The sequence below is a fragment of the Zeus faber genome, assembly GCF_960531495.2.
Source record: "Zeus faber genome assembly, chromosome: 10".
NCBI classification, from domain to species: domain Eukaryota; kingdom Metazoa; phylum Chordata; class Actinopteri; order Zeiformes; family Zeidae; genus Zeus; species Zeus faber.
This window is the reverse complement of record NC_137199.1, coordinates 25114956-25185509: the sequence shown is the minus strand read 5'-3', so window position 1 is coordinate 25185509 and position 70554 is coordinate 25114956. Positions and strand designations below refer to the sequence as shown.

Here is a 70554-nt window from a genome sequence, read left to right as displayed (position 1 = left end):
TCAGGCTAATCTTGTGTTCCTCCTTACTTTGCGGGATTCAAGGAAGTCGTAAGATACATACTCTGCAGGGCCATGATGAGTTTCATATTCTCAGAGCGAATCAGAAAAATAGTACCCTGAAAATGTAAAATAATCACGCAAAGACATTAACTGCTTTCTGTTTTCCTGTCCTATAATCCTATCAGAAAACTTGGACACGGAAAAACATTAATCCACATAAAGTCGCCACCACATCAAGTCCAGTCCAGTCCAACTGTACAAATGAATGATGTGTTTCATATACTAGGAACGGGTCGAAAAACTAGAACCCATCAAATTGTAATTACTCACAGAAAGTTGTCTGTCGTAAGTAGATGCAGTCGTAAGTCGAGGTACCACTGTATTACATTACAGACAATTAATCAGTAAATCAGTAAATCAGAGTTATTCAATCGATTCAGTAGATTGTTAGCACAATAAGTGCAATAAAGAAAAAAATGGAAAGTAACATGTATTTATTATGTTTGTGAAATTGTGTAAGTATTTATTGTTTTTGTTATATAAAATAATAACAAAGCTTATGTTTATTCTTGTTCCAGATGCCAAAAAAGTAGCCAAAAGTAAAAGGCAATAAAGAAGCAAATGTCAACATCCAGCCTGAGAGGTCAGTCACACTGCTCTAAAATAAAACACTAAAGAAAAAGACTTTGAAAAAACCTATGAAACACAAATTGAAAAATAATACAGAGAAAAAAAATTAAGAAAATAAATTGAAATTATATCTATGAAAAAAGTTAATGTAGATGAGGACCCTTTAAATATACAGTAAGTGTTGATCCCCCAGACGTATCGAACTTTGAGAACCTCAAGAACGTGTAATAGCTATAATATAAAATAATTGAGCTTTTGTCACAGAATTCATCGATTATGTCACACTACACAGGATAAAGACCGCTATTATGGCCGGACAATTAAAATATTGCCCTTTACGACAAATATGGGTCAGAATCATGGTTGAATTTGTGTCGTTTCAGGCCAGATTACGTAAACTCTACAAAATGTAGTACATAACTAACACGACTGAAATGGACTGAAAAAAGACCCCCTGCAGCTATATTCATTAGTATTGTTATTGATCGGGGAATAGTTCTCCATAGTTTAAAACTATCTAACTAGTCTAAAACTATCTGGAACACCAACTTAACACACAAACACGGTTTACGTGTTGTTGCATGGTTGATTCAAATGGTTCATACAAATCTATGCACATTCGGTGCAGATATTAGCCAAAAACCAACAAAATTTAGATCGATATTCAATGCATTTCATGCCAAAATATGTCCAACCCGTCTAAAACTATCTTGAGCACATACATACTTTGCCAGAACCTATGAAAATGTTTGAGGTGCAAACCGGTTCGTTAACTGACTGTAAATAAATGAGTAAGATGAGATTTACAGTAACACGCTTTATGATGTCATCATATTATTTTCCGATTATTAGATTCCGTTTGAATGTCTAGTTGGACCGTGTCCAGTGTGCGGTGTGGACTCGGTCACTCTGTAGTGGTTTGACGTTACCAAACTATTGATTTACGTGTAAATTTATATACTTCTTACCTGGTAGATGTCAGTAGATCTGTCGGATTGATATTTTAAATCCATGGTCCACATTACTTTGCCGGGTTAATGAAAAATACATTTTTATACATATACATTTTTTTAATTTTTATACATAAAAAATAGTCCTTAAAAACTCTTCACCACATCCAGTTGAAACCACTGAAATGTGCGATTAAGTGATGCGTTCAGGATCCAGTGAGGCGTCGATAAACTTTAAGCAGCGCAATGGTAATTACTCACAGAAATACCACAATGCTTTGGGTATTTCATGGAAACGTAACTTACTGAAAATGTAATTCATAGAAAGAACTCAGAAAACAAACGACGTGCCCGACATGGCACCAAACAGCCCCCGTCACTGAGAGTGCAGCTCTATATCCACAGACAAAAGGAGGCTGTTGTTGCTGTTGACCGTTGTTTCAAAGGCAGAAAGGTTGTGCTGTGGTAACCGCATAGTGGTGGCTCCGCAAGATGAGCAATCAGGAGACGACAGACCAGGGGAACCCCCGCCGCATTCAACGTAAACTCAGAAAATTGTGCTACGTTTCCGAGAACCGTATAAACTTTAAAACGCACCCAACACGATTAAACTATGTATTGCTGCTTGCAGCTATATTTGTTATTATTATTATTATTATTATTATTATTATTATTATTATTATTATTATTATTATTATTATTATTATTATTATTATTAGGGTGTGATATTGTTAACAGACAGTAGAGGTAAATAAATAATTATTTGCATATATATAGTTCTTATTAATGTTGAAATTCAGTCAGGAAGGAGGTGATTCTTGGACACCAGAACTTAACATTAAAACTGGATTTAATATGGTCTTGAATGTACCACAGCATCAAAAGATGCAAAAGATGCATTCCCAAAATAATGGCATAAGTCATTTTTTGACAAAAGCGATTTTTTTTAACCTAAATTATCTCCTCATGATGCTGGCCACCTCTGGTAAAATCACCTACCTCCTCAGTATGTCATTAATCATCTATTGTCATAACCTTTTTGAATGAAATCATGAATAAATATAATATTTTTGGTTCAGTTTTTTGTGTTTTCTGAAAAACCTGAAAATGACTTATGCCATTATTTTAGGAAGGTGACGATATGGAACTGGTAGACATGTCTTCCCAAGTGTCAGCTTCCTATGGTCAGGTGTTTTTTTGATATTCTTACACATATTAAGAAAAGTAGGCCCTTTGTTCCTCGAAAGGTTCTGAACCAGTCACAGATTTTATAAGACAAAGACCTTTGCCCCACTTTGTGCCGGAACTCTGATGATTGCTGGACAGGGAAGGTGACAACAGGGAGGTGGTTGTGGGCTATGTAGTAGATTATCTGATTGACATCAATATTGGCAACACTGCCAAACCCATAAAGTTGGATATTTGGGGTAACCGAATACTACGCCATAATCAAGCACTTGATTTTTAGGTAAATACTTAACTATTGCTACTCATTAAAGTGGTAATCCGTAAGCTTGTTTTGTTGAAAAGAACCATGTTTGATACATTATTTTTAATTGGCACCTTTTAAGAAAGAACCATTCAGTGTATATGTGTTCTGCATGTTCTCCTCTATATTCTGTTTCCATTGTTGGTGGCGGGTCCACCTTTCCTGGCAAGAATGCAACAAAGTGAAAATCAGGCAAGGATAATTTGATAAACCACTGCACGGATGTCAATTAATCATTGAGGTTTCAAAAGGAATGCTGGGACATGCAGTGTAATCCACCCAATACAGACAATCTTATGGATTACCACTTCAAAGCGAGTGGTAGCAGTGACTTGACCGACAGCGAAGTCCCGCCCCCTGAATGCGGACAGGCCAAATGTAGCTCAGCAGCAGTTGATCTTGGAGTTTATCCTAACATTCTTTTTGTACATTTTTTTTTTATTTGAAGAAAACATTTTTAAGTTTTATAATGTTAAAGATGGTGAAACATTGTGGAGGCTACGTTAAACACACTGTACTAACCCTAGTATTAGTAAGTTATCCCACCCAACCCAGACCATCCAGATTGAAGTGCTAATTTCACTATAGCTGCATAATTATATTGCAGCTATACATTTATACTATTCAGCCTAACCACACATTTAAAGAGGCTGTTTAATGGTAAGGTCCGAGGGTGCGGATCTTGAATTATATCTTGCGTCTCAATAATAGCGAGATGGGGCTTCTCCTTCCCGAATTGGGACCTGCAGAATTTCTTTTTTTTTTTCCACCTTGGCAAAAGTAACATGTCATACTGGATGTACAGTACAATAACATACGGCTGCTGGTGGCTTCTTGATAAATTAGAGGCAACTGTGTTGCTTGTTTGTCCAATCTACCATTGGGGGGGGGGGGATTCAGCTAGAGGTCAACTACTCTGTGCAGCAGCAGCATCTGGCATATTTGTTCCGACACTGTAATTGATCACTGCATTATATTATTTAAGTTCTTTAATACAATAGGCATTGAGTTCATTATTCTCATTAGTATTTTTTATTTTGTGTCAATTTATACTTATTTCCAAATAACGGTATGTGCAGTGGAGCTGAAAATAAGTATGTATAATAAGTATGCCACCGGCAACACAGAATGCCGTGACAAGCCTAGACAAGACTCCTTATTGTCTGTACAGGGATTCGAGTTACGTTGCTCCCTCACTCTGGTTTAGAACCGAGGACTGGGAGGAAGTGGAAGGCAGAGAATTGACTCAGTTGAGCTGAGTCATATCTCTAATAGCATGTTGTTGGGGCTACTGACATCTAGATGGGCAGGATTTCAACCCCTCAACAAGGCTTGACCAAAGATTGACACCGGTCCCGCCCAGAAGGAACTATGAGCAGGCAATGGTCATGGAAGGTTGCACAAGAAACTAAACTCATCGGTCTACAAGGCCCGCCGTACCAGTTACCTCTTTTGTCGTTGTATTTTTGGTGTGCGGTCTGTACTCAAAGATACGTCGGGGGTTTTTTTGTCAGAAGGGACGGGGACAGACATAATCGGGACGGAACCCAACTGTGCTGGGCTGCAATGGCTTTACAGGCCAGTCTGTTGTAACGTCCTGCAACTTAAGAAGAACATCATAGGTTTTCAGAGCAAAAGGGCACCGACTAAATATTTTACCTGCGAGGCAAGCTTAAGACTCATTAACCTGAGCTCACCTGGAGTAAGGTGCCTGATAGCACACCGAAAACCATAATTAGCCCGGACTGATGTCAGTGATGTAATGTTCACGTGCATATACCGAACCCATCTAGAGTAGTGAGATACAAACGTTCGAACATTCCTGGTCAACCATTATGCAAAAATATTATCCAGCATTAGTCACTGAAACCGTTGTGCATGTGGGTACACTATCTGTTACAACTATATTAACCTATTAGTTCTCCAATGGATCCATAAACAATAACCCATAGCTTATGCAGATAGTAATTCAGACCCATATTTACAGTGTAAAAGAAAAAAGTAAAGATCCTCCGTGAGAGCAGAATCTTTATCTTTTCATTGTTTCACCACAAAAGCAGCCAGGCCAGTTTGGCTGTTACGTAATCCTCTAGTCGATATTATGATCATAGACAGCTAACCGAGTGGGGAATTTCCAGATGGAATTTTACACATTGTAGGCCAAGTGGTAGTTAGTATTTTTTTTTACTGCTGACTATGACAGTGCCACACAATGGGGTTTAATGGGAGCAACTACAACAAAAACACGCAGAAAATGGTATTTAATTTGCTGACATCAGCAAAACCACCTGTCTAAGGGTATATGCATTTGTATTAGTATTTGGTTGTGTAGGAAACCAAACTTTTTTTATATATAGCTCTATAAAGCGATAGACAGTAGAAATATGGCAGACTTTATTCTCTTAGTTCATGGCGGTAAAAGTTTTTAATCACTTGAAATTATGTGCATATGCAAATTCTTTACATTAAATGGTAAGTATTTTTATATAACAACTTTTTTCAATTCACTTCATTTCATACACCTAATTCATCTACTTTGTATTCAACAATAAAGACCAAGAATGACTGCTTAAAATTGTTATTATACATTATATAATCTGCATTCTTATAGAATGGTCAGCTTTCTTAAATAAGGTGGTACAGTTTCTTTGAAATAATATTGGTTTTTTTTCATTTATAAACTCTAGCAATCCATCCTATTTCACATACACATTCATCCATGCATGCAATGTTTAATATCCTCCAAAGATTGGTTAGCTAGAATAATTCCATTGTTCTGGATGCTGTAGCAACTAGAGAGCAATATGGAGTAAGATGAAAAACACTGGTCGCAACACGCCAATTCAGGATCTACAAGACAGGGGGACATAACCGGAGAAAACAGAGCGACTCATGGAGAAGAGTCACAGGGAAGAGAAACGAGGGTGAAGGCGACAGCTCCAAATTTCCCTCTAGATTACTCTGGATGCTGCGGTGGAAGTAATCCATAAGTGCAGCATCCGGAGTATCCTGCGCAGGGACCCAGGAGCGTCTGGACCGTACAGCCCTTCCCAGCCACAGCCGCACGAGCCAAGGAGAAGATCGTTGCTGTTTGAGGAGGGAATCTGGGAGAACCAGTGGACATGGAATTTACCATGAACGGAGAGAGTTGTGGGGAGCTGAATGGCTGCAGGATTGACGTTCTGAGGAGTCGCCAGAAAAGGGCCAGCTGAATTGTGATTCAAGCTTGCAAGACTGCACCCAGAGAGTGCAGGTCCGGGCAGATATCCACACTCTCTCTCCAATATCTGTTTCCAATGTGGACTATTTTTTTATCTTTAATTGCTGAGAGAAAAAATTTCTAATACGAAGCAGGGGGTCTCTGGGCCTGAGAAGAAGGAGAGAAAAGGACTTATACATGGTTATAAGACAGACTATGACTAAAACTGGAGTAAGATGTTCAGAGTTTTCAACGACTAAAACTAGACAAAAAAAAGAAGGGATGAAAATGGCCAAAACGTGACTAAAACTATTGAGTATTTTCATCTTAAGAGTAAAGACCAAAACTTAATCTCAAATGGCTGCCAAAATTAACACTGCTCAGAACAACTTCTGCAACGGAGTGGGAAACAGGGTGTGGGAGTGTTGAGAGGAGATGCCACCAAGTTACAAGTAAACCGGTGATAAAAATTTGGCAAAACCCAGAAACCACCGAAGCAGCTTCTGAGAGATAGACCCTGGAACACTGCATTGACCCGTAGACGCCACCAACGGAGACGGCCATCCCCAGCAAGGAGACGACAGTTGCGCGAAACTCACCACCAAACTTCTCCGGCTTAGCAGTTATTGAGCAGACCCTCTTTACTGGAATGAAAGAAAAATCTGGATTTTGTCAAGGTTCACAAAGACAAAATCGAAACACGTCTGTCAAAACGTCATTAGCCGACGGCTGGAAAACCACGGGGGCATTGGTGACACTGAATGGCATAACCAAACCCTATATTTAAGAACCAATTAGAGGAGCTAAACGTCATCCCCCACTGGCCACCCTGTCTGCTCCTATTTGGTGAGGTCCTGTGTAATTAATACAGGATTCGTAGGCTGCAGTTCTTCTCCACGAAGAAGAAACTTGTTCCAACCAGAGACACGGATAGTTGAGAGAAGGTCCCGGGCATGAGTAGATCGTCATGAGAGGACGGAACAACAAGCCTATGGCACAGTTGTGGGGCTGGCGATGTGGTAGGGTGCTGGCTCTATGCTTGGAAAACACCAGACAGAGTCTTCAGGAGGAACCTCAGAGGGGAAGGGAAACATGCAGCGATCGGAGGAATGGCCATGGAGAACAGGCGGCGAGTGACATAATCGACGTCATGGTGCCAGAGGAGCAGTTGAAGGGATCTCGAAGTGATGGGTGAGGTGATGTCTCGGAAAAACGCGGTAGTGCCTGAGTCATTAAAAAACACTTGATGATTGTGCCTATCTACCAAAAGTTAGGAAAGCTGATCATTCACAGCATTTTATGGATGGGCATGAATAAACAATATGACTCACCAGTATTTTCCCTACTTACTACTACTACTACAACTACTACTACTACTACTACTACTACTTTTCTTACTGATACACAGCACTTTTGCTGCCTTAGAGGCATCAGGAGGAATTCAGCAGTACCCGGGGCTTATCAGCACTCTGGGGCCCTCCGTCTCAATCCTAAAATGCAGTTGTTCATTCTTAAACTGAGGGACAACAATAACTCCAGCCACGCATCTGTCCTTGAGGAGCCACACGTTTGTCACTCTGCTGCAGATTTTTCTAACTGGGGCGCAAGCAATTTGGTTGGTGTTCCCGCACAGCCCGGGCTGGGTCTCACGTGCACAGTCTCCCATCGTCGTAATCCACGCTACCTTAGATGTATTGCTCTTCAAGCTCCTGGTTCCCGCTGCGTCTGTCGGTACTTGGATGTGAAGCTCAGATGGAGACCCCACAGTAGACTGTGACTGGATGAGCCCAGCAGGCTCAGAGGCCTTAAAGGAACCTATGATGACCAGCTATTAGTTTGAAAAAGATTTGAATTGAATCCAATTTTATTGTCTTTTTTTAGTAAAGGACCAATAATCTCAGTATATTCTGGGTGGAGGGAGCACAGGGAATATACATTTACAACGGCAGCAAGGTGTCAATTATCCAAATTGAATGCAATCCATGGAGGCAGCCACCGCCTCGTTCATCAAATTTGGATGTTACACACCTTGAGAGCCCATTTTCATATCCTTGGCCCTTGCAAATGATTAAAAATAAGAAGCATTTGACAAGGTGAAAGAACACATAATTTACCAAGAAGGCAGGCTCGGCAGAGAACCTTATTACATTGGTATCAGAGAACAAGAACTTAATAACTCAACCTCTGCCTCTTCAAATCAAATCTCTATGAGTGCATTTAGCAAAACAAAAAAAAAAAACAAGATTGTGTTTATAAGTCAAAGAAACTTAATCTAATTTGCCCTTGTTTTTCAAACAACACATTCAGATCACAACAGTCGTGTTGTTCCACTGTGTTTACGTCAGGATTCCCGCCAAAAGCACAGCTACAGTAAAAGTGTCTCGCCCCATGTTCTTCTTCCATCTCGTGGATTTCTGGTGAATGCTTGAAGATTCGACTAAAAGACTAAAAAAAAAAAAAACCCCACACATGCCACAGAAAGAACGATACCAACTTGTACTTGATTTTTAGGTCTGAGCATTCTGTTGCAGAAAATGTCTTTAATTCGGTCACTAGGGAGATTTCAGTCTGTGTTGGGAACCTTGATGGTTTTTTGATTATGTATTGTCCCTAGTCAGTACATAATGATCAGTGTTCTTCGGTTAATTCAATCAGGTCAGGTTATTTCCTCCTTTTTCCAGTTTACTGACTTAGCAAACGTCACAATCAGCATCGTAAAGGTGTAAAAAGCTCGAGTTGTTATGCAGAACAATGATAATAAATTGTCAAAGCGTTTCGTTTTACGCATATTGGATTTAGATTACTCAGATTAACTGGCATCTGATATCTGTGTAACAATGTCAGTGAAGAGGTCTATTGTTTCAAACAGCCTTTTAAAGGTTTAAGTATATCTAACATGAACAGCGGGTCATAGTTAATGCGCTAAACTCAAACTGTGCTGTGTGGATGATTCAGTTAATTTTAAGGATTTGCTGAAACGATCTCTAAGTTTGGAGTCCCACAAGCAGGTGACACAAGGCACATACATCTTAATGCCGGAAAATGTATGGGTTTGAAAAAAAAAAATTTTAAATAAAAAAAATAAAAAAATAATCAAGAAATCCAGTGGTAATATCACAGGTAAAAACAGATGTCAAAAATCCAAGTTAAAAAAGGGGAAATGCCAAAGATAAACACAGAGTGTTTATGATGTGATGTGAAACCCCAATTATCTTATCCCATATTGAAAAATTCTTTAGGGTTGCAAAGTATTTGCGCGTGGATAGAATGCAGAGTGACAAGATCCCATACAAGGTATATATCATAAAATAATTGCCTCTTTCCAGCCAATCAAAGTTGAGTATATTCCATGGAATAGCCAGTGTGTTATATTTGCCGAACCCATGTTCTCCAGCTGACTTGTGTGAGTTGAAACGATGAGAACTCAATCTTCTCAACATTGAAAGTTGAGATGGGGGGTACAATAAACAGAAAAAAATCTCTAGGGCAATTCCCAAAGGAGACCCCCAAGGAACTGTTGTATTAAATGTATATAGAGGAAACCCTTATTACTACTATATGTACTGGATAATTGATAGGTAAAAAGCTTAAGGGTTGTACAGCATGCAGGTTATTTACAGTATAGCAAAGAAGCAACACCCATTAACTGAACTAAAGCTAATAATTTGATTGTTTTCCCAAAGAAGCAGATCTCTAATGTTTTGCTGTTAACGTGTAAAATTCCAGAAGGCTATGAAGCCTGCCAGACACGTACTTAATATTTCAACTTTAGTGTTTGTTGTGAATGTCTTTTTTTTTTTTTTTTTTTTTTCATTTCTTCAAAACTATAGACAAAATTACACCATGGCAGCCATCTTACATGCAGTAAGAAAAAAACCCATAATATACTTCGAACCTAATTGCGTCGGATAAGTTAATCTTAAATATCATATCAGAGAAATATTACTGTTACCATCTACAAAAGATGAAGTATATTGCTATGAAAACCCACATCTTTAATTCCACCAAGTATACTTTATCATGAATGCACGTCTGGCATTTGTAACAAACCAAACGGCTAGAAAATCGGTCTAAAATTCAGCGAGTGGTGATGATTTTAATTGTGTATATATGTAGACCCTCCGCCTGCACAGACACACGGTCCATGCATTAGGAGACCCCGCTGCCCCGCACCAACATGGCGGCACCTAACGTGTGCGGGGTTGGCAGTGGACCAAACTACTGTGAGGCAAATGATGGGGGGGGGGGGACGGGGGACGGACGGACGGACGCAATCTTTCGAAACTTAAAAAACGCATTTGTTTGCGTCTACAATTATTACAAGCGCTTTAAATGCATATTATTATATCATGTAAAATGATATATTTATGTTTTCAATGATATATTGAGACTTTTTGTTTTTCCCAGGATGTGGGGGGTCCGGACCCCCCCCCCCCCCACCCCCACCCCCCCAGTAATTTCCGCCCCTGCTCAAGACTACATCAGCTGCGTCCCACCAAAAAACAGCAGTGTATTTATATTGCACATCTCATACTCAGAGGCAAATCAACGTGCATTACATAAGGCACAATATAAAAGCAGGTGTATAAAAATGGAGTAGAATAATAAAGTCACAGAAAAAAAAAAAAAAAAAAAGTGCATTTCAAAGCAGGCTGAGCGGCAAAATGAAACATTGTGAGGCTGGATTTAGAAGTAGTGAGATTTTCTGGGGAAGCCTGTTGCAGCGGTGCGTAGCGTATGACCTTGTCTTGACCTTCCCCCCCGGCGACCTCAGAGGCCTGAACAGTTCATATCACCGCGGCAAATCTGAGGCGTATTCCTTTTGGCGCAAAACACTCGAAGAAACAGGGCCGTCCCATGTTTTTTTCCGGGGACGGCCCGTCATTCCAAAATCCCAGTCATCTGGCAAATGTAAACTCGGTTAGGGTCAGGTATATGGTGAGACGTGGTTAAGGTCAGGGTGTCGTCCATGTCCGACGGGACATCGTCCGGACTACAGAGCCTGGGAGGCCGCCATCACTTTGCTGGCGCAAGCCGCCATATTTGGGGGATCCCACCCGCGCTTGACGTCGTGAGCTGCCCTTGGAAGAACTGGAGATGGAGAAGAAGATATTGTGATAAATATGTTGATAATGTCCAGTTTTATTAGGGCGTAAAGGTTCTAGACTGCTTTTATTTGGGGGTGGGGGGGGTAAGAAATGTTGATTGGCTTATTCACATGTTGGCCTGTGGGGGGGGGGGGGGCGGTGGGGCTACCGACGCAAATCACAGTTTTCCGAGTTCCCATTGAACGCATCATAAACCATTGATCGTGAACGTCACAAAACGTTCGGACATCAGACGAGGACATGGCAAGGCGTCCGCCATCCAGCGTGGTCCACAGCTGTTCACAAAAATAGGGGTCCTGGAGCGCCGCCTCAGCAAGCGTACGGTTCCATAGTGTAGCGGTTATCACGTCTGCTTTACACGCAGAAGGTCCTGGGTTCGAGCCCCAGTGGAACCATCCTTTTTGTTTTTTGTTTTCTTTTTTCCCCTCTTTTTCACTAACTTTATATTTATATTTTCCGAGGTAGAATCAAGGGATTTATTTGTCACGTACGCATACATCCTGTCGTGCATGTACGCAGCGGAGTGTCGTGACGGCCGGAGATTACGCACAATGAGCTCTAAAAATACTGACAATACTAAAAATAATGAAATGTGCGTAATCGACACGAGGCGCTCGCGCAGGCGGCCGCGGTTCCAGTTACAATTGATCCAAATGATCCAACTGATCCAACTCCAGTTAAGATGTACTAGGGACGCCCAACCAAATCCAGATCTCATATATTCAAAGGCCCTAACTCTTGTACTAACCCCTTCCATTATACGTGTTAGACACTGCATGTAACCCTTGGTGAAGTTGGTTCACTTGTTGTCCATAATGCGGATGATTACAGTTACAGTATCTGTTTGCGACAGTATTCCACCATCACCGGTCAAAATGTCTCTCTGTCGTACTTGAAGGACAGGATGGGTGTTTTTCCAAGCCGGGCCTTATTAGGATGTTGGTTCCCATCATGTAAATGGAATCCAATGGAGCAGATGTTTTGGAGAAAAAGCCTTAAAAAAAAACAACCCAAAACCTAAAAAACAAAACCTAAAAAACAATAAACAATAAACATAAAATCTTTTTTTTTTTTTTTTTTTTTTTTTTTTAATTGAAAACAGGAAGCTCTCGATTAAGTCGGAAAAGGAGACGGTCACGGACCGTGCGTCAGGCTTTTATCGACTCACGTCAGCTCCTTTGGCTCCATCAGCACTAACGTCGGCGACTAGAAACAAAAGTCACGCCACTTCATTTTTTTTTTTTTACTTCACCCAAGAGTGAAGGTTGCACAAGCGCAAAAAAATACAAATGTTCCAATGTTCCTTGCAAAAACATGGCTCGACATAAAATGTGAATCAAGTGTTGTTCTAAACGTGCAAAAAAAAAAACACAGGCAGGGGTGTGTGTATGTTGCGAGCTTCCCGTTTTCTAAAATGAAGCTTAATTTGGGTGTTTTCTGCTTGACACCTTTGCCCGATTGGAATGAACCGAAGCTGCTGCAGCAGAGCCGTCGGTTAATCGCAAATCGTCCATTGAATGACGGGATCCAACATGAATACAGCGGACCCATCAGTTACAGTTTGACAAGAGGTAGATTAAAAACATGAACGCACAGCTCGGGATGTAAACACGTATATATCATTATTGAAATACTAATACGTCTATATGGGCAAGGCGCAAAGCCTTGCAATCTATACATTTTTAATCTTTATAAGCAATCGTTCTCTTGTTCGGAGGAGTATTTAGGGAAACCTATTGGCCAGTTACTTAAAACTCACAAACCCTTTGCTGCAGACGGATCGGAGCAGTTGTGCCGGGGACCCGAGCGGAGTCGAGCTTGGAACGACTCGGTCTCGTCCTCGACTTCCATGCGCAAGAAAGCGGCACGGATCCGTAACCGCGGACAGCGGCGCCATCTAGCGGTGCCTTTACCAGCCGACGTCCTTTCGCGGCGCCCACGGTGAAAATACACAAAAAATTATTGGTTTGTCGGTTCTTAAAAAATAAATAAAATAAAATGAAAAAATAAATTAATCGATGAATATAAAACAAGGAAGAAACGTTCCATTGAAGACTGGAGGGTGTCGGGCGTGGGTTTTATGCTGCGTTCCGTTGATGTGGCAACTCGGAAAACCCACCCTACAATTCGGACGAGCGCCAGGGAAGGGCCATTTAACTCGGGGCAGGTGGCTGGAACCCTAGTGTCCCAAGGTAACAGGCCTGATGTCACAACAACATAACAGCGCACACAACGTCAACGGTCAAACAAAGTTCCCTTCGCGCTGGTTTTTATTTGGATACACGTCTAACATCCATCCAGATCTCCTGTCCGGAGCTATTTAGCCCGTGCAGGTATTTGGGGAATTCCCAAGATTGCAATAAACAACCAAATAAATAAACAAACAACCAAATAAATAAACAAACAAACAAATAAACATTAAGATGCCGCGAACAGAGGCAACGGAGCACATTTGGCTTGGAAGCGGGAGCGCCCGACGCGGGGTGGCCGATATCCGATTTGCAATGGAACGCAGCACAATGCGGCCGTGAAAGCGGAAATGGGTTTCGCTCATTTCCTGGTGTTACTTTACGTTTCCTCCCCAAGATGGCGAACTTGGCGGCTGCGGTCGCCGCTGCAGCGAGCAGGGATCCAGCGCTGGATCGTTCGCTACGCTCCGTTTTTGGTAAATATTCTCATGTAACATCGTCGCGTTTGAGGCTCGCACGTTGACTCCAGGACATTTCAACGAGGGAATGTTAAACGCGTATGAGATACTTTTAGCTACTACAACTCGTCAGTGTTATTGTGTCGCTGAATAACGAGGCGGTGCAACTGTCTTGATATTTTCTTTAATATTAATTCTTTATCCCCCCCCCCCCCTTCTTTTTAGTGGGGAACATTCCATATGAAGCTACAGAGGAGCAGTTGAAAGACATATTTTCAGAAGTGGGGCTTGTTGTGAGTTTCAGGTGAGTCACAAAACCAGTCTCCCCGTAGTAATGATGGAGTCAAATCCTGCACTTATGGAAAAGATCAGAACGTAATGCATGGTCTGAGCTCGTGTTTACACCTTACACCTTATTGAAGATTCTTTATTTGTCACATACAAGTACGATGTCGTGAAATGATAGAAAGGGCAACTCCAAAGCCTGTGCAAAATAAAGCAAGCAGATGAAGTAATAAAGAGTCATGTAATGATGTACAGTGTCCTGTACAGTTCTTCATGCTGGAGCCCAGGTTTAACACCTTCGTCAAACAGACAGACTATCTGCTGCGTAAAGGGTCTGTGGTTTATTGGTTCCAATCGCATCTTGCAAGAACAAAATATCACCTGTCGGTTGTTTTATAGGTTAGTGTATGATCGGGAAACGGGGAAGCCCAAGGGATATGGCTTCTGTGAATATCAAGACCAGGAGACGGCGCTTAGTGCCATGCGGAACTTGAATGGGAGAGAGTTCAGTGGCAGGGCGCTCCGTGTTGACAATGCAGCCAGTGAGAAGAATAAGGAGGAGCTCAAAAGTAAGTCTTAATGATGTCTTTTATGCCACTGATATTTGTTGCCATAAGAAGAGATTTTTATTTATTTATTTATTATTATTTGTTTTGAGACATTTTAGGTCCTTAACAGCTGTTTCCCTTATCGTTTTTTAATCATTCTCCGCTGCAGGCTTGGGAACTGGTGCCCCCATTATCGAATCACCTTATGGTGAAAATGTCCAGCCTGATGAGGCTCCGGAGTCCATCAGCAGAGCGGTAGCCAGTTTGCCCCCAGAGCAGATGTTTGAGTTAATGAAACAAATGAAGGTGTGTGTGTCTGTGTAAACCGTTCCTTTCCTTTTGCTGCCTACAAACTAGAATAAATAAGAAATGTAGTTACTGCAACTTCTGATGTGGTTCATGACAATGAGTTTTCCGCCCTCCCCAGCTGTGTGTGCAAAACAGTCCCCAGGAAGCAAGGAACATGCTGCTGCAGAACCCTCAGCTGGCTTACGCTCTGCTGCAGGCCCAGGTGGTCATGAGGATTGTTGACCCAGAAATTGCACTGGTGAGAAGGAAGTGGGGAGATCTACAATTATCTAAAGTGTGTGTGTGTGTGTGTGTGTGTGTGTTAATACTACAGATTCTGCATATCCCACCCTGTGTCTGCAATTGTTGCTGTCGGTTCTTTAAGTTCTTGACCTTTTAGGGTCTTTTTTTTTTCTTTTTGTTGTTTTTTTTCCCTGTTATCTTTAGGTTATACCTGTTGTTTATCACCAGGTTAAGTGTATATTGCCATATCTGACTGTGTATAGTTAACTGTTGGGTCTAGTGCATATTATTTCCCATTTCTTTTTTGCTTTATTATTTGCCTACTGTTTTGATGTGAGCACTGAGACAATTTCAGTTTCCCTTTCGGGGTGAATAAAGTATCTTAGTAAACAGAAAAAACTCTGTCTCCCACCCATACTTACTGAACCCTCTGGGATATTTGATATTTTTTATAAGGAGAGGCCTAATGACATTTTTTTTTATTTTGCTGCAGAAAATGCTCCACCGTCAGACGACGGTCCAGCCTCTGATTCCCAGCCAAGGTGGAGGAGCACCACCAAGCAATCCACCCCCTGTCCAGCCTGCAGCCCCAGTTCCTCAGCCACAGCCGATGGTAAGGACAGTCTTTTCTCTTTGTCCTAACTTAGAGCACCTACAGATAGGCTGGATCTTTTTTTGTGAACAAATCAGGCAATGTCAAATGGCAAATCAAATTCAAACCGACATCTCAATTTAACAGAACGCAATTTTCAAATTGCAAACCCAGCGTGCCAGAACACTGTTTTTATTTTATTTTAATGTAGGGAGGGATATAATGGTACAGTAGGATCATGGTTCGGTATGTATCACAGTTTTGGAGCCATGGTAATGGTATGGTTTTGGTTTATTTATATTTAAGAAAAACATTAAAGTTAAAATGTGTTTAAAAAAAAAAAAAAAACACAAAAAAGGTTTTATAATAGTCTGCCACAAATAACTAGTATAACCCTCCTTGTGTATGACTGGGGGGGTTCAAGTTCATGGGTGGGTTGTTATAATTTGCATAAGTTCATCTGACTGGAGGGGAGGCATCCAGGATAGTGGATAATTCAAATATTAATTTTCATTAACATTTATTTATTCATTTATTCATTAATTCATTTATTTATATAATATTTAAAATATGTTCCGCAATAAAAATAATATTAACAATAAATAAATAATAAAACCAGTACTATTGTTAGTTATTTTTGTGTAGAACAGGTATAAATAGTATTTTTCACACATAGCAAAATAACTTTTGAAATAAAAGCTCACTCTGTGTGTGTGTGTGTGTGTGTGTGTGTGTGTGTGTGTGTGTGTGTGTGTGTGTGTGTGTGTGTGTGTGTGTGTGTGTGTGTGTGTGTGTGTGTGTGTGTGTGTGTGTGTGTGTGTCTTCTGTTTGTGAACCTGCCGTGACAGTGGGTGCGCTCCTTTCAGCCAGGACAGCATAGGCAGTCTCGACAAAAAATTAACAGCTCATCACCCAGCGAGGCTCGGTTCCCTTCACTCCTACAAAAGCGTACCGAACTGTTCGATAACATAACGTGTACCGTTGCATCCCTAGTGTTTAGTGAATAATACAGAAGATAAGGAACTTCAAAAAAATTGCATACTCAATCGCAATATTGGTCTTAAAAAAATCGCAATTAGACTATTTTCCCAAATCGTTCAGCCCTAATGAGGAGTCGTGAGTACTCGCACTGTAAAGTAATGATAATAAATACAATTAAATTATGTGTTTATATTCCAGGTAGGATTAAGGGATTTGCTTTTGTTTATTTGAATCTATTAGCAACCTGGAATGCATGTGAATGGAGCTCCCCAGATGATGCAGCCTCCTAACATGGCTGGTGTTCCCGGACCGATGCCTGGACAAGGACCTGTTGGACCTCCAGGTATTAACCAGACCACACACTTATTAATTATTGGTGATTTAAATCACTGTTTTTAAATGACAAACTATATTACCATGTTACCAGTGAATTCATTTTCTTTTTTTTCTGATTTAGGTTTTTTGATAGTATTAAATATTTCTTGCTACATATAACTACATTCTCATTTTGTGGAATTTGATTTCTGGTAAATGATTTGTGAGGACCCAAAAACGGTCAAGATAAACAGAATGGGAAGATCTGTACCTAATAAATGGTCTACACATTGTTGTAATTCCTGTAGTACAGATGTAGTGGGTGGCTAGATGGGTGCCATTTTTTTTACTGTTGCTTTATATCTGACAGTAATTTGGGAGTTTTATGTATTTTCGCTACAAGTAAGATGTTAAGTTGAAATGCAGAAAATGTACCTGGGAATGCTTGAGACACCCTGACTGTGCCGTGCAGACAGAGCAAGGTGCCTAATCAGTCATCCCATGATTACGTCAAGTATGATGTATATACTTAAAATGTCTAAACAAATAGATCTAAATAATACATCCTTGACCTCATACTTTGGAGAGCTTTGCATTTTGTTTACAGCATCGTGGTTCACTCACATTAAACAACTTTAAAGTATAATGGATAATTGTCCAACTGAGTTGGGTCCAGCCACGTTGGCCCTCAGAAACAATCCTCAGAAACCCGGCGGTGATAGATATTCCGTGGCTTTATGGGTTCTACTTGCACGTCTTGTCTAAATGTACGGTTAGAGTTAACCCTCTCATCGTCTGTCTGAGCTTTTGATACCTTTTTGTATCAATCGACGACTGGAGCTCGGGAAGCGGCCGTTCTTATTTCCCCTTGTATTGTTGCTTGGCCCATTGAGCGTTTTCTTTTGACGTTTATTTGTAAATGCCGTTTTATGCTGCGCTTTGCTTATCGGAGCCCGTTGGAGTCACAAGGCGGCAGCGTTGCATCATTGGAGTCGCGAGGCGGGAGCGTGCATGGAAATGGTTGCGCCTTTAAGAAATGCATGACTAATATTTAAGCTTGGTCATTTTGAAAAACAAGCAAAGTATATGTTTTCTCATAACGAACACCTTAACAAGCATGATCATTTCACTGGACTCTGACTCATGACCGTGGGTTTCAGAGTATGCCTCTTTAAGTTCTGTGTCTCCTGTTCTCTTCACTCTAACGCTGGCTCAGGAAATCTTCAGCATTCTCCCACAGGATCATCTGGGCAGGCCGCAATCGAGCGGCCTCAAGGTATTCTACCCACGTTCGTAGTTCACACTCGTTTTTTTTTTTTGTTTTTTTTTTTTACACGTCAGATCGTGCCCGGCAACTTCAGTTTAAAACGTGCAGAAGCGCAAGCATTCTACACTTGGCAAGTAGGCTTTGAAAGGGAGAAATTCGGCTTCTTTGTTTTTCTTCAGTGGAGGAAAAAAATATTTGAAAAAAGATCAAAACATACCACGTCATTGGAGGAGTGTGGTGACTTCTCATGCCATTCAGCCCAGGCGTTGGAAACCTGGAATGGTCCTCAATTTGACTCTATCCGTAGTTAAACTATCGCATTTATTAGAGAATGACATGGCGTATTGGCTGCATTTGAATAGAAAGTAGCTGAATAACAGGACTGGATATACTATATGTCACAGTTATTTCGGCCCTGTCTTCAGCCGTAATGTCTTCGTCATTACGGCTCTCTATCTTGTCAATCTTGTGTTTAAACAATCCAAGATGAGATCTATAGATTACTGTACTAAACCTGCCAAACCACTTGGTGCCTCTCACTAGTGAGTCACACCATACAGTAATTACCTGGATGTGTTTCTACGCTGGTGTAGAACAAAAAAGGGCGTGAGACTTAGATCACTCAGTGCACCGACTACAGTACGTCACACTTGACCTCTTTACCTTTGGCATTCAAATGGAGTGCAACAAGATGAGACGTGTACGTGTGCGGTCCTTCATCCAATTTGATCTTTACTTTAGAATCGTTGTCAATTGTTAGGTCACAGAATTAGGCAAGTGTCAGCCGTGTATTACGACCAAGAGTTGTTGGTCCGCATTTAGATGTTTTTTAGCGCTTTTTCTTTCAAGTCCTGTCCCTCGTCTTTCCTTCCCTTTGTCTCTTCACTTTTACAGTTTATTATCTGGTCTTTTTTTGATGCTGTTCCTTCTGATCATGCCCATACATCAGAAACAAAATCAAATGCAAATTAAAAAACGGCTGATAGACGTTTTCATGTTTCTGTTCTTCCGTAGCTGATATTTAGAGAAGCATCAAGGACGTTTAAGACATTTGGTGTGAAATTGATCCTTCAGTTGTCCTGTTCAGAACACAACCGAGCTTTATTGAGCTTCAAATCCCTTTAACGTAATCCTTGGTGTACCACAGCATTATTCCTGGAGTATCCATTTAAATGGATGGATACTCAAACCTATCGATGAAGGCTGGTGTTTATGGAAAACTGGTTGTTGACGGCATAAACAACTTCTACATTTTTAGACTCTTTATTTCATTGATTAATTTGTTGGATTTTCAACATTTTGTGACAGTTATTTTATTTTTTTTCTGTTTTTGTGTCCCATTCCTGTGACCTTTGTGTTGTTGGAGATTGCTGTTTCAAGCTGACTACTTCCATTGCCATTTTTCAAGACCCTTATTAATTCATTTTTTTAATTATTTTTTTTTGTTGTTTTTCCCTTAAGCACAGCAAACTCGAAGCACTTAAATGGCTAAAGCAAACAAAACAATGGAAACAAGTGAAAAGCAATGTACTGCAAAATGCCAAAACAAAGGTTTAAAATACATTTTACTGCAGGTTTAGAAACAATACAAATATAAATCTTACAATGCAGCAAATGTAAGAGGGAAATAAAAACAATAAAATTAAAATAAGTATTACATAATTCTTGCAATTCTGAAAGCGCAAAAGCTATAACAGCAAAGTTGTCACTTTTTAACTCCCATTTGAAGAATACAAAGCAACGCATAAGGAAACCACTGTTCTTGTTGTAATCGTGTGCCAGTTTTCCTGTTGTACCGTATGACAGGGTTGAAACAATTATTTGTGTGTGTGTGTGTGTGTGTGTGTGTGTGTGTGTGTGTGTGTGTGTGTGTGTGTGTGTGTGTGTGTGTGTGTGTGTGTGTGTGTGTGTGTGTGTGTGTGTGTGTGTGTGTGTGTGTGTGTCCAAATTGACGTGTTTTTTTTATTTTGGGGTGGGGGTTTCAAGTTTTTTCTCTTGTCCATTTTACCCACACTTGTGGCCATGTGTGAATCTCACCCCGTTCTTCTCGCCTTCTCAGCTATAGCCTTAGTCACTGCAATGATAACACTGACCAAGGCCAACACTTAGTGTTCTCTGGCCATCTCTCGGCATGTGTTTTAGGCTCATTGTTGTATTTGCTCCCTCTTAGGACCAGGCGGTGTCCCCCCTCGAGGCCTGTTGGGAGATGGCCCCAATGATCCCAGAGGAGGAACTCTACTGTCTGTCACTGGAGAGGTTATAGAGCCCAAGTAAGAGCATCCCTTAATAAGTTGTTTCTACTATAGTATTTCCATTAAATTGGAAAGGCTGTTAGTTTACGCTGTCCACAATGTCTTTTCTGCAATGAAAACGTGTGATGGTGGATTAAAGGTCTCATATCTTCTGAATGGCTGAAAATGTGTCATTGCCATTATTAATATTTTAATAATTATATAGACTTGGCCTCCCTTCAGTGGGACAGGCTGTTTTGGTTTGTGTTATTTTTCCACATGCGCTCACATCATTGTCTATTTGACTTGGGTGACAATCGAGCCCCTCCATCTCTTTCCTGGTCTCTCAGATTACGGTGTCATTCCAGCAAGGTGTTGTAGGGATGAGTTTGTGAAAATGAGATGGTTGTGACATGGCATGCAGGTTGAGGGCACCGTGTCTGCTACAATCTAGGATCTATGTCACACTCTGCTTACAAATGGCAGATTGATTTCACATTCTTTCCGTCGCTACAGCGATGCTTCACATGAGCTTTCAAAGGATATGGGACCCTTTTTAGAATGTAGTTTTAATTCAGATCTGTCTAAGTGTGTACGATGTGTTTTGTCACATTTTATATGAACATCTAGCCGGGGCTACATGGGAGCTCCTCCACCCCTCCAAACACCACCCATGCATATGGGCCAAATGGCCAGTGGACCCCCACCGGACATGAGAGGACCTCCCCTTGACATGAGGGGCCCGCCGATGGGTGAACCTAGAAATATGATGGGAGACCCCAGAGGCCCCCCAATTATGGAGCCCCGGGGACCCCCAATGGAAACTAGAGGTAACTGTGCCACCTGCACTGTCAAACCTTTTTTTAATTTGCTTTTTTACATGTTGACAGCAGAAATGGGATCACTGCTTGTATATGATATAGATGAAAGTGACAGTGCAGTCCTGACCAGACTCACAGGAACTGTCCCTCACCCCCAGACTCAGTCCCCACCCTATGAACTATATCGCTTATATCCCCAAACTGGTTTCATTTTGATTTGCACAAGAATGAATGAACATTCAGCCGTCAAATAACCGGAAGGCTAAGAAGCCTTATGGAGGATGAGCAATGATCAAGTTTGGAAATGTTGGGATACCTTCTATGGCTTTTCTTAGCAGTTGCAAATTGTCCTGTAACCAATCATTCCTTTTTAAAGTAAAAAAAAATATATTTTGATTCATGAATTGTTTGGTTGAAATTCCTTAATTTCCCACGCTTACTACAGTATGTCTGTCTTGATGGGGCACATTCCTTGACTAGTTCCTGAACACTTCACTAAAGCACTTTTTTTTTTTATTATTTGTATTTTCTTTCTCCTCATCCTCCTTCCTGTAGGCCGTGACCCCAGGGCCATGGATGCTCGTGGACCCGTATCTGGGCAGAGGGTTCCAATGGCGGGAGGAATGCAGGGTCAAGTTCCACACAGCATGGGGCCTAATGCTCCTCCACCTGCAAGACCGGTACGGATTCTTATTGGAGTGCAAAACATTGTTGAAGCTCTTTGTGTTTTGTGAAAATGATCTCAATGGTCTATATTTGTTGATTTACAATCTGCGTGTTTTTGGTTTTTTTTTAAATCAACTTCCTACATATTATCATTCATGCATGTATTGGTTCCAAGAGTATAATTTACAGAATTCTGCCCACTAAAGAGTAATATTCATCCATCTGATGTGTTTGGACATAAATGAAAAAATTCTATGAGGTTAATGTGTCCATCTATGGCTAAAGCTTGTGCATTTGTCTTGCTATCCTCCAGGGTCCTGGTGTTCCACCGTCGGGAGGCGGCTTCAGTCCAGGGCAGAGCCAGGTGTCCTCCCAAGACCAGGAGAAGGTAGGCCTGTACACTATGAAAACTGTCTAAAAAGATGCTTTTGCAGGGATTTTATTTTTTTCGGGCTTCCCCGCCTTCCAGATTTTCCTAGTCGACTATTAATCGCAAGTTCAAGCCATTATTTGACTAATCCTCACACGTTTATGATATAAATTGAATTATTTAAATATATGTTAATGGAGCATCAGAAAATGGTTTGAGTTCCAGGGCTGCGAAAGAATGTTATAACTAACATCGTTACGGCGACGCATTCAATCAAGAAACTGAGGCAAAGAATAAAACAATTTTATATGTTTTGTTTGGAGACAGGGAATGGGGACGCGCAGCGGAGCGGATGCCGCTCCCTCTCGATTTTACTATCCACTGTCTCGATCCAAGGTGGAACGGGACAGTCCCTTAGTTCAAGTTCAAGAGATTATTTGTCACATACATACACATACGGCCGTACATATATGCAGTGAAATGTCATGACACCCGGTGATTATTAAGTTCGAAAAATACTCTAATGTGCGCATTCGACACGCGGTGATCGCGCAGGCGGCCGCAAGGGGCGGCGCCACAATCGCGATTCTGGGTTCTATAATTACAGTTGTGTTCGTGTGTACAAGTAGGAAACTAACGAAAACAAATCTAAAATAAAAACACACGGAACCGGCGTGGTGAGCACGGTGCACCGCTGTCTGAAGAAAGAAACTCCAATTCTGAGTTATGTTTTAGTTTTTAATTTCCATACAAGTAAGAAAACAAGCAAACAAAATAAATCAAAATCCTTTTCTAAATCCCTGTTCAGCCTGAACCCTCCCTGCGCTGCGTCTCAACGTGCCGTTCAGAGCTTCAACTGATTATTATATATTACTATATCAGACTCGCAGTATATTAGATATTATCCCGGCTGGACCCCAATAATAATAATAATAATAATAATAGTAATAATAATAAAATACCCTACTGTTATTGTTGGATTATTTTCCTCGTAATCTTCCGGGCTAAAAATATCTGCAACAGAACAACCACAGAAGCTATCCTGATTCATAAAAAAATATTAACAGAGTCAAAGCACCGATCCAGGCTGAAGGATGAACATTTGCGTGCCATACTAATGATTCCTACTTCAAAAATGCTGCCAGACTTGAATGAGCTAACAAAGCAGGGAGAACAGCTCCACTCTTCCCATTGATATGCACACAACGATCAGCCACAACATTAAACCCACTGACAAGTGAGGTCAAGTGAATAACATTGTTTGACTTGTTCCAATGGCACCTGTCAAGGGGTGGAATATATTAGGCAGCAAATCAACTGAAACAGGGTCGCTATACCTGAAAAGGACAGACTGATGCAGGGTTTCTATGCCTTAAAATAATAAAACACCGGACTCTGAAACAGGGTTCCCATACCTTAAACCAACAAATGTCCAAAAAATTTTAACTGGTTCCCCCGGAACACCACGGTCGACCGACTGCCCCCTCCTCCCTTCTGGAGTGTGGGGCCTTGGGCTGCTGTGCTGGCTGGTGGAGGTGTGGCCAGACTTGGCTGTTGCAGGGGCTGCTTGGAGGGCTGGCCTGGCTGCTGGGCTGCTGGATGGTTCCGGCGGTGGCTGCTAGGTGGAGGAGCTAACTGCAGGTGGTTACCCATGGTGACTACTGCGGCTGCTTCTCCCCCGGTCCTCCGCCGGACCCCCTGGGCGCTGCTGCTGCCAGCCCGGAGAGGGTTGTAGCTGCCTGTTGACCCGCTGGTGGCTCCAGGGCATCTTCGAAAGGCCCTTCTGTGTCCCCTCCTCGTGCCAGAGAGTCCCTATTCAGATGCCAGTGTGGCAGTTTCGCCTACCACATGCCACCCTGGTATGTGGTAGGCAAGTGGCGTTTTCAAGGGCTTCCGGCAGAGAGACACAGAAGACTGGTGTCGAAAATAAACATTATTTTATTAGCTTAAATTGTGAAGAGGGGGCTTGATAGAACAAGCCCTGGAGCAGATGGACACAGGTCATGACAGGGCTCCTCTCCTGAGTGATCGTGGCGGTGGGGCTTTTACCTGCTCCCCGTTAGAACAAGCAACAGGTATGCAGCCACTCTGATCCTGGATCCACCAGCTACCTAGATCCAGATCAGGTGTGGCTGCTCAAACCACACCATACCCACACCTCAAGCCCCTTTCATGTGCTCATTCTTTTCCAGCAATGAACTGCAACATTTCTGCATGGGGTCATGTGTGAATTGGAGCAGGGATAGATATCCACCTCAAGACCTGGTAACATTTCCGGGAAAATGCTCCGACAGCTGTTTTGAATGGAAGCAGTTCAGTGCTTTGCCATTTGTGCAGCCGAATCGAATATGGTATCGGCAAAGCACAAATGTACCCCTTTCTCACTGCACCAAAAACCTGGTAACACCCACTAACATCCGGCATTTGTCATCAGTGGGTCAAATGATCCTGCAATAGATCCAGTTTATAATTTATAGTTCTACTTCCGTTGCCGACAGATTGCCCAAACTGTCGCATCTACCCTGGAACGGACTGTCCCTTGCCCCATCTCTTTCAGCACTTTCATAGCATGTGTGAAAAGGTGCAAGACGGAAATGTTCCACAATGAACCTGCATGAATAGTGAAAATCACAAGCTGTGCTGTAAAGGTTATCCCAGTAATTTACCGGAACCTTTGTGTGAAAGGGGCTTTTGACAAGGGCCAAATTGTGATGGCTAGCTGACTTGGTTAGAGCATCTCCAAAACAGCAGGTCTTGTGGGGTGTTCCTGGTATGCAGTGGTAGTAACTAACAAAAGTGGTTTAAGGAAAGACAACCGGTGAACCAGCGACAGGGTCATGGACGCCCATGGGCTCATTGATGCGCGTGGGGAGCGAAGTCTAGCCTGTCTGGTCTGAACACACAGAAGAGCTACTGTAGCATAAATTCCTTAAAGAGTTAATGCCCCCAGAGTGCCCATGCTGACAATGGTCAGAGCGTCAGAACTGAACTATGGAGCAATGGAAGAAGGTGGCCTGGTCTGACGAATCATGTTTTCTTTTACATAATATGGATGGCCGGGTGCGCGTGTGTCGTTTACCTCGGGAAGAGATGGCACCAGGATGCACTACGGGAAGAAGACAAGGCAGTGGAGGTGGTGTGATGCTCTGGGCAATGTTTTGCTGGGAAACCTTTGGTCCTGGCATTCATGTGGATGTTAGTTTGACACGTAGCACCTACCTCAACATTGTTGCAGACCAAGTACACCCCTTCATGGCAACGGTATTCCCTGATGGTTTCAGCAGGATAATGTACCCTAACACACTGTAAAAATTGGTTCAGGAATGGTTTGAGGAACATGACAAAGAGATCAAGGTGTTGACTTTGTCTCCAAATTCCCCAGATCTCAATCTTATTGAGTATCTGTGGGATGTGCTGGAACAAGAAGCCTGATCCATGGGGGCCCTTCCTTGCAAATTACAGGACTTAAAAGGATCTGCTGCTAACGTCTTGGTGCCAGATACCACAGGACACCCTCAGAGGTCTTGTGGAGTCCATTCTTGACGGGTCAGAGCTGTTTTGGTGGCACAAGGGGGACCTACACAATATTAGGCAGGTGGTTTTAATGTTGTGGCTCACCAGTCTATATTGGTGATGAGTTCTGAGTATGTGAAATGGTAATCACTAAATGCTCAAATAAGTAAATAACTAAATGATGAAAAGGAAAGGTATTGTCATATAACAATGTGTTTTGAAGCAAAATGTACAGGTTAAGAATCTTGACTGTGGAGGAAAGAAAAAGGAAACTGAATTATGAAATGACAACTAAATGCACGGATAAGAAATGGACGTTAGCCAACCTGAATAAAGAAAAATGGAAATGGCACTGTTGACCAAACGAAGCAACTACTTTTGCACTACTGCTGCTAAAACAGATCTCAGACAAAATACATGAATACTATATGGAATACTTGTTTAGCAGTTGCTAATTGAGTATGAGGAACATAATAAATTGTAGACTTAGCGTGCGGCCCCTCACATGGTCTTAAACTATCCGGCCCTTGAAGCAAAAAGTTTACCCACTCCTGACCTAGAGGTAGTGTTTCATCAGCGGTCTATTTCTCGGATACTCACAGGCTAAAGTTTAGAAGAGCAACTGCCTTATATTAATTGATACATGGAACACCAAAGTAAACCTCGGCAAACCTCTATCTCCTTTGTTTTCAGGCTGCCCTGATCATGCAAGTACTTCAGCTCACCCCAGAACAGATTGCCATGTTGCCCCCAGAACAGAGGCAAAGCATCCTCATCCTTAAGGAGCAGATTCAGAAGACGGCAGGAGCACCTTAATTAAGGATCTCTATGCTGGCCATTGTCCTCAAAACCTCAAGGTAGGTGTTGCCGTGTTGGCCATACCTTTTAGCTCCCAGCTCTTCCATTTCATCACAAGTGAGGAGCCTTTTTCTTTTGGCTCTTGTATTATGTCACATTACAGAACCAGTCTGACATGTTACCATTTCTCAACACAGGCCTAACACCTCTCAACGCTTTACAGCACTGAAAAACTTACCACTCTGCTGCAGCTGTGCTGTGCTTAATTTTATTCCAATGTGGCAAATGTTAAAGACAGCTGAATCTCCACATGTTTAGTTTCATTATTGACTTTTGCGCTTCTGCAAAATCAGCTCTTTTGACTTAAGATGTATTACAGCAATTGCAAAAAGTAGTTTATAAAGTGTGATATTAGTGTTATTCAACCATGTTTGAAAAATTAAACGTGGTTGACGCGTGTGACTACAGTCGCATTTTCTAAAAAATAAAGCGTTAGTCCCATTGGACTGCATTTGAGCGAGAGGACTTGTCAATAAGTTTCTCAATAGTAAAGCGCTCAGTGATGTTTTATGAAGTTATAAATAATTGAAAACAACTTTTTAACAAGGCCTGGGTTGATCTCTTTAACGCTTATTACTCACAAAATGCCTACTTTCCCACCTCAGTTCCACTGCCTGTTTTTTTATCACAGGGCTGGAGAGTCCCCTGGTCTTCTCTGTTTTAAACGGCTGAGGCTGAAGATACCTGCTCATACCAGTTGGTAATATTTTGTAGATTGTTTTGTATTGTATCATCTGTTTCTTCTGTCTTGTCATTCTAAAGGGGCATTTGCGGATGATGGAGTCTAAATTCAAGTGTTAATCAGTTGAGCGTTAGACTGTCAATTATCTTAAATTTCCCCTTAAGCCACCACCCACCCATTTTGTGACTCTGGAAACCCTTGCCTGCGTGCATAATTTGATTGTCAATAAAAACTGAGATGCTTAGTGTTTTTGTTATTTTCTTCCTTCGAGTCTTGCTAAGATTTTATACAAAGACCGTGGAGGGGTGTTGTGGATAAAACAAAGGCTGTTGTATGACTGAAAAAACATCAGTCATGGTGCTTCGGGAGACAACTGTTACGAAACAAGACTACGTGAGGAATAGCTCGTGGCCGGGTTTCCTTATCATACAAGGAAATAACGGTGATGTCTTAATACAACACACCACTGTTTCCTAGAGACTGTCAAAAAAATCTACTCTCAGATTAGTTCAACAAGGAAGTTACAGGTGAATTTTATTATTAGAGGTTTTCAACCTAAAAGGAAATTATTCAGCAGCACACGACTCTTATATACAGTATCTAGTGACTTAAGCATACTATACTGAACAAATATTGTGTGTAAATGAAATTAATACATCTACAATTAAAAACACAATTTGTGTGTGTGTGTGTGTACACTACAATTAGGACAAAACCAGAAGTAAAAAAAAGAAAAAGAGCATATCTTCAAAGCAACGAAAAAAAGGTGGGAGCTTCCAATGCACATTTAAGGGCCACTAGGTACTAAATGTCAACAGTATTCTACAGTTGATGACAAAAAACAAATCGGGGCTCTTGGTGGTACAATTGAAAGCTAACCTGCCTCATTAGCTGTGAATCACAACGGGCGGAACGACCTATCCCTGAGTGCAAATATAACCAGGAGCTCCATGTGTCTGTAAGCATGATATGAGGTTTTATGTAAGGCATAGGCCGAAGAATCGGGTTGTTTTGATGAATGCAAAAATGGCTGTTTAGAAGTTCTCCTTGTTGAAGTAGAATCTGGTTCTCCGGGGATCCACATCAGAGTATTTGGCACATTTCTTCTGCAAAACCTTTGCCAAGGCTGTGGGACCACACAGGAAGGTCCCTACAACGGCCCTAAAAGAGGATTTGGCAGTAAAATAAATCATGAATTTGTCCTCACCAAAATACGTTTTAAGTTTTGTTAACTGGACGGAAATGTGTCAAGCATTATTAGGATGAGCGTAAGGATGTTACTCACGTCGGATTGTCTTTGCGAACTTGTTCGAACTCCTTATCCCAGTTGGGCCTGCCATAATTGGTTTTCTGCTTGAGTCCAGTCACCACGTCCTTTTCCTCATCAAAATGAACCATCACGTGGGTGGTCTACGGGGGAGGAACATGCAGGGGGGTTAAACACGGGAACAAGTTATTTCTACGGCAAAGGAGTATCTTGCGACAGGAGACAAAGCAGAGATGGATTCACACACGTGGCTCTGGTCCCATCCGGTCAGGAAGAGTTTGTAGGTGAGGAAATCTCCCATGCCCTTCTCCTCCATCTCTTTCTCTAGCACCTGGAGGAGATCTGCGAACCACTCGAAGGCATGCGTTTCTCGACACAGCCAGTAGAAGTAGATCTGCGACCAGGAAGTAAAAGGCACGGAAATTAATCTAACCTCTTGATAACATACCACACTGTCAGTCGACAGTCACAGAACCGTTGTTGTGAAACCACATTGTAGTGGCAAGTAAAGCAACATGCCAAAAAGGGCTCTGCATGTTTGGATGCAAACCGACTGGTTAGACCTGGTGAGCGCAAGCCATTGTGGTAGTTACCTTTCTGGTGTGCAGTGTGGGGTTTGAGTCCTTGAATTTGTACCAGATGGACTTAAGGATGGATGCAAAGGGAGTGACTCCGATACCGGCGCCGACCAACATGCTGACCTCATAGTCAAACACATCTTCACTGGCTGTGCCAAAAGGACCGTCCACACCCATCCTGAGAGAGAAGGGGTATTCATTCATTCATTCCGGCGGCACATGATCCATACTAGTGCAGACCTACTGCTGACTAAATATGAACCGGAACTTGGTGGATTGGTGGAACACATGCTTATCAGTTCACTGTTCTTTAACCCAAATCCGGTGAGGAACTCACCTGGGTCCCTGTGCCCCCTCCGGCAGCTCTTCCACCATGCTGATGAGTTTCTCGGTCCAGTCACCCACCGAACGAATATGGACACTGAAGAAGTCCTCCTCCGGGGCGGACGTCATAGTGAAGGGGTGCCACTCGAGCTTGGAGATGGCCGGGCAGTTGAGGAAGACGTACTGGCCCACCTCCATTTTGAAACCATTCTTCACCAGCTGTAGCTCAAGCACCTTGGACGGTCGGATGACGATCTTGACGGGAAGCGAGGGACGTAATAAACACAGGGTGAAAGGAGAGAATAAAAAAGACTTGACATCCTGCTGGGCGGTGTTGGGAGGAGATGGAGACCCCGGTCATGAACAAACGCACGATAAACACGAGAGGAAACGCAGCCCGTTCTTACCTTCCTGTATCTGACCGTCTGCATGTAACGGACGAAGCGCAGAATACGCTCGCACAAATACAGAATCATGGGAGCGATCACCCAAATCCAGGTCTAGAGGGGGAAGCACATTGAGACGTGTGGTCATGAGTTCTATTCCTACGTACATTTAAGGGGGTGGCTGTTCACTGTAGTACTTCATAATCAAGAGCGGATTCGTCCGAGGTACCTGCGGGAAACCCCCGGCAAACTGAGGAATCGGGCACTCGGGAATCCGGCCCCATTCGGCGAATCGGTCCTTGCAGAAAGTGAAATTGTGCGGTGGATCTGTGGTCTGTTGACTCCTCACGATTCGCCTGCGAAAGGGGGAAAATGTAGATCAACCCCCGCTCAAATAATCGCCACATTTACGGCCTCTCTTTTTCCCCCCCGTACCCGGCTCCGTGAATGACCAGTCCGGCGAAGAAGACGACGAAGAGGTGGTGCGTGTACCAGAACACCTCGAAGTAGCTCCGCCTGATCACCTCCATGGAGGAAGTGATGATGAGGATGAGAGCCAGGGTGATGATGACTCCGGTGATGCCGGCAATGGTGGTGAAGACTAAGTACGTCGGAGTCTGCTGCGCGTCCTGGGACAGCCGGAGGCATTGTGCATTAGCCTCACGCGCGTGGCCCACAAACCCCCGCGCCGACGTCACAACTCGTCATGATTAGGGGGGTGACTTACGACGTCCGTGGTGCGGATGGGGTTCAGGTAGGTGGTGTCCCCTGCGTCGTCCAGGTCGGACAGCGCCGTGCTGAGTCCGTCGTACACTCCACGCCTGCTGTTGTTGTACCACTCCACGTTAATCAAGTGGGCGATCATGTGCACAGCTACCAAAGCAGGAGACCCCCTCATTAGTTCGATCGAGGCAATTGGGAGACGTAGGCTTTTCATGACTAACTTGACTTTGATATTTCCTAAGGCATCAGGACCGGTCGGCGTAGGGTCACCAGTCGAGAAACTCTCCTTTTTACTCATTTTTTAAAAATTATTAATTGCAGCTCTTGACAGCAAGTTCTCGTTTTTATGAACGGTGCATGTAAAATACATTTTAAAAATGTGGCGTGGCAGTAATGGTTGTCCACGTTCTAGGCACAACTAATCCTGATGTCGGCCACGCCGGGTTAAACAGATGTCGTCGCGTAAACGCGTGTTCGGATGCTACCGCAAGAAGCCCCACCTGTCATCAAACCGATCATGTAGGCGACCAGCTTGTGGAAACTTAAATTCTTGTCAAGCTGTTTCCTCACTGTCCGTCCACAGCACTGAGAGATTGGAAAAAAAAAACGAGAAGAGAGGAGTTATTTTATTTGCGATGAAATCGGGTGTAGGGCAATGTGCTCAGCGACCCGCCCTAAACCGCATCCCTTACCATGATGGAGCCCCGGATCAGGGACAGCAGGTTCCGGCACACGGGCAGAAGGATCAGCAGGCAGTTGAAGTTGAGGACGGCGGCGGGCGCCCGGGCCCAGGCCAAGGCCGACTAGGGGGGGAAGGCAACCGACACCCACGTTAACCACGGGAGTTGGTAGACGGGGGTGGAGGGAGGTGGAGCGCGTGTCGGGGTCTCGAGTGGGGGTGCGCGGTTCGGGCCACGCCTTCTTTCGTGCGACAGGTGAGCGCGTATCTAGGTCTAGGGCGGCGGATCACCTGTCCCCTGTTATCTGATGATGAACGATCGTCGTGTTTTTACGTTGGCGTGACGCGTTTTGTGTAATAAACATATATATACATATATATATATATACGTGAGAGTTAAATAAACAACTCAAAACCACTAATAATGACAACAGTGATGATAATAACGATCATAATACAGATATTTAAAAGGAAGACCCCCGCGGACATGGGCATAAACAGGGTCGGTCACTCACCCCCAGCAGGTGCCTTGTGTAGAAGAACTGGTCCCCGAGGTCGTAGAAGAAGTAGAACCACACGAAGAGGAATATGTTGATGGCCATCCAGACCACCTGCGCACGGGGCCAAAACAAGAGCCCGCGTGACATTTCGAAGTAAGGGTCGACCGGCCACGCGCTCGCTTCGCCTCGCCGCGAACTCAGATCGAATCGACGAGTCCGCCCCGCGGGGGCCGGAGTCCGGGCGCCTTACCAGTATGAAGGAGGTAAATCCATAGTTGATGATCTTGTTCCCCATGCTGCCGCTCGGGCCGTCCGCGGCAACATCCTCGCGCCGCGTGGATTTATAGGCGCCGGGTCCAACTCCGCCCACGGGCTGGCGCGACACTGCGGGCGTGGGGTTGGAAAGTTAAAAAAAGAAAGATGATAATTGCGTTACGGGGCCGGGGGGGGGGGGGGGGGGAGGGAAGTTTCCAAGGTCCCATTCTTCGACCCCGACGGGCCGGTCCGTGGAATGAGGAAGCTTCCCTGAACAAATAAAGCTTTTCTTTCCTGGCAATCTTTTTTTTTTTTTTTTTTTTTTTTCTTAAAGTCATTTCTTTGCAGCTTTCTGTAACCTTTAAAGGTCCCAAATACACGGGGCAGTGATTATTATAGGCAGCGCGCTGATGCACAATATATCATATTGATTGTAATTAAAATATATATTCCACATGACAATAATTCATTTAATCCCTCAGCTATGCATTACAAAATGGAACTGAATGCCTTTTATCAACCACCTTTGTAATATCTTCCAGATAAGATGGTTATATGTCTTATAACATATGTAAGAGCATCGACAGTTGTGATATTCGGTATTGTAATGCAAATATATTATGAACTACATTTATTTTCAATACACATGAAGTTGAATCCAATTCCAAACACGTGGCAGTGTCATCTCTTGACATCAGTGATATGTGTAATTATTACATGCTGAAAATGTTGTGAGAACTGCATTTAGGCGTTTTTAATCATTAAAAAACCATGGGATATCAGATATATAGGTTTTTACTTTATTTAGTTTCAAGTAAATACAGCGGTAGTGAAGGCACTGACACATACAAACCAAGTCATGGAAATAAAGAAAATAGTAAGTATTATCTTAGCACTTAATATAGATTTTTAATTGGTTTATTCAATAAACCTTGTTACTGTCACAATTCAAAGTGATAATTTTGGATGAAATACCTTTAAAATAACCTCTATTTACTCAGACATTTACAAGACAAGATATACTCTGAAAATCTCAGCACAATCCATTTCACAGGTCATTGACTGCTGTGCATCCGTGCAAAGGCACGACATAAAATCAAGGCAAACGAGACAGGCAGGCAGTAGAAAATGCAGCACTGTTAGTCACATAGTATAGTCGCGGGAAAACTGGGAACTGGGAGGTAAACAGAATTTGACTTTTAATTGACGCCGGCCATGTTGTATTTTAGGGGCTCCACAGCACAGCCATACACGCAGCACGGTCAGCTATGCAAAAAAAACCCCCAAAAAACAAAAACAAAAACAAACAAATCTAACAGTGTAAATTATCTACCCCAGTCAGTCTTTATGGCCACAGACAATTGGCACCGTTCCAACACACCTGGCTCCTGCTACCTTGCCCATTGCTGCTCCCTCAAGGCGATCTTTGTGCACTACTGCGCACATCAACGAGCTACATTCTTTGGTTTACCGGGGCTTTCTGAGGCACCAAGTGTTCATCATGTCGTCAGTAATGACATCATAAGCTCTGTGTCCCCCCCTCCAACTACTTGGAACGAGACCCACTTCACACACGTGGGAATAAAAGAGAAGAGCACCGAAACCTGCCTCAATGTATTGGAAAAACACCCACTGCATGCGCATTTCTTGATCTAACGACACGCAAACCATTGCAGTTATGGCGCTGAACCATTCGTCCACCCACTGGCTCTGCGGTGCTCATTGTTCTCCATCGTGCAAAGTAGCAGATTTATGTCCACTCTTTCTCATTGTTTGTTTCCTACTCTTAAGAATCCGGCAAATCTATGGGACTGTCAAATCCCCCGACGCGTTCCTCAGGCGGCGTCCATGTTGTCAACGATGGCCGTCTCCCGTTCACCCAGTTGACTGGTGATGTCGGGGGGTAGTGCATTTCTGGGGCTGAGCAACTGCAGAGGGTCTTCTGACACCAGTACCATGGTGGCAGTGGTGGAGTAGGAGGGGGGCAGCTCCCCACGGGGCCTCGCCTCCCCGCCCTCGCCCCCGCCCTTGACACAGCAGACACAGTGAAAGAGGTCGTGGACATTGTACACAAAGAGGCGCCGGCATGGGTGGAAGTACTCGTAGAACAGCATCATGAAGAGGACGGCCAGGCCATAGCAGACAAGCAACTGCACCACCAGCAGCGGCGCGCACACGTATTCGTAGAAGTCCGACTTGAAAATGTACCACATGGTGATGAGGAAGACGTTTTCCACAAAGCGCCCACAGTAGTAGGCTGCCAGGCGGCCCCAGTGCTGTTTCTTCTCGATGAGGTCTCGGTGGGCCAGGTCCAGCTGCACCGCAGACCAGCAGAAGACGTTGATGCAGGCGTAGAGCAGCGTGAACATGCACAGCACCACCGTGGTGCCGAGCTTGGAGAAGTTCTTCTCGACGTTTTCCGGCAGCGAGCCCTTCCTCACCCAGAACTCCACCCAGGGAAGGAAGAAGAAGAATAGCAGGTTGCAGAGGCCAACGGCGATCACCCAGTGGGTCAGCGCCGTGCTGAAGAGCACCAGCGCCGTGATCCTGGTGGCGATCTCCAGAACCCTCCACACGGTCATGCCGAAGTAGGCGATCGGGCGGACCCGCACCTTGTAGTCATCGTACCTGACCTGGATGGCCAGAACGCTGCACACCAGAGCCCCGTACGTGATGGAGAGGAGGGTGATGACCATCAGAGTTACTGGGAAAACACACACACACACACACACACACACACACACACACACACACACACACACACACACACACACACACACACACACACACACACACACACACACAAGATTCTGTTACCATGAATATGAATAAACCAAAAAAAATTTTTTAATATAAAATAGTTAAGCAATAATGTCATATTATAATGCATTTTAACCCCATGACGTCTTACCTCTGGTATGGAGAAAGTATTTCTCCTGGATGCTGGCGTACAGCTGCAGTGTGAGCTGAGGGGTGGAGCCCAGGAAGGCCTGGATAACAGCCATGCGTTTGAAGGCGTTCCTGTGGGCGTTAAGCTTGCGCTCAGAGTGGCCGGTTTCCCACTCCATGGGCAAATCCTGGCCCTTCTTAAGGCTGAACTTCCTGGAGATGGTGACATAAGGCTCCTCCTTTTTACCTGCTTTATAGTAGACCACCAGTGCTTCGACGCACCTGTGGAATAAGGGAGGGTCAGTAAGGTTGCAATGACTCTAAAAACCAACAGGGGGCAGCACAATATCATTTTTGACTTGCGGGTAGCCGAAGCAGTTAGTTAAAATTAGGATTTACACATGCTTTTGAATGCATTTAGGTACGTGTGCACTGAATCATTCCATCTAAGCAGGCAAACCTTTATTTATTTAAATAGCGCATTTGATTCGGCATGAAACACAATGTGCTGCACAGAGGAGAAAATACAACTTTTAAAGCATAGACACGAGAACTTGTGTTGTGTGCCAAGGAATTACACTTCCGCCAATCCCATGTTTGATCATTCTAATATTAATGTTGTCTAATATTTATTTATGATGACGACATTCCATATTGCACACCTGTACAAGCCAATGTAATCCAATACACAAGCTCAGCCATACATTTTTCTTTATGTTGGCTATAATGTTCAGGTTTCCCACATCTCCTCATAGAGGAGGTGTGAGAGGGCAGAAAACTAGAACCACCTCTCAATATAATGTAGTTCAGTACAACACAACATTTAACTATGACCTCAGTCATAAACATGTAGTTGAATTTATACATTTTCAACTACGTCAACAAACACTGAACATTATATGTACTTCGTAAAAGTAGAATTCATGGCAGAGCTGGTGTATTGGATTACATTGGATTGTACAGGTGTTCCTAATAAAGTGCACACTGAGTCTATATACTGTCACACACACACACACACACACACACACACACACACACACACACACACACACTGAAGGCGTGGTCACTTTCTACTTGAACAGCTAAGCTGTTTGGCAACATAAGAACATTAACACTATTTATGGGGTGTGTGAGGTGTCACATCTGAATGGCTGGTTTGTATTAGCGGTGCAAATGTTTATGGTTAAAATGAGCTCCAAAGTGTAAAATGTAAGAAAATGTTACCCTTTTTAAAATCATTTAATGTAATATATCCTTTACATTTAATGTAAAACTAGTGCCTATTCAAAATGTAAAACTTTAAGACATTTTAATGGCACAGTTTAACAAAATGTCAATGATTCAGTCCTGATGAACCTGCCTGTAACAAACATACAAAGACACTCTTTGTGACTCCGTCGTAGAGCCCTGAAGCCCCACCCCCCACTGTTCGCTGTTTATTTAAAGTTTATTAATATTACATACGTCAAAATTGCACCAAATTCGACACTGCACATCCTTGGGTCCCCAGCAATACGGTTGTCTGGATATTCAAAGGACATCGGGACAGAGATTCCTTCCTTTAGAGTTAGATGAAGTATAATGTGAAATAATCACATTATACTGGGAACAGCCAGCTGTGTTGAGGCACATCCCAGCCCTCTGAGGATCCTAACCCCCAACACTAAATCTCACAGTCAAGTGCTGGAATGTTTCCCTTTGCTCCATGAGAGCAACAGTTCCAAGTTTGGACAGAGACTTAAAGGCAGATCTCACGTCAAATCGCTTCGCCACAGTTTGGGCCTGTGCTTTTTAAACTCTTGCCGGCTCAATACTCCAGACTCAGCGGTCAGCTATTTTCAGTAAATGTTGTTTCAGCTGTTTGGTGAGGATTCACACTACGCTGGGAACTTTCAGAGCATGTTTTTTGAGAATGACCTAATTTCCATCTGCAAACATCTTATCTCTGTGTATACACAAAAACATAGACAGTAGATACTGACGTAAACATCTCAGGGTCATCTTGTCTGAGGTCTATTACTGTACAATGTCTACAGTACTGTCAGGAAGGGAGAAGTCACAAGACTATGATTTACTAAGAGTGCTTCCAGGTATCTTGGCAGCACAATGAGCTGAGAATGCAGATACCAGGAAAGCTGCGTAGGCAGCCGGCAGGCATATAGGACCCTGTACGAGAACCCGAAGGCAGAGTGAGTTTCACTTAGAGAGAAACAAAGCGGCCTGGCTGAGGTCAGCTGAATGGATCAATACGCTTCCTTCCTTCTTTTCGACATCAATACCTAAAAGCACTAACAAAACAGACAAGAGGGCTGCTGCTCTGCAATCAGGATCTCACAATCCGGTTTGTGCACTACTGTAGCACTCTGGTTAAAAACAGACACAAACGACAAATGATCCCTGAGTTGTGAAAAAGACAAAACGTTCAGGAAACGTTCATAACAGGTCTTTCTCAAGATGATTTCTTCCCCTGTTTGGACTGCTATTACCTTATCGCACAAACAGGACCAGAAATGAAGCCTTAGACACTGCAAAAACAAGGCCATTTGTAATTATTGTTTCAGCTTTGCAAGCTGAGACTGGATCAGGCTCCCGTGAAGTAATTATATAGCTCGACTCCAGCCGCGTCGGTGCAGGATCATGTTCTCAAAGAGACAAGTCATGACAAGGTCCAGCGTGCAGAAGCAGATAACCTAACAGGATAAAAGGCATAACCAAAATAAATAAATAAATAAATGTTCTCCAATAGACTACAAACAAATAATTGATGTTGAGTTGAACTCCAATACAACTAAAACACACTAACATCATAAAACGAACAAGCTGTGGCTAAATATTTGCGAGAAGACAGAATTTATTGTGTGCACTGCAGAGTGGACACAGTCGGGACCGCAACAAAAACCTCCATTGCAGAAGTCGTGCGGCAATGGATTGTGCAGCAAAAGCAGATTATCAGTGATGACTTCATCCCCAAGATACACAGTGAAACACCCAATCCCCGGAACAGGCAAACGGAAACGCAGAAATAACAGTTGCATTGGCTCTGGAAAACAGACGCACTGAAATAATACATTAGAAAATGTACAGCTCAATTTGGTAACTACACCACACACCTGTCATCTTATTAGGTTGTATTTGTTAGGTTGCGTGGCTGACCGTGCTGTGGACGTCCAGCTTTTATGAAAGCTTTTCTTGGAAATGGGCGTTCCTGTTTTCAGCCCAGGAGAAACGTCATTCCGCCGAGGATCATAAACAGACGCGCAGTTCTATGGCAATGAACAACTACGCACTTGTTCACAGCTGATTACATTACGGCCAGTCTGGTGAGATTTCATACGTCACACCACAAATATCACAACTGCACAGTCCTCTCCAACATGCGTGGCTTACTCTGAACATAGGGGACGAGACCCTCCCCCAGCCCCCCATCCCCAAGGTATAATTATAGAACACTGCTAAATCAAACGCTGACCTTGCTCCTGTTGTACACTCCGGATCACAACTGTGGAGCTGCAGAGCACTGCTGCGTTTTGAGAAAAGGCTTGCGTGGTATTAAATACTAGCCTGTGGTATCATATTCAGATTTTTTGAATATCTAATTACACCAAGGAACTTTTGGGAAGAATCTAGTCATTCTTTCGTGGCGTAAAAAAAAAACCCTTGCAGACCTAGGAAAAATAGTGAATTCCCTATTGTGTAAAAAGGCCACACCTTTCAAATGTACGGCAAATATTATGTGGAACCCAAGGGCTTTTTGTTGCCAGCGCAATTAAAGCGGGAACTTGAATTTGGAAATACAGGAGAACGAGTCTCCACCTACATTGTGTGACTAAGGATAAAGAAGTGACTGTTTGTCAAACAAGTCTCTGGATGGTATCACCAACTACCTTAAGCAAATTACTGCTATGCCTTCTCCAGCCAAGAGAGATTAAATTGTAGTCACGCACAGTGAAGCATTTTGAATCACTTAAAACCAAACTTTTGAAGCTTTGGAATCCATTAAAACTGTACATTGTACTCATCCACCACACCCCAACGTGCCGTGATCACGTCATTTGTAAGTTTTGAAATTAATTCGACCATCCTTTAAACTCTAAATATCACTGTGACCCCTGAGAGACATCTGTCTTCATTCCTAAAAAAATAAAATAAAATAAAAAAGGGGGTCAGGCCTAATTAACGATGTGAAAAAAACGAAACTCTGCACTGCTGCATTATATTACATGACCTTTTTCCCGGCTTTACATTACTCAAACGTAACGTGTCCTCTGAAAACTTGGGTGTTATTGTTGAGGGAATACCCAATTCTTATCGACATTTGTGGAGACCATCCTCTGGCTGCCTTGGCCTGGGTGACCCGAGTCCCAAAGGGGAATGGATGCCAATACAACAGGCTTCCCTACCCTGGTACAACACTGAAAATGTCACCAAGTTTTATTCTGAAAACTTGTACAGTTTGTCATTTATGAATAGAGAGGTTTATTGTGTATTTTTAGGTGTATTGCAAACTTATATATATGTATTTTTTTAGGTCTTTTTGTATATTGCCAAATTTTTCTATTTTTTGGTAAATTTTCAGATTAATGGTCAACTACCACCTATGCTATTTTTTAGTAATTATTGGAGTTATTTTAGCATTTTGCGAACTTTTCATGCCTATTGTTTTCATATGAGCTGCTGTAACACTGCAATTCATCCCTCTGGGGATAAATAAATCATTCCATTCCTAAATCCATCCATCCATCTATCCACCCCTCGATTTATCTATCCATCCATCCATCAATCAATCCAACCGTCCACCTATCCATCCATCTATTTATGTATCTATCCATCCATACATCTATCTATATATCTATCCATCCATCCACCCACCCACCCATTAATATATCCATCAATCCACCCATCAATCTACCTATCCATCCATCTATCCATCCATTAACATATCTATCTACCCATCCATCCCCCCACCTACCTAATGAGGGGTCCCATCAGCAGCAGGTGCAGGAGGAGCACCAGGGGTCTGTCCCTCCCCAGGTCTCTGTGGAAGAAGGTCAGTGCCAGCTGGATCAACACGGCGGGCACCAGCATGAAGGTGATGGTGAAGCTCATCCAGACGGTGTCGTCCGACTTCTGGTACCTGCTGCAGAGCACGGACGCGCAGACGAACTCGGCGCAGTAGAGCACGGTGGCCAGCACCACGCTGAAGGGCGGCTGGATGCGGCTGAGGCGTCTCACCACCAGCACTCGGCCCTTCCCCGCCGCGTCGCGGTCCCGCAGGGAGTCGTGCTCCGGTTCCGGCTCTTCCCCTTCGACCGGACCGATCGGCTCAACCTCCATGGGTTGTTGTGTTTTTCGGGGAGGGGGTTGTATCCCTTCCTATAATGCAAAAACTTCAAAAAGAGCGGGACTCATAACAGAGCAGAGTCCTTCATCCGAGGCAAACTAACGTCGAACCGACGCCCGAGACCAAAACCAGCCCCGCGCCACTAGCCGCGTGTCCTCGGCTGCTCCGGGCTGCGTTCGCGCTTGAAACGCGCTCTCTGGTTGGACTGGGCGGCCATGACGACCGCTCCTATCTTTTTATCTGACTCTTAGCTTGTGTTTTTCGAAGTTGCTCTTCCTCCGGCTGTGATTTCTCTCCGTGCCGACGCAGCAGGTGTGTCTCTCCACAGCAGCCCCGTAACCGGGCTTTCGTAGTCGGCTGCCCGGGCGCCTCGGGGCCACCCCTGGGTCCTAGTGCCCCGCCGCGCCGTGTCGACCGACACCGGTGCTGCGTTCCCCTAGATGTGCGGAACTCGGATAATTCTGTGTTCCGGGCGTTATTGTCGAACAGGGTCTTTACTCTTAACCTCTTGGAAAAGTGTATAGGAACCGCCGTGTCAGTCGACACTCGCCGTTCAGGGCGACTTCGGGTGAAAGCGTCTAATGTCGATCTAAACTACTCTGTAGTTTTAGTTCCTGTGCAGATGCTAGTAGGATTTAAAAGTTTTTTCCCTTCCGGAAAAGTGTCAGTGCAGTTGGGATTTCGGAATTGTATTGGAACGCAGCATAGGTCCGTCGACGCAACGCCCCCTGGTGGCCAACGCATTCATTGACAACGAGTGTCACATGAGTGACGGACAAACGTCAAACGACGCTTTAAAATGACGGGCCGCCAGGATCTCATTCTGAACAGGAAAGTCTTCTTTTTTTTTTTTTTTTATATATATATATAAACTAACGTTAATAAAGCATTGCAATTGTTTTTCGAGCTAAATTTAAACATTTTCTCTCCATTTTGGTAGCTGTTAATAGCAAACACGATGACGATTCATTCACAATTGAAATGTAAACACTCCGACGGGGGCAGTAGAGGACACACATCGGAACTGGTTGGTAGAATGAAAAATCAACGTGACAACTGTTGAGGAATGTGTCATTTTGTACTTATTGTACCAGAGTACAGAGGGTGGTGTAAAGAGTGAATGGAGGGTGGAGAGGTCACTGGATCGCTGGGGACGGAGAGTGTGTTTATAAAAGTACGGTTCTAGGCGAACATGTGCCGCCGCGCGACGATGAGCGGAAGAGACATTTTCAATACAAGGGATAAAATAAATACTACACCCAGAATGAATGAACATATTAGGGATCTTATAAGAGGTTTGGGAGGCTCCACGACAGTTTCCTGTTGTTGCCTGCTATAGCGGCCCCCTCACTGCGACGATTCGTGCTGCAGCCGGAGCTTTCCAGGACGCAACGACGCCTGAAACCAGCTCCGTGTTGTACAGGCCGTGCTTGGGCCCTTGGAGCGTACAACCACAACATTTGCGGCGCATGGGCCGGGGCCCCTCTGACGGAGCAGCTTGGCTACTGACCCTCTTTGTCTTTGTGTTTTAACGGCGACTCGCCTCCAATCGAGGGCAGCGATGCCATTTCATTTCCGCCCCTTTCTGTTATTTAATGGTGCGCGTGTGTCTTTGTGTGCTTGTGTGTGTCTTTGTGTGTGTGTGTGTCTTTGTGCGTGCGTGCGACCGACTACTGGCTAGCGCTGGTCAGTGGGGAAGCTCAAACGCTCGCCTTTAGTTGTTTATTTATAGGGGGAGAGGTATGACATCACAAAGACGTCTCATGATGACGCCCCTCCCACGCCCTGCCGCATCCACCAGGGGCGGGGCCATGGGGGGAATCGCCCGACTGCGATTGCATGTTGCCATGACGACTGGATTTCTTTGCCCCACTCTTGTCTCCTCACAGGAAACCGCTTTTGCCAAGTGTTTCGTGAACCGACTGCATATTAAGATGGCTGTTCTCCATACACTCCGGAAGGCAGGCATGAAAGGATCGATTACTGACTTTCTTTTTTTAGTTTCCACCAGTGGAGACTTGGCCTTGGTGGAGTTTCCAACTGCGCCAGCTCCTGAGGAAGGCGCAGTGAAATGAACAGACGACGGGCGTTCCATAAAATGATTTGACACGCGCTTATGACCTCTTCCGATTTGGGCCCCGTCATGTGAAGATGTTGATGCTTCCTTATCGCAAAAACCTGTTTAATATTTGTTCAACTATGCAAACAGAGACGATCAGTAGCAAAGGTTTGCGGGAACCGTGCCATCTGGTGCGGATTATTGCTCGTTTACGAATACGAAAATCTCTCCAAAAGGCAACCTCCGCCGACCCCGCGTCCCTTTGACCACGGCAGCTCCTTAAACATCCTCATGCAAAGTAAGCGCTTTGGGGGGGGTATTATGACAAAGGTCCGAAAAACGAAAACGTGAATGTGATTTGACCCCTGAACCTAAAAAGGGACAAACTCCACGTTGTGCTGAGCTGGATCGGCCTCTCGGCGCAAACAGTCGCCCGGTTTCAACAGAGGACGCAACAGTGTTTGCTCCAAACAAGACGGACTGCGCCGGTCTAATCACATCTGTCCCAGTCGGCGCCGCGAGCCCCGCTTTGTAAAGGGGGGGATCGAGACAAACCGCTGAAGGCTGCTCATTACTAATGCATGGCTCCGGCGAAACTGTGCCGTGGGTCAGTGCCTTCAGACGGCGGCGCCTGTGTTCTCCCAGGAGCCGCTGCGCCAGAGTTAAGGCGGAGGACCCGTCGCTGCTTGGTCGGCCTCGGGACCCCTCCCCCCTCCCACCCGCTCTGCGGAGCGCCGGCGCAATGCTTCCTGGCTGTGAAGTACTCGTTTGCAACTTTCCTCTTCGAGAACTCCGCTGCAAATGTTCAAAATGTTCACGACAAGAAGCGCAACCCCGACGGATATTGAAGAATGAGGGGGTCTGTGAGTTACGTTTGCAATGTGAAGCAACGTAATGTTTTTTTTTTTACTGCAGTGAGCGTTAACAAATGACAGGGTGTGTGGTTGCAAGCTGGCTGCAGCTGCTCTGCGCGTGCGTGTGTGTGTGTGTGTGTGTGTGTGTTTTTTCCCAGTAACTCTGATGGTCATCACCCTCCTCTCCCTGTGTGTGTGTGTGTGTGTGTGTGTGTGTGTGTGTGTGTGTGTGTGTGTGTGTGTGTGTGTGTGTGTGTGTGTGTGTGTGTGTGAGAGAGATTGAGAGAGAGAAAGAGAAAGAGAGAAGGAGCAAGAGAAAGAGATCTGGAGTTCCCCAATGTCTGTGTATGTGTGTGTTTGCCGGCGTCTGAGAGAAAGAATAAAGAGAGATTAAGTGTGTGTGTGTGTGTGTGTGTGTGTGTGTGTGTGCGTGCGTGCGCGTGTGCGTGTGTGTTCAGCTGCTCCGACACACGGCGGATGTCAGAGTCTCTGATCTGTCCAGTCAGCAGATAAGGCTCACGGCTGACTGGACACCCAAATAATGACTTCATCAGGTAAATTTAAAAAAAAAAGGTTGTTTTTCGCCCCTGTAACTGAAAGCTTTCCACAAATATTTGTTAAGCTTAAGACCTTTTTTGGTCCATGACCCCATTTTTAAGGTCCCCAAATCCGGCAATTAGAGTGCAATCTGGCCTGTCACCAGACTGAGGCTAAGTAAGAACGGTCCTTATTGTACTTTAATTATTGTTCAAAGTGACGGTCCAAATTCCGCATCGCATATAGGGCAACAGAGTCATGTTGACTTGAGGATCACATAGGAAACTTTTGCATCATAGCGCATGGAGGAGCTCCAAATGGATTGGATGGAAATTTGGAAATAATGACATTTCAAACGTAATGCAATTAAACATACTGAAAACATATCAGTATACCAGTCTTAGAAACGTCCCACATCTCAAGTGAACCCACGCGGGTTTTCGCGACCCCGGTGCCTTGTTCTATCCTCAGGCTTGGCGCCAATTCTTCTATTGCATTTCTCATATACAGCATTCATCAACATCGTCCTGCGATTTCACTTTGAACTTTTCTCATTGTCGTGTGTGACTTGACTTGTTTGGAGGGCAGACGTGTGGTCGTTTCGGCTTGGTTATGAATCGAGAGCAACAGAAACAAATCCTCAAAACGAGGCCATCTAGCGGCCAACCTGAGTAACTACCATGCCAAACTGAAATGAATTAGTTCCAACGTATGCAAACGTAATTACAAGTCATGATACTAATAAAAGCGTTAACTGCCCGATAAATGAATTTCAAATTCTGATCTAGTGCCATAGCATTAATTGCCGCACGATCTCAGGTTTTAGACCCCTATGGATTTTTTTTAACATAGTTGAACCAGTCTATAACCTCCAGACAGTGTACACACCGGAAAAATCTGTTTTTAACTGACTGACTATGGTTACTTGGTTGAATTTTAAAACGTTTTAGTATTTACACATTTGTTTCTGAAATGAGTTATTATTTCCAATCCCCACCCTCGGAGAGACCAATATGCCAGAGCTTTATTTTATTTTTACTATAATCTATTCAGATTAAGGTGTGTGTGTGTGTGTGTGTGTGTGTGTGTGTGTGTGTGTGTGTGTGTGTCTGTCTGAAATAGCACAGCTCAATCCACCAGATCTCCTGGAGGGTACACACCTTTCCGACAACAAACAGCATGGGAGATCCCGACGCGTCACAGGTTGCCCCACCAGGCCTCCTTTAGCCCCTATGGTCCTGCCCAACCTTATTTCTGGTTGATAAAAAAAAAAAAAAAAGCACAACGCTGACCGATGGGCTTGGAAACTGCTGCGAGGGCCTCTGGGATTGGCCCTGATGCCAGTGCTGTGTTTACCGGATCGCACCTCCCACATGAGGTGACCAACAGCTTAGTTTGAGCCTCATTAGTTGTACAGTTTGCACAAGATGACAGTGGAGAGGTCCCTCCGAACAAATGCATGGATATAGATATCCTCCTGTAAGTATTTCCTTTTTTATCTCAAATCATCCTAGTTATATTCAGCAATTAAAAATGTATATTTGTTTCATCTTGCTAAATAAGCACATAGTAATAATTCATATTTATAATGTATACCCTATATACACATACCAATAATTTATACATACCAATCACATTTTGTATATGTTTATATATCTGTCAATTATTTGGGGGTCTATTTGTACATATTTGACAATTTTATTTGTCAAATATACATGTATTTTTACTTCACTTTTTAAAATTCTATTTTATTCAATTTTTTTCTAATTCTCCATTTTTCATACTGTTAAGCTTTTTTTTATTTTAATGGAAATCAAATACATTATACTTTGAGTGACCAAGCAAACATTTTAATCCCATATGGTTTCAAATGCATTGTTTTAATGCATAGTCTGGGTATTTTTAACCACAATTTCTCGTTTTACGTGTGTAAGTGGCAACTTTTTGTGAAGTGATGTTGCTCACATGGGTTGTTCACAACACGTGAGCCGCAATGATAAAAAAATAAAAAAAGCATTCTTTGACAGAATCAGATTTTTTTTTTGCCATTTGTGCTTAAAAATAACCCAAATCAACCAGGGGAAATATAACTTTGCTACCATGCTCATGTACAGACGCGGCATCGCATAGGCACCGGCTCGTCTGCCGTGTCAAAACAGAAACGGGGTCAGCTTGTCCACAACAGTACAGAAGCAGGCCATTCTTAACTGTTTCTCAGGGGGCTTTAGCAGATTACCGATCCCAGGCAGATGTCTTGGCAAAGGGCTGAGAGGCCGGATTTTCCTTCGTACATGGTCAGACTGTCACCTCAGACATACCTGGAGGGGTGTCAACAAAGCATTGGTCCCATTTACCGGTTAAACAAGGAAGGAGATACAGTGTCATATTAAAATGGAAATGCTTAGATATTCAGCAAGCGGGCTAATTTAAGGTTCTCAGGTGAATAATTCACATTCAGTGGATTGCCTCCAGTGACCATCTGTCAAGGTCTCCTCCTAAACCCATTGGAGACACAAAAGCGCACACACACACACACACACACACACACACACCTACTTTCGAGTGTGCCTGCGTCTAATATGAATCTCTTCTACCTGTTCCCAGATACAGGCTCCAGAGAAAATGGTGGCCACCCAGCTCAAATCCCCTCAACATGTTCAACCTCATGAGCAACTGCTGCAGCTGGGTCGCCAAAATCCAGGAACCCATCATGTGAGAATAAGCGCTTCAGACAAACAACGGACGACGCTAAATAAATGAATGTTATTGCTGTGATTAAGGGCATGAAATACATTTACAAACACATTGCTTTGTGCACTTCACCACAGGAAAGTGACAATTCTGGTGGTTGGTCTTGACAAGGCAGGAAAAACATCCTCCGTCAGAGGGATGCTGAGAGGTAAAATACCAACAATTCCTGTCATATCTCCCTCAAAAACATGAGTTAACAAACGGTCATTTTGAAAACTCTGCCCATGTCAGTTCCCTCCAGCTTAGAGGCGGGGCCTACCCCTGGCTGTGTTCGTTCTGAGCTGAAGGTGGAGAACTACTTGGTGACCTTGCTGGATTTGGGCGGAGCGCCGGAGTTTCGGGGGTTTTGGAGGGAGCACTACGGGGAGGTCCACGGCATCATCTTCGTCGTAGACTCCAGCGACAGGCCAAGGATGAAGGAGGTCAAGGAGCTCCTGGCCGACATGTTGAAGCAGCCGCGGGTGGCTGGAAAGCCCATTTTAGTGTGAGTGAAACCTGGGTGTCCGCAGGTATTAGAGAATTCAATATAATACCTTTTTTAGATCTTTTTTGACAACATTTTTGATTTTAACAAATCGTCTCTGAAATATAAGCCTAAATAGGCTCACCATAGGGTTTCATGATGTTGACGCTGACGCAGAAGAAATCTGGACAAAGATAAATAAATGGATAAATCTGACTTAATTTTTATGATGACAAGTTTAAGGCTATTTAAGGACTTCTACGGTCTTATATTTGTAAAACTGAATTAATGACGTTTTAAGGATCTACATTACAGACATCACGTGAAGGGCCTCTGGTGGCCACTGAGAGAAACTAATAATTATTTGAAAGATGGAGGGTCAGTTTGTGACTGCGACCACACTCCACCACTGAAGCCTATTATTACCGTTTTAGATTGGCAAACAAACAGGACAAGATGAACGCCGTGCTGGGAAGTGAGCTGATCGAGGTCCTTTCATTGGAGAAGCTGGTCAACCAGAGCCGCTCTCTGTGCCATGTCGTAAGTGCCGCTCCGAAAAACCTAAACATGGAAATTCAGTACATTTAAATAGCAATACCTATCAAACAACCACGTATGTACAAATACATACAAGGAATTTGACTCCAGTTTTTAGCCTCTCTCTCAATGTACAAATACAGTATATACATACATATATATAAATACACATACACAGTGAAATTGTAGCAGGAAGGCAATAGTGCAATAGTGCAGAATGCAAAGACGCTGGAATAAATATGGAATAATTAAGAGGTTAAACAGATGAGGATACACCGGAGAAGTCAAAAGTGATATTCCCACACTTCAGGAGCCCTGCTCGGCCTCGTTGGACCAGCGGCGCTGGTCGGACAGGAGGGCCCTGCGGGGCCTGCGCTGGCTGCTCCGAGCCGTGGGCCTGGAATACCCAGAGCTCTGCGCCCGAGTGGCTGAGGACCGAAGGCCTCTGGCGCCGGAGGAGAAGGAAAAGCCGAGGAAAGCAGACAAGGGGCGCAGGAAAACAAAAGAGAGGTGGGAGGGTTCTTCCCGTTGGTTTAGAAATGTATTTTCTTTTATTCGGAACGGGTAGTAAAGGTCGGGGAGAATTTTCACGCGGGTCGTTTTCTCCCGGCAGGAGGCCCTCCGGCCGGTCCGAGCTTCGCCGGGTGCACCGACCACAAGAGAAGGAGAACGAAACCAAGACCGGAGGCAAACTGCAACCCATCCGAAACATCCTGCAGAAGGTAAGATAAAACCTCCCGTGTTTCATAAAGTCAGAGGAGATTAATCCAACAAATAAAAACCCAGAGAAATACTTGAAATACTCATCCACAAATGCTGCAGACACTTTTTTTTTCCTCTCACAGGAAAACAGGTTGAAGAAGAAGCTGAGGAAAACGAAAAGGAAGCAGGTGGAAATCAAGGACGACGACGTGGGCCCCGAAGGAGGGAAGGAGCGGGAGGACGAGCGCGACAGCAACGAGGGAGAGCAGGAGGCGTCGGTGCAGAAAGATAAAGCCAGCAGTGCCCTGATTCCTCCGAAACGAGGAAAAACAAAACGCAGGAAAAGGGTCAAAGAGGAGAGGCCGGGCGTGCTAGAGCCACCCGGCGATGACAATGAGAACGAAGAAAAAGCCGTCAAAGGTAATTACGTTTCCTCCCTACGTCGAGAAAATGAAAAATTGGAATGGGAATTTCATTTTCCCGAGGAGAAATGAAACGTCTCCCTCATGCTGTGACACAGCGAAAGGTGAAAGGAGAAAAAAGAAGAAAGTGGTGAAAGCGAAACGGAAGAACAAGATCAACACGGAGGAGGGGCCCGGGTCCTACTCGCAGCCAGTCGACCTGACCGCCACCTTGGGTGAGCCCCGCCTGCTTGTTCCATCCCCCGCAGCGATCCCACGCCGTAGTGCCGTAAACGCCGCGGTGGAACCCGAGTTCTAACACGACGAAACCTGTCTCCCGCCAGATCTTTACAGGAAAGCGATTCTGGCCCTGAAGGAGAGGCAGGATCAGGGCCGGTGAGACCCGCGGGCGAGGATCGGGCCCCCCGGGCTTGGGCTGAACCGTGGTTCTAATGGATCACTCTGCAAAGAGTCCATCCTTCATCCTTCCGCACACACCCCCACTGCACACACGATCCCTCCACCTTTGGAAAAAACGGTATTTGCGTTGTAAAGCCGGGGATAGTCCATATTTGATCACCAAAATGCATGTTATTGTGATATGATAATGTTGTCGTTTGACTGCAAATTATAAAATGACGAAAAGAACACATAAGCAGAGACCATGTTTTATATTATTTTGTATGTACGCGAAACCACTCGAAGAGCCTATTGATATGTTGTATGGTATTTGCTTGAAAGGGAAGTTTTGAATTACTTTTGTTATGTACTGTCAGATTTACATATTTAATAAAAACCTACCGGCAATGGCATTTCTATGAATTGTTAGTAAAAGGAAAGGTGCGGGCCATATTTAAACGTATTCCTTTCTTTAATAAATTGGGCTTTTCCATGATAATCATGCAGTGCCTGCCTAATTGTTTCATATCATTTTTAAACTATTTCAATACTTTTTTTCCAGTTTTACTTTATCAAGGTTATATCTGATGCTCTCCTATATATTAAGCACTCACAAAGTAAGAACTGGCAATTTTATTCCATATTTATTAGCTATAGCCGTTTTGCGGGAGCATGCATTTTATTTCTACAGAAGCCTGTAGCAGGGATTGGCAGCCACCTTTGGGTTCTCAAAATAGTTGCACTGGTCCGGAACAAAATTATTTGCAAATTTTTGTACATTGATTTATCTCATTTAATAAATATAAAATAAATACTTTTACTTACTTTACTTTTAGTTAAAGAAATCCATTAAAAATAGTATTTATTTAATATTTATTAAATTAGATAAATAAATAAACAAAAATATACAAATAATTATATATACACACACACACACACAAAAAAAACTTAAAAAATATTAAATAAAAACAAAAATCTGATTTTATTCCATTTAGAAGGTGGCTGGACTTGGAATACACACTTGGAACCTCACAGCCATGGCAGGATTGTTTATTTTTCAACTTTGTCGTTGAACAAAACCAAACACACTTTTGGAAAGGTCTTGTAAGTTTGAGAGATTTCAGTGGACCCTAGACTGAAATATTTACCCTTGAACCCCGACCAGAGGTGATGGGTGGCTGATAGGTACACAGTAAATTACACGGTACACGGTAAATTATTATGAATGAAATTCATACTGAGGACATGACCCTATATCACTATTCTCACCCAACCTTCCCCCTGCCAAATATGGCAATGGGCCATAAATGTTTCAATACATGATCCTCCCCTCTACTAGCCACTGACAAATCTCACCCCTTCATATCAGTCGCTGGGCTGAAGCTCGTGCGTATCCCTGAGAAAGTGAGTGAAGGAGGTCACCTCCATGACCTCCGTGACATCCGGGTCCACTTCTCAGGATTCAGGGTCCTGTCCATCAGTAGCCCACTATGGACTCATTTGTTTTGTATGCATTGAGCGGAGAGGATTTCGGACAAAATCTCTCCATGACATTGTGGAGTAGAGCGCTGCGCCCACCGCCTGTAATCATTTACCTCATCTGTACCATCCCAGTCAGTCCCAGGAAATTGAATCTATTTAAAAAAAAATCAAATTTCCCTTTCCGCTGAAAAAATATTATAATGCATATGTATCCTCCTCTAAACACACACCAAAACATGACAGGATCATCAATTGATGGAAGAAGCATGTGAATGTACAATGTACCGCTGGTGACATTACAGGCAGACACCGATTTTCGGAAATGATTTGTTTTCCCTATTGAATGGGGTAAACAGCATCGTCATGATAAAGTTGAACTAAAAGCATCAATGTGAGCCAGGACTTCATATTTTGGCTTGTGGCTACAGCAGTGGGCGGGAACAGCAAAAGCCAAAAAAAAAAAAATAATAAAAAAAAAGCTATTCTACGAGTTCTACGCCGGATAGAAGAAGATAAAGCAATGGCGCTAACAAGTATTAAAAACATAGCGTAACATAGTTCAAACAATATTGAGAATGTCGAGGCGGGAACAGAAATGAAATCCATGTGGGTGGATGCACATATTGCTGTGGATGGAAATGAGCTGTCAAATAAATATGGAAAAAGGGGAAAAATAGAAACAAGTATGGCAACAGGGATTAAATACACACAGATTGAAGGAAAATAAATAAGTGTTATAGTAAAATATAGCAAGGCTGAGGTTACAAGTATAAACAGAAATGAAAAATAAATGGCACGAAGGACGGGATGGAGGAGGAATGACGGGAAATAAGACTGGAACAACTGGAACGTGCGGCTGTGACGTTTTTACACGACGCGTCAACAGCGTCGAAAATCGACCCGCGAACACGTCGGTTTCTTAAAACGCGTCGTTTTTTTTTTCATTCTACGCGTTAACGTCGTCGATGGCGTCACATGTCGAAAACCCGCCGCGTCGACGCGTCAAAGAGTGACACGTCGACGCGTTATTCGCCCTCCCGCCCGTCCCCCCGTCCCCCCCCCCCCCCGCCGCCGCCGCCGCCGCCGCCATCTTCGTCGCTCGCCCCGAAGCCCCGCCCCCCCGCCGCGTCCGGAAGCCCCGCCCCCCCGCCGCGTCCGGAAGCCCCGCCCCCTCGCGCATCCTTCGGCGGCTGCGACTCGCGCGGTGGGGGACGCGGAAGATGGCTTCACCGAGGACTATCACCATCGTGGCCCTTTCGTTCGCGCTGGGTCTGTTTTTCGTTTTCATGGGGACTATCAAGCTCACCCCGAGACTCAGCAAGGACGCGTACAGTGAAATGGTGAGCAAGGCGGGCGGGGAGGAGGTGGTGGTGGTGGTGGTGGTGGTGGGGGGGTAACCAGCAGATCTGGGCCATTGTCCTGCGTTGGGGACGCGCCGGGGTCCGTTGTCCGAAATGCAGCGCGACGTTGCGTGGTTGGCCCGCCTCGACGTCCGTCTCTGCGGGTCATTCCGATCCGGAGGTGCCGTCGGGCAGGAGATGTGCGCCCATTCTCTCGTTCCTGCAAATGGACATTTTGCGCCGATCGGTCTCATGCAGCAGAGTGAACCGGCGCACGGGCCTCTCTCCGTCCCGTGTCGCGCGCGTCCCCTGCGGCAGCGGTGGTTTGGCCGCCGGCGTGAAAGCGGCGTGAAAGCGGCGTTCAACCGGCGTTCAACCGGCGTTCAACCGGCGTTCAACCGGCGTTCAACCGGCGTTCAACCGGCTCTCCGAGAAGTCCGTCTGGGGTTGAAACGAAGGCGTCGTTTCTAATTTACGCCAAGGCTGTTGTAATGCGCTAGGGCGCATGCGCAGAGGCGCCGACCCCATAGATTCGAGCAAATTCTCACATGCACCTGTCGATGCTGAGGTTGAACATTTTACTGATGGCTGGTATTATGACATAAGGACTTATATATTTTTTCATAACATAATAAATATATACACCTATTTTTTAAAAATATGCGTGTATATTTGTTATAAAAATATTTATTATTTAGAATTTTTATACTGTAAATATAGGATTTATAACTATATATACTATACTATACTATATAGGATTTTTATAACATAATAAATAAGATGCACATTTATTTCGTGCCAATTTAAGATATTCCCACCCTAGGCCCATACATGCACTGTGCACAGCTGTAACAGGCTGTTTGGATGTACAATGTGTTGACATACTGTAAGAATATGCCATGCGTAACACTATCTTCCGGAGATGGCGCTCGCTCGCTGGGTCTGAAAGAATACTGGCTCTTGAAATGATCCTAATAGTCCTACATTGGAAAAGGCTGTTGTATGTGTGCCGTATGTTATACATGTGATTGGAATGTCCCCTCTGTTCTGCTTTTCAGAAAAGGGCGTACAAAAGCTACGCCAAAGCTTTGCCCGGCTTAAAAAAGATTGGCATCAGCTCGGTGTTGCTTCGCAAGATCATCGGCTCCCTGGAGGTGGGCTGCGGCATAGTTCTGACCCTGGTCCCGGGCAGACCGAAGGATGTGGCCAACTTCTTGCTGCTGCTGGTGATGCTGGCGGTGCTGTTCTTCCACCAGCTAGTGGGAGACCCCCTGAAACGCTATGCCCACGCGTTAGTCTTCGGGATCCTCCTCACCTGCCGACTTCTCATTGCGCGCCAGAGCGACGACCGGCCCGAGAGGGAGGAAAGCCGAGAAGAACCGCACGTCAACGACCAGGAAAAGAACAAGGTCAAGCAGTCCTAATGTTAAGCTCCACCCTTGGCAGAGCCACAGTGAAGGGGGACGTTGGGCTTCTCTTTGGATCGTAGGGATTCTGATCGGGGAAGCGGTCACAGATACAAGAATGATGGTTCTCACACACCTCCCCTTGTGCAGTCCTGTCGGCTGCCTGGCAACTGGTTCCACTCACCAACTTTCCTGCACACTCTAATCGTGAAACAGAATACTCTCGTCCCATTATTCCAATCCATAACAATGGACAACCATACTGTATTTGTGGAAACTGTAATGAGTGTGTTTTATCGTCACACTTTGTTGAATCCTTTTTGTATTGTCCTCATTTATTTCACAACTAGAGGTGTTGTATGTACTTTGATTTTTTTTTTTTTACGACAATAATGTTGACTTTAGTTTGGGTACGAGTTAATTTGAGAATGCTGTCTTTTCTTCATGAATGAATATTTATAGCTATTTCAGTTTAGTATTTGTAACACTGTAGGTAGAAAAACTGTGGTGATGAATGAATTCCATTTCTTTCCAAAAATCAAGCATGTTGATTTTATCCTTGAATACATGACTTAAATACAATATAATACAAAACCAAAATAGTCACCGTTAAAACAAACTCATAGGACAAACACATTTGTTAGACATCTATCTTGAATTTTTTTTTTTTTTTTTTTCAGCATTAGAAAAGTAGTTTAAGAACATATTCAAAAAAAGAAAATCCTCCCAGGCACAAACAGTGACGCATGTCAATGCGAGAAACCCCACACCTGCCTGAAGTCCCTCATCAAAAATGCTGATGAATGCATCAAAAACCGTCCAGCTCATTTCAATTTGAATGGTTGGGTGACATTTTTGTAGCTGTGAAGGACAGCAGGTGCTGCATTGGTTGTCCGTTGATGTTGACTATTTTATCCAGGCCCAAGAAATTGGATTTTGCCTTTCACAATGGTTAATGATTATGATTAAAATTACTGATTATGATTTACTGTCAAACGTTCCAAGTGTCTGGTTTAAATTTCCAAGTTGTCGAATTTGGTTTTTTGAAAGCCATTCTTTTTTTTATGTCTCAGTGAAGATTCATGTGACTTTGTTTCAAGATTCAGTGTTTCTTTAAATTGAAATAAGTAAAATAAAGAATTGTGGAAGAGACGGGCGACCGACTATGTCGTATATTTTCCATTTTGCTTTGGATACAAAACTGCAAATTAGTCTTTGACTAAAACATGTAGATGTGCAACTGTAAGAGTGAGGTCACGGCGCACAATGTGGTTGCGCTTCCATCTCCATCAGGATCAGAATTGTTTTATTTTCGCAAGGTACATTTACATATACTAGGAATTCCTTCTGGTGAGGTTTGCTGTACTTCAGTTCAGACCACCAGCATTAAAAAAAAATAAAAAATCAAGATTAAAAGTCTGGGAGAAAAGGAGAAAAAAATAAATATAGCTAAAGCCAGCAAGACACACGGTTATGAATTACAGTTTTCCGAGTTCCCATGAAACGCAGCATCATTTCCATATGATACCAATTACAAATGTCCAAGTTCACATTAAACACAGGGTGGACGTTCTGCCCACTGCTTCTTTCTTGTCTTAGACTTTTGGCTTCTCTTTGGCATCCGGAACACGAAAACACACAAACAATACAATTATTTCATAACACGAAAACAATAGATACATATTCACTTTCACTGTCATTTATTCTAGATAATGTGATAATGTTATAACTCCACATAGTGATGAATACTTTGCCACCACAAGATGTCTGAAACGCCCGAAACGTCTGGTTTCGGCGGTTGCCGTGCACCAGAAACTTTTAACCCGAAACATGTCAAGGAGAATAATAATAATAAATATAGCTGCAGGCAGCAATATACAGGGTCCAGTTTATTTGTTCTTTGCACGTTGTTGGCACGTTACATTTTGTGTTTTTTGTGTAATGCAGCGAAATATACTGAACGTATAAACATTATTTAGTTACGTCCATGTCATTTCACAAATCCAACTTTCATGGCATTATGTATGAAGCATTTCTATTTCAACCAGACATCAACGTATGAGAGTAATTGAACCATTGCACGGCTTCTATTTTTCCGACGGCTCGCTGGATCTTGAACGGATCGCTCACATGCAAAACGTTTCAGTGGATTCGACTCAACGTGGTCACATGGGTTAAAAATTACAATTTATAATATGACACATAGCTGCAGGCAGCAATACAGCGGTTCCAATTTGGACGTGTTAGGTACACGTTACAGTTTTCCCGGTTCTGTGAAACGCAGCACGAGCTACAATTTTCTGAGTTTACATTGAACGCCGCAGTTTTTCCCACTCGTTGTTTCGTAACTTTTTTTTTTAAAGGTTTCCTGAGATTTGTTTGGTCTTTTCTTCAACACGAGTGTGACCAACCTCTAGAGATAGATGTTCTGTCCAATCCTTTACTGACTGGCGAGGCCACTTGTTCCGATCGCGCTGAGGAAAACCTGTCGCGATCGAGGGTCGCTCGGCGTCCGCCTCGTCCTCTGCGAGGTCGGGGCGGAGGGACGCTGTTTTTTGTTTTTAATTTACGTATATTTAATGTTTTGGAAATAAATTGTGTATAAATAAAGACACGTTTATTTTTAGAAGTAAGTAAGAAGTAAGAAGTAAGTCCAGAAACACGTGAAAAATATGATTATTTTTCACGTGTTTCTGGACTTACTTCTGGGCCAATCCTACGTCACCGAATGTTCCTCTTGTGTCGTTTGGCTGAGATGTCCTTCCAAAACGGGGTTTCAACAGTTACAACCGACCCTGGATCACGCAGTGCGGACACGAAAGAAAGGGTCGGTCCCCACCAAAGCTCCTCCGAACTGTCTGCGGTGCGAAAACGCCTTCTGTGGCCGATTATAGTTGTCGGGGTTTCGTGAAACGCAGCACATATTTATCGCATTTATTTAATATTGACTTAAATAACGGTCCGTTATGTATGCAGTGCGGCGCGGGGGCTTATATCGGACTACAACACCCAGGGGGCAGTGCGGGAATGGGCGGCGGAAGGCGCGCACTGCGCCGGCGCAATACAAACGGTCGCGCGGAATATTTAATTTTCATTTGAATGGCCGCGGAGAGAAGACGCCGGGGTGTTGTTTCGATTTAGAAATGTAGCGATGGCAGCCGCGCCCAACCTCTCCAGACCACCCGATCTGGAGTCGTCGTCTACAAGTGACCAGTCGGTCATACATCGGAGCATTTACAGAAGTCTGCGAGTTGCGGAGAACGAAAGAAAAAGGAACGAGGCGGAGGAGCCATTTGTTGTTGCGCTGAAGTACTTCACTGATGGTAGGCCACGTCCCACCGCAGCTGATTTCAATCGATCTGTTGGACCGTCTGCTTTAGCCCAAATAAAACTGTTTATGCTTGTTATCGGGCACTTATTTTAACATTGTTTGGGCAGTTGGACATATCCTTTCCTACCTGCTCGTGGAGAAGGAAACCCTGTGTTTTCGTCACCTGGCGCATGCGCGCTGGCCTCTAGCTACTACCTGGATTTCTGACATTACCCACACATAACAGTTTGAACCTAAAATTACTATCTCTAACCACATTCCCAAACACAACCATTTCTAACCTAAAACTCAAACATAACAGTTTCTAACTTTATATCTAAACATAAGTGATTCGTTGTCTTTTATTATAGTCATCAGTTGTGTAATTCATTGTTTTTGTCTTCTGTACTCACTCATCTTTTGTTCCTTTTCTAGTTGCAGAAGGTACCCCTGTGCAGGGGAACGATGAGGTGGAGAGGCACCTTCTGCTGGTTGAGAAGATGGCCCACAGCAAAGGACTTTCAGCAGAAGCCATCTCTATTATGTTGGAGTTCGCCATGAGCCTCCGTATGGGTATGATACTGACCATGTTTGCTGACGACATTTGTATGAGAAGTACCAAGCATAGACTGGGTGGAACGCATTGAAAATTATGATAGAAAAATATTTAACATACTTCCATGTGTTGGGGCATGACAACAACATGAAGTAACTTTTGTTCACTTTAACATGTGACATGTTAGATATAACTCTTGCTATTAGACATTTGTATCTGGGATTTTATCTCCCTATCTTTTATGTGTAATGTGATGTTCTTGCCATTGTTTCACTTTTAATGGTGTTATTCTTTATGCATTCTCCGATTAGGATCTGGTCTATGTGTGCGAGTGCTGAAGTGTCTGATCCCTGCCGCTTTGGTGCCACAGGAGGCCGTGGTCCGTGCACTGGTTTGGCTGTGTGTTGGCAAAATACCCATCAGTACACAGGTAAGCAAATACTAACAACATTCAAACACTGCATGCATGTGTGTAATATTTTATTTTGTTTGAAATGAGTTGTGATCTTTGACAGGCTTTGTCTACTGTTACTTTATCACTTCTTGTGTTTACTATTAATCTATATTTGCTTGTGCCAAATTCTTCACTGTACATGGGTTACTTGTAATGCATTCCACAGAGAACAGAAAATATGAATAATCTTCAATTAAACGTAATTTTCAAAATAGTCTGACGGATGCATTCCTGTTGTGTTAACAATTTAGTTGAAGTGATTGAGTGAGTGTACAATATACAAGCTGAAGATAAGATGGATAGATATAAGTGAGTGTGTGAACTGTGTGTTTGGCAATTATTAAAACTGTTGCATTCCTCCCAGGTTCTTTTCATAAAGTGGGTCCTCACTGTTTTTGACATGATTGACGCTAAGGATCAGATTCGAGCGATCTACGGATTCATCTTCAGCTTTGTGACTCAGGAAAATCTTGTGAGTAAAATACATTCTTGGTGTTATCTTGTCTCTATACAATATTGTGAGCTGGCTAAGCAGTACCTCTCCATTATTTTAGACTAGTCAAAAGTAGTGTTCCTTCACTTTGAATCATTTCAGCCAGAGAATCGAACTAGCTTGAAAAGGTTGCAACACTGTAAACATAGTTGTTTGTGTGGTCTGAAATACCAAAAAGGGACGGAAACAAATATATTCATTATATTCATGCCGTACAAGGACTAATCTGAAATATGCAATATGCATGATGAATAATATAATATATGCCAGTGGTGGGCCCTGATCCAGATCCAGATCTGGTGGGTCGCAGATCTATTTTGAGTGGACCACAGCCATAAACATTCACTTCCTTGTTCTGTTTTTCACATCCTTGGTCTTTAATTCAGATAGGCATAGAAGCATAGCCTTTGTCACCTAATGGTGTTGCTTACTTTCCAGTGTCCATATATCTGCCATCTGCTCTACCTTTTGACAAGAAAGGAATGTGGTAAGTACAATTCAAACATTCTGAAAATCAGTTCAAAAACAGCTTTCCCAGTATTTATTTTTTTATTTCATTTTTTTAACCTGTGCTGTCAGCATGCTGGACAGACAACACAGTGTATGTCTGTACACACAGTATTTGTATGCCACTGCATCTAGGACAGAGTTAGTCTGCAGATGTAGTTCAACTTCTCAGCCTGCCATGCAACTCTTTATTCATTTAATCATCAAGAACTCCTGCAACAACTGCCTGTGGTATGACAAGAGCACAGCTTTTTTTTGTTACACAAACCCCCACCAATCCCCCTCTTTGGAGAATGATCATACCATGTTTTGGTCTATAAACAACTAATCATCATCACCACGGGTGAGACAAATAAACATTGAACCAAACAACATGTACCTGGAAAATCATAAACATAGAAAGATCAGACGACAACATGTATCGACAAAATGGTTAATAAAGTCCAGGAAAATTGGAACAGATATTCGACACGTAAATGAGGGAGGAAAGTGTGTGTGTGTGTGTGTGTGTGTGTGTGTGTGTGTGTGTGTGTGTGTGTGTGTGTGTGTGTGTGTGTGTGTGTGTGTGTGTGTGTGTGTGTGTGTGTGTGTGTGTGTGTGTGTGAGAGTTGTCCCAATTAGTTGTGGTGTATGAATGTTGGAATTATATCGTAGCGCCCCCAAGCAGCGGAAAAGGCCCTGCAGTGGTATAGACACTCCACTATCGCAGGAAAGCCCCGAGGATCCCGCCCTGCAGCTACAGAAGACCTTCCCCAGCCCCCAGAAAAGCCGGGAGCCCGTGGAACAACACCAACGCACGGGCCCGAAGAGCATAACCCTGCACTGACCACAGGCCCGGGGCCAGGCCCCGCATCAACAGGCCGACACCTCGCTCGGCCCGACCGGGCCCCAACCCCCCGCTTAAAAGGCGGCCCGAGGCCCGCCATACCCAAACCGGCCAGACGCCCCACCCAGCCACAACTCCTGAGCGCCCACCCATGCAGATAGCCAAATGTGTGGGCCCTCCACCACCGGGGGCGCCACAGAGAAACCACGCAGCGGGAGCAAGACTGACAGCCACCAAATCCTATTTTTATGCAAAGCCAAAAGACTCGAGTAGAACAACGGCTTATTGCTACAAAATAGAATAGTTGGCATGATGCAGCAATTGCCCTCCAAAATCCTTCAGCACTGCTTCAAATCTGAAACATGCTACTAAACTAATTATTTAACATTCACTTTTTTACTTTCTCTCTATTTATTGGTCATAGTGCGTCTCTTCAGAGTCAGGAAGCTGCTGGAATTGCAGTCCAAACTGGTAAATGTGCCTCGTTTTAATTTTAAAATTCCAGACAGGCTTATTGGGCATCATTCACAAGACATTCTAAACAGTTCTTACCTTTGTTCTTGAGAAAAGAGCAGCAGTGCTTTGTAAGTAATGCAAGTTAATATTTTGTTCTTTCTCCTACAGGGAAAGCAACCATTCCTCTTGCACTTGTTGTCACTCTACAAAGTGTTTTGTCCAGAGTTGGTGACTCTCTCTCTCCCATCACGAATGAGGGTTTGTAAAAAGACTTCAGTTCGTGCTCAAGACATTTTCTCGACCTTTGTAAACTTTTTAGTGGACGAATACCCTCTCTTCTGTTGCAGGCTGGTTTCAGGAACCACAATTCCCTATGGAAGTCTGCGTTAATCGCTGTCCAAAAGAACAATGGTGCCCAGGTTGCCTCTGGAATTAGTTTAATCTTGGAGATAAAAGATGGAGTCCGCTCCAGGAAAAGGGTGGGTACATTTGTGTTAAGAATATAACATGTTTCTGTTTTTTCTAACTTCCAAATTTTTCAGATTTTATTTTCACTTTTGCAGCTGAATTAGTTCAGGTTATGGAAGCGACTGAGTCTTACTTTTTGAACATGTGCTTACCTGACTCACTGTGTTCTGGCAGAAGCGCCACCACATGCAGGTGCCGGCATTGACACCCGCATTCCCAGTCCAGGTGCAGAACGTCCTCGCCCCTGGCAAAAAGGTCGTTCCTCTGGCGCATCTCCACACCTTCCCGCAACTGCTGGAAAACCTACACCTGATAGAGGTGCGTTCATCTCTTCCAATTGGAGCCAGACTTATCACCATCTCTTTATCTATTCCTTTTAGGAGCGTACTCTCTTTCTCACAGAGTCTTGAGGCATTTTGTCTTTGAAACAAATGGTATGGTAGCATTTTAGCAGTAGAATAAAGCGGAATGTCTGAATATGTCAATAGAAGTCATGGCTCTGAATGCGTTCAGTTTGTGATGCCTCAATCTGACCACATGGTGGCAGTTTAGCGCTCGCAGAATTTCAGCTGTGGCCCATCTTCGGCACTATGAGCTACTTTCACAGACCATTGCAGACTGTGTGGGACTGTTATTTGTTGAGTGGATTCGCGCCATGAAGCTGCTGCATTGGCACTGTGTGTGTCATTTGTTTTCTAATTGTGCCATTGTCTTGTTTGCAGACTTTATCAGGCATTTGTTTACCTCTTCTATTGAGTGAAGTAGCAGATTAATATAGATGTACCTGGGTATGGCCTTGATAAATTAAGTGAGCAGCCATTTAAAATGTTTGTTTGTGTGACGGATCCATTGACCTGATAAAACCACATAAATCATTTTAAGTAGCGTAAGGACATTTTTGCGTTACGCTACATAAATCCTCCCCTTTTCACCACTCAAAGAGCCAAAATAAGCCTCTGCCGGTGATGGTGTCAAGTGTTTTAATGGCTGAGGAGCTCTCGTCTACCGTGGCTGGGAAGGACGGGCAATGCAGAGTTGATCATCTGGATAAAACTATTTAGTCAAGGCGGTGCCGAGGGATTATTGATCCTGTCGTCTGCTTTTTGGCGCTCCTGGTGCCAAAGGCAGACGTTTCTCCTTAATCGTTGGAAGGCTATCAATCTGTCTTCCCTGATTATTAAAAAAAAATTCATTTTTATTCCTAAAAGTCCACATCTCGGGAGGCAGCTGTTCATACATGACAAGAGACTGGCAGGAATGTCTTGAGAAATGTACCAATACCGGCCTTTACAAGGATTAGTGGATATTAAAACATTTGCACAGTCGTGGCTTGAAGCTCACTCAATGAAAACAAGGACATGACGAGCAGCCAATTCTCATTGTTAAATAGGTGAATCTCTGGATGTGAGGCGATGGAACACGGGCATCAGCTTTGCGCTCTAGGAGAGAAGTGTGCGTGCTTGTGTGTGAGCCAGATGGTGTGCGTAAGATAGTGTGATTAACTTTGTATGAGCGCAGGTAGTTATAATGCAGCTATAATTCAAGATAAGATATGTCTGACAATAGAAGGCTCCTACTATAACCGCCCCTCCCTCTGTGATTATGTGTAGTGCTGTGCGCTAGATCGTTATTCATCGTGCTTGTGTGGCCCGTGCATTGTTCACTTCTCTTTTGTTTGTGCTCGCACCAGCTGCCTGCTCAGATGGGCTCTCTGCTGGGCTCCAACCTGGCGCTGCAGTACCTGGACTGTGTTCAGGACGAGTCTGCCTTCCTGCGCCTCAACTTCTGGCTCGGCCATGCTCTCCACGAAGGTAGAGCGGAAGGCGGTGACAAAACGACTACGCCGGTGTCGTTTTGACTTCCCGCCATCGCTGCATATGTTTCTTGACTTTGCGAAATCTTGAGTGCACAGCATGTGCTTCAGTAGACCCTGGTCGTCTATTTTTAAACACCATAGGAAGTGTGGAAAAACACTCAAAAGTCGGAAGCACTTGAAAGTCAATCGGCGCAGTGATGCAGCGATGTTTCCGAGGTCAAAATGACACAGGTTGGCGTACAAATGAACCCAAACGCGGTATCTGGTTGGCATACCAAAATGATGCCTTGCGGCAGCAGTTTGGCATTCCGAATGAGTAGTCTTTCCGTTGCTGTCACCCTTTTGATTTCTAAATATGGATTTTTTTTATTATTTTTTTTCCCCCTTTTTTCATATTTGTGTCAAGAATTGATGTTCTGCGCCGCTGGGGGAGGCTCCCAGAGTTTGGAGGAGGCTGTACAGTTTTTAGATCGCTTGCTGTCCACACAGTGCTTTCTCCAGGTGAGACCCCTTTCCCTCTCCGATCCGTCCTCGCCGCTTTCGTTCGGCTCCAGTTGGTTCCTCTCAGGCTCGGCCGGCTTTCCTTGTTCCTCAATGGGTGGCGCTGTTGAATGTTTTTTCTTTTCGCGCCACATGTGTTTTTCTGTCCCCTTTGTCCGCCCAGGAGGGTTTCTCCAGCACGGAAGCTTTCCTCTACAAGTTTCTCAGCGTCTGGGACGGCGCTCTCCTCCGCCCACAGATCCTAGACCTGCTGAGCAGCATCCCTGTCGTGCCCAGTTCCTGTGAGTACAGAGTTTTCCTCTCTCAACAGTCTCCATCCTGCCCGGTGGGTGGGTGGGTGTGTGTGTGTGTGTGTGTCTGTGTCTGCCTGTCACACACCTGTCGATCGCTGTAATGAAGGCGTCGCCACATGCGCATTTTGGTTTGCCATATTCTGCACTGGTGTAAATGTAATCCTCTACCGCAGGTATCAGCAGGCTTCTGTTTGAGCCGCTGATGCAGCTGTTCTTCACATCCACACTGTTTTTCAAGGTAGGCGAAACGGCAGATTTCCTCACGAGAACACAGAAAGGTCTATCGTTTGAAACGGTGCTGAGAATCGGCCGCTGTAATTTAATATGCTCGGCACGGGCGGCCATGTTGAATGTCATGCGGTCACAGTTTGACTGTCTGAACGACAATCCTCTTTCGTTCTCTGTGTGCGCGCCACACCCAGTGCGGCTTGATGGAGTGCCTGAACACCATGCTGCTCAAGTGGCTGATCTGGCACTCGGTCTACGCCCTGCAGGACGGCCTGGACATCAGCCTCAACAGCCACGCCTCCATGTGAGTCTTGCGTCGAATCCCCTCTCGGATTAACACCCAACTGCCCTTTAGAAACCTGGGCAAAAGGAAGCTGTTACCTTCTGATTTTGAGGTGTGAGGAAAGGATTTATTGGTGTGTGCGCGACTCTGAACGCCAGCTTAACCTCACTCCAGAGTGGGTGTTCAGTCCGTCCTCTGGAGGTCATTGTAATGAGCTGCTACCGCACCTCTGCTGATTTGGTTATTTTCGCCGATTGCATTAGAGAGCAGCGCTGCTGAAGAAGAAATTTTGATCCAAGGACAAACCTGCTGATTGGCCATCTCAGTATTTCCACCTAGAATCCTCCCTGATGATAATGGCTGGTGGTTTGGGGAGTAATAATGTGTGTGTGTGTGTGTGTGTGTGTGTGTGTGTGTGTGTGTGTGTGTGTGTGTGTGTGTGTGTGTGTGTGTGTGTGTGAGATACTCTTGGCTCTGCTTCTGTCACTCCTCAGAAACATGACTCTGTCGGGGTTCATGGATTCCGTGATGGAGCTGGTGCGTTTTGTGGGCCGTCTCGCCACGCTGGGCCTCCAGCTTGAGGGCTGCGACTCCCTGTTCCTCAGCTTCGTCCTGGACTTCTATGAGACGGTAACGTACCGACAGTGGTGGATGTGTTTACTTTGTAAAAGCTGTCCCATATTTACATAATAGCCAAATAACATACTTTTACAATTAAAGTAACCATGTTATTTTTGTATAAAAATTGTTATTGTTTGTTTATTTATTTATTTATTTATTTTTATGCATTTATTCTAAATTTCCCCATTGGACACTGCATATTACTGCATATGCATTCATGTACCTTTTATGATGTTTCTTACGTGTGTGTGTGTGTGTGTGTGTGTGTGTGTGTGTGTATATGTGTATATGTGTGTGTGTATATATATATATATATATATATATATATATATATATATATATATATGCTTTTTTTTCTTCTCTCGTATAGATTATATATATATTTCTTTTTATTATTATTTTTCGTACTTTGTTTTGTCTCTGGAGTTTTTTTTATCATGTCTCTGTACCATTCATGTACTGTATGACAGCAACAAATAAAAAAATCTTGAAATTGTTAAATAATATTTATTATTGTTGTCATCTTTATGTCTGCATGTGTGTATTTCTCCCAAGGTGTGTGACATGTTCATAAAGTATGGCCTTCCCCTGGTGGTGATGCCGCCGGTGGGGGTGTTCTACCCGGCCTTGTTTGCCCTGGATCCCATCAGTGTTGACAGACTGGCCCACATCATGAACAGGTGAACCACATGAACACGCCCTCATGACCTGACAGCCCCTGATTCGTACACACACCAGTTCTTTGGCGACTACAAAACGCCCCTGCTTATAATATGGTGTTTGTTTATGCATCCATATTTGATGCCAAAACGAGACATGTATGATTCATGAAAACGAGAGACCAGGCAGTGCTACTTCTTCATATGGAGAATGTCAAACCGCGCTTTGAAATCCATGCTGGAATTACATGCATCCCACGTTGTCAACTAATTGACTGTGCCCGCAGGGAAGTGAAATGGGTTTGTTACTGATGCTAAACATGAACATGGCATGACAAAAGAACATCGTTTTATTTAGCATCCATAGCGGCACATGTGGCTCGGCTTAAAACTAACGAGGCGCAATATGTTGCAGCACGTGAATCTAAGTTGCCACAGGCTTTGACAGACAGGTTTCTTATTCATCATTTAGCAAAGTTTCTTACTGACTGTTTTCATTTCCATTTAGGTACAAGATGAACTTGACTTCGGCCAAGAAGCAAGAAAAACAGACTGAGGTAAATATTATTATTTTATTTCTTACTATGCGTGTCTTGTCCATATTGTGGTGAATTTTGTAGTATATTATACATTTAATCTATTGTTTAAATTCATCAGATTGTTTCTTTGCAAAGTTAGGGTATATATTATAGGTTGATGGCTTGTTGATATTCTTTTTTTTATATTCTGAATTTTCACTGCATTTCAAAGAACATTTGCCGTTTTGATTTATTTCCGCTTTAGAGTTTCAAGTTTTTGACATACTAGGGTTACGTTAAGTTATCCATCACATAGTCCTACATAATCCCATATCCTCAACCCAGCCTTAAATGGGGAAATTATACTATTTATCATGGTTTTCTTTCATCATTTATTTTCTACACAGCCAATAAGCTTGGGGTTTAAATTCCAACATCATTGTTTTCTAAAGTATAAAAGGCCAGTTAACAATATGCAAATTCATCAACCCTGCTGCCTCTGAGGAAATGGACAACAAGGGCTGAAGTGGACGTGGAGTCATTTTTCACCACTTATTTACACTCTTTGCTCCCCGTCCCCACTTTTCTCCTCTCGTTTTATTTTCAACATTCGCTTTCTGCTCCCTCTCATTCATTCCTCCGTGGGCTCTCCAGCAGGCCTTCCACATAAGCCGACAGACATACCTTGAATTCAACCACTACCTGGTCGTCATGGTCAACTGCCTGTGGAACTCCAAGATGTTTGAGCCGGGCACGACCATGGCACTGAGAGAGGAGCTGCTCACAAGGAGCAAAGTACCGCAGTGCTGGAGCAGCTTTGATTTCATCCACCACCCGGCTTTCTTTAGCTACGCGGTCTACTTTCATCGCAAGGTGGGTCTACAGCGTTTAGGAGAGCTCCAGACTGTTTTGCATTGGATTTCGGTTTGATCTCTATTTCCAACTCTGTGTTTTAAAAAACAAAAACAAAAAAAACGGATTGAGACACCGCCTGTCCAGTTCAGTTAATAAACTTTGATGCCAGACAAGGAGACAAATGTGGTAATAATGTATCTTTCATAGGAGGTCCATTAATACAGAAGCGTGTTTTATTATTCATGGGGAGCTGCACGAGACTTGAGTTTTCATCATGCTGAATAATACACACACCTCATCTTGGTTCCGTCCAACACCCAGATATACGTTCCACTGAGACTTGGGCTGACCATGAATATTTATGTTTCCTCTTTATCAGAGCTGGCCAGGGAGCAAGGACATGGACCTCAATTCCATAAAGGTACGGAGGGTCTCCTTTTAATTTTCACCATTTTTTTATTTTTATTTTTTTAATGATTTTACCTGCTGACATGCAAGTTTGAAGTCAAGCATATATATCTCATGGACTTTCCTTTTTTACCCCATGGTGGTCATATGATTGTCGAAAGCATTAAAGACGTGTGGTCAACCTGTCCCCGTGTATGTGTTTACAGTCCTCCAAGACGTGGGGCTGGTATCTGGAGTATTTATTCACCCAGGGCTTTCAAGGCCTGAGGGAGTTCATCCAGAGCAACATCCGGTTGTGTCCGCCAGCGTGCGGCGACGAGGACCTCGGCGAGCTCTAGGACCACGAGTGATGAACCAACGTGGTGGAGAGGAAGAACATTGCATTCACATCCTTATTTTAAAGACTTTGTAAATATTACGTCCCTCGGTTTCCTATATCACATAGATCCAGAGATTTGAGCTATACTTTCGTTCATGTACATAGACGTGTTTATCCAGTGTTTTTAAAATGCCTCATTTTAGCTCCTGTCTCTCGTCTTTTTTTTCTTTTTTTGGCAGCTTGCATCTATTTTTCCCATGCCACTTGCATATAGCTAAAAAATAAATCTCAACACATCGATGCGACCAATGAAAATTATTTGTTGAGTTTGACCACATTATAATGCAACTTTGTAAGGTTAAAAAAATTATTTTGTTTCTCTGTGACAGCACCAGTCCGAGTCTCCATTGCAACGTAAATCATCACTACCTAGTCTGCCTACCTACCGACCTATTCTATAACTTATTCAAACATTCACAAAACAACATTTTCCCTCAACTGAGAGAGCCATTTGGTTAATCGATAATTGACTGCTGGTTTACATACATTACGCATGATTTGCTACTCTTTATGGTCATCTAGTTGAATTTTTTTTTCTTCCAGTTTTTGGTCATCAAGATAGATTTTACAGATGTTTTTTTTTTTTTTTTGTCCTTCTGCCCGCCCACCCAACAGAGGCGGTCCAGGGATTTCTATCATTTGCAGGACATGCAGTATTTTGCTTGTGTGAAATAAACTTGACGCCCAATTTGCCTTAATCTAGGTCATAAACAAAGACATTTGTCAGTGTATAGTACAGTATTTAATTTACCCGTGAATGGCCCTTAGTGCCATCATCCAACTCAATGATTTGAATTAATAGGGTTTTGTTTTATTTTTTATTTTTATTTTTTCACCCCTATGTGTGTGTTATAATAACACACGTCCCAAAACTCCTCATTGTGCACTGTGACGGGGGACAGGGATGGGAAGAAAATGACCAACTTCGCCCTGTAGAGCTGCATCCAGCAGCGGTTCCACTTTAAACAGTCTGTAGGAAACGTCACGGAGCAGGAGGCTCCAGCGCCAGCCCGGACGCGACTCTGCTCGTCTCCGCTGCCTCTCCCTCACACTTTGCCGCTTGCAGCTCGTTTCGCACTGGATACCTGAACCAAGTCCTCACCGGCGCCTGGTTTAAAAAAAAAAACAAACAAACAAACAAACAAAAAAAAAACAACAAAAAAACCAAAACAACGATAAGATAAAGGTAAGGAATATTTCGGGTCGCTTTCCTTTCTTTTGAACTGTCACTTGTAGAGACGCTGCTGTGTTCAAAGAGACGCGGAGCAATGTGTTGAGCGGTGAAAGCTTCGGACGTTGCGGGGAAATGACATCGGTTATAGCCCAATATCAGCCCTGCCGCCCGGATCAGTTCGGCACCGGGATTCGCAGCGGACGTCTCGCTTTGCGACTACGTGCTCCGGTGTTTTTTATTTTTTATTTTTTATTTTTTATTTTTTTTTGGGGGGGGGGGGGGGGTGTTTGGTGCGGATCCAACGTCGGGGCCGGTGGGGAAAGGATGAGTTCAGGCAAGTATAAAAATATCGGAACTGTGTGGCATCCCGGTGCGTTCCTTGTCACAGTTGGGTTGCACACATGCGAGGCGGGCTGCAACAACGGAACCGCTCCGACCGTTGTGCTGCTATGTTTTAGGCGCGTGTTGGTGTTTCGATCCCCCGGAGGGGGAAAAGAAAAGCCCGAGCCGGTCCCAAGTTTTGTCGGAAGTGATCCTTCACCCGTGCAGCCGAAGGGGACGCGCCTGACGACCGCCAGAGCGGAGAGAACGACGAGAATAACCGACAGCCTCGAACTAACCATGTGGGGAAACGTTGCGTTGCCTCAATTACTACACATGGGATGCCGAATTGTCCGGGAGTTAGCTTTTACCATTATTATTATTTTGTTCCCTTGCCTTGAGAAATGCCTTCGGTTCGGCATTGGCCCTAAGGAGCAGGTTGGCATCGAAGTGCGTTCGATGTGAATGACTCAATTTCAGGGACTCGCGTAATTGATTGCGCTTGAAGCGTTAAAGTGGTAATCCGTACGGTTATGTTATTTAACAGGGGGGGGGGGGGGGGATCCTCATATTTCATACTCTATTCTGCTGGCGTCGTATAGTAAACAACCGTTCAACGCGTTTGGATTATACATGTGCACCCTCTGTGTGCTGTTCCCATCGTTGGTGGCGGGGTCCGCCTTTCCCGGCAAGAATGGATTCGATAAACCGGCGTAGCCCGTTGCGTTTCGGCATCCGCGTCGATACGGATAAACGTTCGGGAGATGAAGATCGGAGCCTATGCATTGAAAGACAGCTCCGACCTCAAGTGGCCGAGAAAAAACGAAACAAATCTATCCGTCGGAAGGAGCCATGGGCTGGGGAAAAGAACGTGACCGCCTGGGAGCAAAGACCGGGGTAAACCCGATGTTGGGCTGGGGCCAGGGGTGGTGGGGGCATTGCCGTTTTGAATGGAATTCGGTAATCGTAGTGTAATCCACCCATCGCACGATGTCGTGGATTGCCACTTTAACGTTATGTTACATTGACATCAGTCCTAATATTACAGGTAGATCCCGCACGTCATTGACACGCGTTCACAGCACACTTGAGCATCTCAATGTAACTCATGTAAAAATTACAATAATAAAAAAAGTCGCTTATCCGCCCAGGATTCAGGATGTTTGGAGTCATCTTTAGTATCGAGAAATTAACGAGGAACCCATCCTTTGAGGCGGTCACGTGCTTCTTTAAATGAGCCTCCAACGCAATTTTCCATTTTTCCATTTCGTTCTTCTTGAGAGCGGCAACCCGTGTGACATCCCACCCCTGTCCTCTTGAAGTACAATGGATAAATAAATACATCATCCACGCTCTCCCAATGCCCTGTATCTCAAGAACTTCTAGTGGACAACGCATGAAAACCTGTTATGAAGATGCCCAGTCTTTCAGCAATTATAATTAATTGGGGACGGCGAGAAGTCTTTCTGGCGGATTACACTAATAAAACATGTTAAAGTCATGGGAAGCTTTCGCCCGGTGCCTTTTCTTCCAACCACACTCTTGCTCTGTTTATATGTCGGAATGAAGAGGGGGAGTCCCACAGTCCAGTACAGCTTGATTTCCTTTGTTGTACTCCTTTGTATCCCCCAAATCAAGTGCATTTGGCTGTCGACGCTTTTTAATGCGTGCAATATTATTATTATCCCTTTTTCCCCCCACAGGTGAATGAGTTTGTGAAATGTTAATCCTAGACACACAGGATTTAACATTAGAAAGGGAAGGAATGATTTCTCTTCGTGGCTTGTTTTCGTCTCCACAGACGGTACATGAACATGGATTTTTTTTGTGCTTTGTAATTTGTATTGCTCTGTCTGTGTGTGTGTGTTTGGG

At 43.8% G+C, this 70554-nt stretch overlaps 6 protein-coding genes across 8 annotated transcripts; 4 read left to right on the top strand and 2 right to left on the bottom strand.

The window, feature by feature from the left end:
* The first annotated feature begins 13961 nt into the window (after positions 1–13961).
* Positions 13962–27930, top strand: cstf2 (cleavage stimulation factor, 3' pre-RNA, subunit 2). Of its 2 annotated transcripts, XM_080007806.1 has the most exons (14): positions 13962–14041; positions 14249–14327; positions 14708–14877; positions 15026–15162; positions 15284–15403; positions 15881–16000; positions 17201–17303; positions 18492–18551; positions 20713–20812; positions 21404–21603; positions 22150–22274; positions 22574–22648; positions 26837–27000; positions 27633–27930. In XM_080007806.1, exons 1-13 carry the CDS (start codon positions 13963–13965, stop codon positions 26957–26959), a joined length of 1491 nt encoding a protein of 496 aa, XP_079863932.1. In that variant the 5' UTR covers position 13962; the 3' UTR covers positions 26960–27000; positions 27633–27930. The 2 variants fall into 2 exon arrangements, with proteins under 2 accessions (XP_079863932.1, XP_079863933.1); XM_080007807.1 differs by lacking the exon at positions 18492–18551.
* Positions 27931–28382: 452 nt separating this feature from the next.
* On the bottom strand, positions 28383–32435 carry nox1 (NADPH oxidase 1; the record flags this gene model as incomplete). The annotated part of the gene is made up of 13 exons (XM_080007990.1): positions 28383–28844; positions 28969–29093; positions 29198–29344; positions 29544–29706; positions 29866–30107; positions 30260–30352; positions 30468–30594; positions 30674–30867; positions 30966–31111; positions 31462–31546; positions 31654–31764; positions 32156–32251; positions 32391–32435. 13 exons carry the CDS (start codon positions 32433–32435, stop codon positions 28718–28720), a joined length of 1701 nt encoding a protein of 566 aa, XP_079864116.1. The 3' UTR covers positions 28383–28717.
* Positions 32436–33174: 739 nt separating this feature from the next.
* On the bottom strand, positions 33175–41040 carry xkrx (XK related X-linked). The gene is made up of 3 exons (XM_080008687.1): positions 40254–41040; positions 35307–35566; positions 33175–35099 (listed from the first exon to the last, which is right to left on the bottom strand). Exons 1-3 carry the CDS (start codon positions 40616–40618, stop codon positions 34231–34233), a joined length of 1494 nt encoding a protein of 497 aa, XP_079864813.1. The 5' UTR covers positions 40619–41040; the 3' UTR covers positions 33175–34230.
* Positions 41041–45508: 4468 nt separating this feature from the next.
* On the top strand, positions 45509–49352 carry arl13a (ADP-ribosylation factor-like 13A). The gene is made up of 10 exons (XM_080008225.1): positions 45509–45554; positions 46680–46787; positions 46904–46974; positions 47058–47310; positions 47724–47829; positions 48137–48336; positions 48440–48548; positions 48672–48948; positions 49049–49165; positions 49274–49352. The coding sequence occupies exons 1-10, from the start codon at positions 45535–45537 to the stop codon at positions 49327–49329; spliced, it is 1317 nt and encodes a 438-aa protein (XP_079864351.1). The 5' UTR covers positions 45509–45534; the 3' UTR covers positions 49330–49352.
* A 2677-nt stretch (positions 49353–52029) lies between these two features.
* On the top strand, positions 52030–54614 carry tmem35 (transmembrane protein 35). Its single transcript, XM_080008545.1, has 2 exons — positions 52030–52150; positions 53209–54614. The coding sequence occupies exons 1-2, from the start codon at positions 52031–52033 to the stop codon at positions 53572–53574; spliced, it is 486 nt and encodes a 161-aa protein (XP_079864671.1). The 5' UTR covers position 52030; the 3' UTR covers positions 53575–54614.
* A 2078-nt stretch (positions 54615–56692) lies between these two features.
* Positions 56693–67387, top strand: cenpi (centromere protein I). Of its 2 annotated transcripts, none has more exons than XM_080007812.1 (20): positions 56693–56879; positions 57302–57439; positions 57734–57852; positions 58241–58348; positions 58808–58856; positions 60127–60173; positions 60327–60416; positions 60506–60637; positions 60801–60944; positions 62317–62437; positions 62849–62943; positions 63107–63224; positions 63410–63474; positions 63659–63768; positions 64242–64377; positions 64924–65048; positions 65536–65584; positions 66203–66418; positions 66780–66821; positions 67015–67387. In XM_080007812.1, exons 1-20 carry the CDS (start codon positions 56708–56710, stop codon positions 67144–67146), a joined length of 2208 nt encoding a protein of 735 aa, XP_079863938.1. In that variant the 5' UTR covers positions 56693–56707; the 3' UTR covers positions 67147–67387. The 2 variants fall into 2 exon arrangements, with proteins under 2 accessions (XP_079863938.1, XP_079863937.1); XM_080007811.1 differs by having other exon boundaries at positions 66200–66418.
* The last annotated feature ends 3167 nt before the right edge of the window (positions 67388–70554 follow it).

Coding starts and splice junctions, on each gene's coding strand:
- cstf2 (XM_080007806.1), top strand. CDS start 13,963: ATGGCGAACTTGGCGGCTGCGGTCGCCGCTGCAGCGAGCAGGGATCCA. Junction 14,328..14,707: donor GGGCTTGTTGTGAGTTTCAG/GTGAGTCACAAA, acceptor GTTGTTTTATAG/GTTAGTGTATGATCGGGAAA. Junction 18,552..20,712: donor CGCAATCGAGCGGCCTCAAG/GTATTCTACCCA, acceptor GCTCCCTCTTAG/GACCAGGCGGTGTCCCCCCT.
- arl13a (XM_080008225.1), top strand. CDS start 45,535: ATGGATATAGATATCCTCCT. Junction 46,975..47,057: donor CGTCAGAGGGATGCTGAGAG/GTAAAATACCAA, acceptor TGCCCATGTCAG/TTCCCTCCAGCTTAGAGGCG. Junction 48,337..48,439: donor CGCAGGAAAACAAAAGAGAG/GTGGGAGGGTTC, acceptor TTCTCCCGGCAG/GAGGCCCTCCGGCCGGTCCG.
- tmem35 (XM_080008545.1), top strand. CDS start 52,031: ATGGCTTCACCGAGGACTATCACCATCGTGGCCCTTTCGTTCGCGCTG. Junction 52,151..53,208: donor AGGACGCGTACAGTGAAATG/GTGAGCAAGGCG, acceptor TCTGCTTTTCAG/AAAAGGGCGTACAAAAGCTA.
- cenpi (XM_080007811.1), top strand. CDS start 56,708: ATGGCAGCCGCGCCCAACCTCTCCAGACCACCCGATCTGGAGTCGTCG. Junction 63,769..64,241: donor CTCAACAGCCACGCCTCCAT/GTGAGTCTTGCG, acceptor GTCACTCCTCAG/AAACATGACTCTGTCGGGGT. Junction 65,049..65,535: donor CTGGCCCACATCATGAACAG/GTGAACCACATG, acceptor ATTTCCATTTAG/GTACAAGATGAACTTGACTT.
- xkrx (XM_080008687.1), bottom strand. CDS start 40,618: ATGGAGGTTGAGCCGATCGGTCCGGTCGAAGGGGAAGAGCCGGAACCG. Junction 35,567..40,253: donor CTGATGGGACCCCTCATTAG/GTAGGTGGGGGG, acceptor CTTATTCCACAG/GTGCGTCGAAGCACTGGTGG. Junction 35,100..35,306: donor ATACTTTCTCCATACCAGAG/GTAAGACGTCAT, acceptor GTGTTTTCCCAG/TAACTCTGATGGTCATCACC.